A 72,089-nucleotide genomic window follows, 5' to 3' on the forward strand; every position below is an offset into this window, starting at 1 on the left:
TTTTTTAAGATTTATTTATTTATTTGGGGAGGAGAGGCAGAGGGAGAGAGGACAAGGAGTCTTAAGCAGACTCCTTGTTGACTGCAGAGCTCAGTGTGGGGCTTGATCCCATGACCCTGAGAACACGACTTGAGCTGAAACCAAGAGCCAGTTGCTTAACTGACTGTACCACTTAGGTGCCCCAAAGATTCAGGGTTTTTATATGGTACCTATAGAGGAAAGAATAATTCCAGAGTGACAGCTGAGATAAAGTATATAATAATAAGAGCTGGCTGAAGCCAGAGGTGATGGACAGTGTCAAAAATCTATAACTGAAAGGTAGAAGGACCTTTCTTAAGGAAATTAGCTTTGGTAATTATAATTTCCATATTCATGTATTCATGTCTTGTTTTGTTTAGATCATTTAAAGAATAAATTATACAGAACAGACCAGGTGGCTAGGCGGTTTAGCGCTGCCTTCAGCCCAGGGCCTGATCCCGGAGACCTGGGATCGAATCCCACACTGGGCTCCCTGCATGGAGCCTGCTTCTCCATCTGCTTATGTCTCTGTCTCTCTCTCTCTCTCTCTCTGTCTCTCGTAAATAAATAAAAATATTTTAAAAAAAGAATTGTACAAAAATAAGTGTTACATTTGGAAAATAATAATTTTAAAAAGTATCACTTTAATTTCATGTAGGACATAAAATGAATTAATGGATTTTTTAATGAAAAAGAGTAAAGCAAATTTCACACTTTTTATAGGCTGTTTCCACAAAGCTAACTAAATAAGTTTTAATAATTTCATTATTTATTAGGAAGGATAAATTCACTTATTGTACTAAATTTACTTTTACTGATGTGAAAGTGCAGAATTAAAACTAATCCTGAAAATGATAGGAGGATAAAAGTTGAATATAAACAAGTTTAAGAAATTCTAATGAAAAAGCAAAAAAATAGGTTAAAAATACTATCTTTTCAGTAATAAGGGCACAGAAAATAAGAAACATCTCAAGGAAAGAGAATGCTTTGAATAAGAAAAGGAAGAGAAAGAAGTTGGGAACAGAAGATACACAACATTTTGTTTTTGTTGCATATAGAGGGCAATCTCATAGTAAAAAACCCGCTAAGTATAAATTACTATTTTAAATCATCTTAGGTTATTTTTAAAGAGCAATAATACGTGATGAAATTTTTTTGTATTCCATGGTTTTGACAGGAAACAATTTCAAGTTTCATTGTATTTTTGATTCAATAAATCAGATATGGTAAAAAGAAATCACGGCAATGATAAATTTTATTTCTTTGGGGTTAGAAAAACATATTTTAGAACCAAAAATTACCTCTAAATTGTTTTCTTTACAAATGTAGCCAAATGTTATACTTTGAAAGACTAAGTTTGATTAGAAAGGAACTCAATATTTTAAATAATGTTCTATAATACCACAACTTTTAAAATATTCAGATCATCTGCTTTATCTATATTTTCAATTTTTATCATGGTCATTATAGCATATGCACCTAGACTAAGAAGATACTATATAACTTCTACAATTCTACTAGAAAATATAATAGAGAAATATTATGACTATTTTTTCTATAGAAAATGCATGCCAAATCCTAATATTTATTTCATTACCCTTATATTTATATAGTAAATACAACTGCTTTTCTGATAAAATTCTACTAATTTATCTTGAAAAGCAGTTGTCTAATCACTCCCTTTTAATAATTTTAGCACCTTGATTTTTTTTCTGCAAAATATTGAACTTTCAACACATTGAAATAACTGCCTGATGCTTTTTTCATACATATATATAGAGAGAGAGTCCAAGGACTTTTTTCTAAGCCAGACAATAGAACATTTAAATATTATTGAATTCTGCTAAAGGCTTAGTTTTATAAATGTTATTATTGCTTGGAATTAAATAATGATAGAAAGCACAGCATGCCCAGAGATACACATTATAACAGTAGTTGCAGTGGGACATAGAATATGTTAAAGTTGTTTTCTAGCCTCTAGAATTTGAAATGGATAATGCATTTGACCCTCTCAACATAGTGGACTCACTATCCCCAGAGAGCACTTGCACTGGCTTGTTAATCTCTGTCTAAGTAGTAACCCGTACACCTGTATAATAAAGATCAAGTTGGTTAAAGTATCTCTGGTCCAAGTTTAATGCATAAATACTTCTGGCAAAAAAGATAAAACCAGGAAATACCCAGAGGTATCTAAGCAACTGCAGAGTGAAGATAAAATTATTCAACTTAGTGGAATTGCTGACTTTAAGGCCAATATAAAAATTTTATCAGTTTATCCTGAAATAAATTGAAAAATGTAGTACTTCAAATAATATATCGTAGAAGATGAAGTGTTTAACTTGCTGGTATGGGTGTAGCTGTCTGTAGACTTCTGTAATAATCGCTGAAAAGAGAAAGTAACTGATGAATCTTTCAGAGATACAACTGCAATTCTTCAAAAATATCTTGAAAGAAAGTAACTGCTTACTGTATATTTAGTGTTAACAAATATTTCCAGTTATCAAAATATTAAATATTGTCACAGGTATAAATTTAGCAAAATTCTTTTGCTAAAATGACACTGAAATCAGACTTATCCTGACCTTTCACTCTATACTGGCTTCTTCCTCATCCTTGACAAACTTCCCCTCCACTCTTGTCAGATTTTCATAATATGTGACTTGCACATGAGTCCCTATTTCAGGTTAAGGTCCCCAGTCAAAGACAGTAGAAAATTCACAACTCCAATATAACAGTAGACCTAAGCATTTGTCTCTAAACAGAACATATTCTCCTAGGTAGGGCCCAGGATACTGTCAACACTTACCCTTTTGCTTCTTCATTGTCCTTGTGGGAAGGCTGACCTAATTACTATTTTTAAAAAAATTCTTCAGAAGAAGTTAATAGATTTCATTATTTATAGTCAAGTTTAATTGGCCTGATAGTCATTCTGCACAAATAGATTGCTTTCAACAAAAATATTCCTTTCAAATTGTTTGGATAAGACATAGTGGAAACCCGGGGACCTGGGTGGCTTAGTCGGTTAAGCATCTGACTCTTGGTTTTGGCTCAGGTGGTGATTTAAGGGTTGTGGGATTGAGCCCTGTGTTGGGCTCTGCACTCAGCATGGAGTCTGCTTAAGACTGTTCCTCTTCCTCTGCCCCTCACCCCCTAAAATAAATAAATATTTAAAAAAAAAAGACAGAGTGGAAACCTTTAAGAACAAAAAACGATGATATAATTTCATATATATAAAGAATTCTGATCATTATTTCATTTGGAGGGCTTTTTTTCTTTAGGTTGCAATTGATGATATGAGATGCTCTGCTAAATAATTTAAACTCTTAAAGATTTAAACCCTTTTCCAGAATTTCTCGAAAGAGATAATCAACTCTTGCAGATTACCCGGGTTGAGGACTCTTCCTCATGCTTAAACTATAATGATACTTTTTAATTAAAATAATTTATATTATCAGCCTTGTCATTTCTAATAATTACATAGTGTTATTCATATTTTTACAGAAGTAATGAAATTTAAAAAATTCTGAATGTTAAGTTATATGATAGTAACTCAATGAGGTCTTAAATACACGGATTTATAAATCCAAGGCACTAACTTTCAAGAGGGATTATTTAAGCAAAAATCCAAGTAATACAGATAAAACAATTTTGCTAATAATATCCAGATAACTAAAAGGAAAATGTAACAGTTATATTCTGTTCCAATAATATGGATTTTATATATGCGGCCTATCTGTATCTTGATGACAATCTCAAATATAAACTCTATAGCATATTTTTAAATGCTCACAACTTAAATAAAACACAAATTCAAGCTTTCCCACTTTAAGGTTGTGAAGAAATTATTCTACATCATTACTAATGGCTTTTCAAAATCTCCTTCTCCCTAGAGGTTTTCAAGGCCCCAGGGCCATATTTAAAAACAATGATTCATTTGTCCACTAGTGTTACACACAAAAAACTCATTGTCTTAGCTTTTGGGATACAAGCAGGTATAGTAAAGTAGTATGCCATTCACGTATCACAGTAGGTAGCCAGGGAGCTGCTGGTGAGATCTGGACAACAGTACCCAAGATATAGCTTCTTGACTAGGTAGGTATCCATTCCCTTTGCTATCATGGTATACCACCTATTCAATGGTACATAGTGAGTTTCTCCATTGTTTTCTAGGCATTCCAATTGTATTAGTTTTCTAGGGTTGCCATAACAAAATACCACAATACTTTTAAACCAGGTAGCTTAAAAAAACAGAAGTTTATTCTCTCAAGGTGTTGGCAGGGTTGGTTCCTTCTATAGGCTCAGAATTTGTTCTATGCCTCTCTTAACTTCTGGTGATAGCTGGAAATACCTGGTGTTCCTTGGCTTGTTCATACATCATTCCAACCTCTGTGTCCATCTTCACATGATGTTCTCCCTATATGTGTCTTCTCTTCTTATAAAGACACCAGTTATGGGTGTTACATTGGATTGGTACTGGATTAGAACCCACTCTACTGCCTTGTCTTAACTTATTTTATTTTTTAAGAATTTTTTTTTATTTATTCATGAGAGACATAGAGAGAGAGAGAGAGACAGAGACAGAGAGAGAGAGGCAGAGACACAGGCACAGAGGGAGAAGCAGGCTCCATGCAGGGAGCCTGACGTGGGACTCGATCCTGGGTCTCCGGGATCATGCCCTGGGCGTAAGGCAGCGCTAAACCACTGAGCCACCTGGTTGCCCAGACTTGTCTTAACTTAAATACATCTTTAAAGGCTCTACTTTGAAATAAGGTCACATTCACAGATACTAGAAGTTCTTACTTTAACATGTTTTCCTGGCAAATACACCTGAACCCATAACAACAACCTTTAGACTTAATCTCCATCTGATTAAACTTCTCCCCCTCTTTCTATCCTTAAAGGCACTCACTCCCTTCTACATTTCTTTTTCCTCTCAACAAACACTCGCATAATTGTTTGGACAAATTCAGATTTCACACACATGCACAATACACACACATAAAACAGCATTTAAAGGCATAACAAATTAGACCTGGATACTGAAGATAAAAAAAAAATAAATTCTGAATACTCCAAAAGAGAGCATCTGATCCTTAATACCAAGAAAAAATATGTTAGCATAAAATAAAAGTGGTAACTTGCCACTTACAAGCACTGACCTTCAGCCTTGAGGGCAGGAATATAGCTTAAGAGTCATTTAACTACATAAAACATAGACTAATGAACAACTAAAAGTTGATGAAATATGATAAACTACTTATGGATAGTAACTAAATATTTCACTGAATACTGTCTAGAAAACAGCACTGATCAAAGATTTTCACTTGAAAGGAAAGAAATATGTTTTATTCATTTTCAGAATATTCCCTAAAATAATTTGATTAATATATGGAAGGCTTTCTGAGATATGTCCAAATACATATATATAAAGTAAATCATTCATTTGACAAATATTTACTGAGTAGCAGTTATGTGCCAGGGACTAGAGTAAATGTCATGATTATAGAATAATTTTTTAAAAAACACAATAATTTCTCCCTAGAACCTACATTCTAGCTGTTAATATTTAAGTTAAAATGGAAGTTATGCGAAATGATATCAGAGATAAGGAAGGGAAAAAGATTTATAGGATGTCCCAGGGGTCAGAACATTAGAAGTTTAAAGGAAAAGATAACATTTGAGCCAAGATCTGAAGAGATATGAAGGAGTAAGCTTTATGTATATCTGGAATAAGTCTAAATATTTTGAAAATAAATGTACTGGAATATCTAACGATCACTGAAGAAGCCAACATGGATTGGGCAGAGTGAGTCAGAGAGTAAAAGAGATAATGTGAGATAAAAGAGACCTCTTGGTCACTGTAAGGATTACGCTTTATACTTTGTGTGAGGTGGGAAGCCAAATAGAGGTATAAGCACAGAAGCGAAGATTTCATTTTATAGGGTAACAGGGTTATTCTAGCTACTCTGGTGAAAATAAGCTTTATGAGGAGGAACAGAAATATTGTGATCTGTTAAGAGACTATTGCAGTATTCTAGATAAGAGATTATAGTAGTTTAGACCAGGTGTAGCAATAGAGGTAATAAGAAAGTGTATGGTCTAAACATAACTAAATATAAGGAAGAGACAAAGGAAATTGTGGAAAGATTATATTCATGACATGAGAAAAAAAGAAGTTAAGGAAAATTTCAAGGTTCTTGGCTTAAACAATTTAAAGGATGTGGCTGACATTATATGGAATTAAAGGTTGTGAAAGGAACAGGCTTATGGGGGAAACATGTAGTACAGTTTTAAACATGTTAAGTTTGATATGCCAATTTTACTTCCAAGTGAATGTGTCAAGCAGTTGGAAGTAAATGTGTAGCTCAAGAGTTCTGGGATGTAGATATAAATATGCTGGTTGTCAGTGTGGACAGATAATTAAAGTCATGATGCTAAAAGAGATAGATATTCCAGAAATTGCATGTAGAAAGCAAAGAGAAGTGTTTCAAGATTGAGCCCTTGCATCATAAGGAACAGAATCTTAAGAGATTAAAAAATAAAGAAAAATCTGCAAAGGATACTGAAAATTAGAACCTGGTATGAAAGGACCAAAAACACACTGGTACTGATCTGGATGCAAAGTGAAAAAAGACCTTGAGACTGGAGGAAAAGTGTGATCAGAAGTGTCAAATATTGGTTATAAATAATGAAAGAGGAGACCTAAGAAATGATCATTGGATTAAAGGTTTTTTAGGTCAAATTTTGATAGAAGCAGTTTCTGTGCAGTAATACAATCAGAATTGGAGGAGTCGAATTTGAGATAACAAATATAGACAACGTTTTCAATGAGTTTTGTCTCAAAGGATAGTGTATCAGATAAATGAGATTGATGGTAATAAAAGTAAAGGGTCTGCATTTTACTTTACTTCAATCTTACAAGTTAGCATGCTACAATTTCATGGATGCTAGTAGAAGACCCAACACTACTGGGTCAGAGATGAAAGATAGTTTATTATTCATAGCAATGGCAGTAGCTGTAATTTCATCATTTTTATGTCTGTCCTCTGAGCCCGGATTCCTACATGCAGGAGCTTGAGTTACAGAATAAGCCTGAGTTTAAGGAACCTGAGTCTTCTATAAAAGGTTATTGCAAAGTTCCCTTTGGTCCAGTAGGAGACATGATCTTTATTGCCCAAATCTGCTTCCCACACAAACATTATTATGAAAGTAAGTTTGTGCTTCAGTTTGTAAGATGGGTACAAACTGACAGACTCATAAGGAACTGTTTCCCAACAATTAGCAGAGGATTTATCTTAATAAAAAATGAATTGTATCTTTGCTATGCTGATAGAAATAATTCAATATGGAAAGAAAAATTTATGATACAGAGAAAATAGTGTATTTTTTAGTGATACACTTGAGGAGATACAAGTACATGAAACTTAATGTATAAGTGAATGATTTGATCCTCAGGTCCTCTAACAATAGATCATCCATAGTAATACTAAGGAAGGCAGAGTACATATATACATACATAGGTAGTGAGATAAAGGAATGTCTCTGAGATACTACAGGTTCACTTCCAGATTATGGCAATAAAGTGAGTCCTATGAAGTTTTTTGTTTCCCAGGGTATATAAAAGTTATGTTTACACTGTACTGTATTCTATTAAGTGTACTATAGCTTTATGTCTGAAAAAAACATATACCATACCTTAATTAAAAAATACTTGATTGCTAAAGTATGATAACCATCATTTGAGCTTTCAGATAATTGCACTCCATTTGCTGGGAGAGTTTTGCCTCAGTATTGATGGCTATTAACTCATCAGGGTGATGGTTGTTAAGGGTGGCTGTGGCAATTTTTAAAAATACAACAGCAATGAAGTTTGCTGCATCAATTCATTATTTCATGAATTATTTTTCTATAGCTTTTGAAGTTGATTGATAGCATTTTCCCCACAGAATTTCTTTCAAAAGTAAGGTCAATCATTTCAAATGCTGCCACTGCTTTATCAACCAAGTTTATGTAACATTTTAAATCCTTTTTTGTCATTACAACAATCTTCACGGCATCTTCATCATGAGTAGATTCCATGTCAAGGGGAATATGCACCCCAGTGTTTATGGTGCCAATGTCCACAATAGCCAAAATACGGAGAGAGCCCAAATGTCCATCAACAGATGAATGGATAGAGAAGATGTGTTTTATATATGTGTATGTATGTGTGTATATATATTAATATTATATTATATATTATATTATATATTATTCCTTTCTTAAAAAAAGGGAAGAAAATCTTCAGCTGCTAAAGTTTTATTAAGGGATTGCAGCAATTCAGACACATCTCAGGCTCTACTATTTTATTTTTTATTTTTTTAAGATTTTACTTATTTATTCTTTAGAGACATAGAGAGACAGAGGCAGAGACATAGGCAGAGGGAAAAGCAGGCTCTCTATGGGGAGCCTGATGCAGGACTCTGTCCCAGGACCCCAGGATCGTGACCTGAGCCAAGGGCAGACACTCAACCACTGAGCCACCCAAGTGGCTCAATTTTTTTTTTAGGATTTTATTTATTTATTCAAGAGAGAAACAGAGCACAAGAGAAAGAGCAAGTACGAGCAGCATGAGGGACAGGGGGAAGCAGACTCTCCACTGAGCAGGAGTCCCACATGGGGCTCAATCCTGGTACTCCAGGATTATGATCTTTGCCAAAGGCAGACACTTAACCAACTGAGCCACCCAGTGCCCCCCCCCACTTCTAATGTTAATTCTATTATTATTTCTACCATATCTGCAATGACTTCTTCCACTAACATCTTCAACTCTTCAAAGTCATCCATGAGGGTCAGAATCAACTTCTTTCCAACTTCAGCTAATGTTGATATTCTGACCTCTTCCCATGAATCACAGATGTTCTAAAGAGCACCTAGAATGGTGAATCCTTTCTAGAAGGTATTCAATTTACTTTGGCCAGATCCATTAGTGGAATCACTATGGCAGTTAGGGTAGCTAGAGATTTATGAATGTATTTCTTAAGTAATAAGAGTTGAAAGTAAAAATCACTCTGTGATCCAAAGGCTGAAGAATGGATATTGTGTTAGCAGGCATGAAAACAATATTAATTTCCTTGTGCATCTCTATCAGAGTTCTTAGGTGACCACATGCATTTTCAATTAATAGTAATGTTTTGAAAGCAATCTTTTTCTTAGTACTAGGTCTCAAAGTGAGCTTAAAATATTCAGTAAACCATGTTATAAACAGATGTGATGTCTTATAGGCTTTGTTATTCCATTTATAGAGAATAGGCAGAGTAGATTCGGCATAATTCTTAAGACCCCTCAGACTTTTTTGAATGATAAACTAGCATAGGCTTCAACTTAAAGTCACTACCAAGAGACTTAGCCTGTCTTTTAAAGCTTTGAAGCCAGGCATTGACTTCTCCCTAGCTATAAAAGTCATAGATGGCATCTTCTCATAGAAGGTTGTTTCTTATCATTGGAAATCTGTTGTCTAGTATAGCCACCTTCATTAATGACCCTAGTAGATCTTTTGGGTAACTTGTTACAAGTTCTACATCAGGGCTTGCTGCTTCACCTTGCACTTTTTGTTATGGAGACAGCTTCTTTCCTTAAAACTCATGAACTAATCTAATCTCTGGTAGTTTCAAAGTATTCTTCTGCAACTTCCTCAGCTCTCTGAGTCTTCATAGAATTAAAGAGAGTTAGGGCCTTGGTCTGGATTAGGCTTTGGCTTAAGAGAATGTTATGTCTGCTTTGATCTTCTATTCAGACCACTAAAACTTTCTGTGTGTCAGCAATAAGGCTGTTTTATTTTCTTATTATTTGTGTGTTCACTGGAGTAGCACTTTTAATTTCCTTCAAGAACTTTTCCTTTGCATTCACAACTTGGTTAACTACTTGCAATAAGAGGCTTAGCTTTTGGCCCCTCTCAGCTTTTGACTAAATTTAAACATTTCTAGATTTTGATTTAAGGTGAGAGGCATGTGATTCTTCCTTTCACTTGAACACTTAGAGGTTGTTTAGGGTTACTAATTAGCATAATTTAAATATTGTGTTCAGGAACATGGAGGCTCAAGGAGAAGGAGAAAATGGGGAATGGCAAGTCAGTGGACCAGTCAGAATATATACATTTACCAATTAAGTTTGCTGTCTTACATAGGCACATTTCATGATGTTCTCTAACAATTATAAAAGTAACATCAAAGATCACTGATTATAGGTCACCATAATAAGTACAATAAAAATGAAAAAGTTTGAAATATTGCAAGAATTATCAAAATGTGACAGAAACATGAAGTGAGCAAATGCTTTTGTAAAAATGGTGTTTTGGTAGACTTTCTCAACAAAGGGTTGCCAAAAGCCTTTAATTTGTAAAAAGTGCAATATCTGCAAAGCATAACAAAATAAAGGACAATAAAATGAGATGTGCCTGTATAACTGCTACTGGGAGCTGGTGGAAGTTGTCTTCTGATTGCTCCTAGAAATTAAGATAAGCAGCTGAGAATGAGGATTGGACATAATGCATAAGAAGTTTTGGAGAGAGAAGAAGATAAAGGGTTATGCAGAAAATATACAGATATAAACTCAGAGAACCTAGAGGCAATTATAGGAGATGTAGCTACGGCTGACAGTTACTGTGGTAGACAGATACCTTCCCTTTTCCTCCCTGAACCTTATGCATTTCCAGCAGGCTCCCTCCTTATGTGGAGATTATTTATTTATTTATTTATTTATTTATTTATCCCTTTCTTTAGGTTGTGAATTGCATTCAACCAATGAGAAGTCACTGAAGACAACTGAAGAGACAAAAGTTAGGCCAGAGTATTAATTCCTCAAAATATACTCTCTCCCAGGGACCCCTTTATTGTTTGCGTCTCTTAAGTGGAAATCACTTTTCTTAAGACAGAGTTTTCTTCATTTGGTTCCCCTGACCTTGACTTCTCAGGCTTAGGCTTGATAAAATGTTTGGTACCACTAGTCCTAGACTACAACACTGTCCCCTATGGTTACCATCTACACTGCATACATCTTTAAATCTGTTCCTTTACTTGAAAAAAAGTGATTGAAAGCATCCTTACATGAGTATGTGAACTCTTTCCTGTTGGAACCTGAATAACAAAACTACAGATACTATTCATTTGACTTTTGTTAACTAGTGAATTTATAGAAACTCTTTAAAGTTGGGATGATCCAGTTATACTGGAGTTAGCAAGTTAAGTATCTAAATCAGGTTAGTCTGTCATGCTGTTTGATAACTGAGTCCATCCTCTCTGGTTTCCCTGTTTAGTCCAACATATTTAGTATTCTCCAGACACAAATGCTCTTTCAAACTCATTAGAGGACTTGTGTTAGTGCCAAGCATGGTAGCAAAAGTCCACTGAGAAATTTGGTAGTTTTACAAACTGCTTTCCTGTCCTACCTAATCCATAATGACCTTCTTTGACTTTAACTAAAACATATTTATTTTCCTCATAGTTTCCAAGAACATATTTTTTTTCTTAAAACTTTCTTTCACCATATAGCAAGATTTTAACACATTTAATTTTGCCATCTATTCTTTTAAGTCTACTCTTTTCATCTTTCCTAACTGATTTATCTTTAACTTCCAACCTCATTCTCTATTCTTCTTCATCATCATTTAAAATTCTTACTCGAAGTCATGTGAGGCTCGAAAGTTAGAATATCTTGGATTTGTATTCTAGATCTGACTTTTGTCACGTTTGTTTGTTAGTGCATGTTATTTAACTTCTTTGTTTCTCTCATTAAAAATAACACTTTCTGGGTGGGCTCTGTTGGTTAAGTGTCTGCCTTCAGCTTGATCATGATCCCAGGGCCCTGGGATTGAGCCCTGTGTTGGGCTCCCTGCTCACAGGGATCCTGCTTCTCCTTCTCCTCCCAACTTGTGCTCTCTTGCTTTCTCTCCCTCTCTCTTTCAAATAAAATTTAAAAACATAAAATAATACTTTTCTCAAAGCGGTTTTATAAAGATTAAATATGACAATCTATGTAAAGGGAACATTACCAAATGAGAATTTAATACATGTTAGCCACTTTTTCTTTTTTATCCTTCATTTCATGGTTATCTATGCAGCTAAATTCCTAAGATTAGTACAATTTAATAATAGTATTTGTAACATTCAGCATATTTTTACAAGTACTATAAATGTATCACTAAGAATTTTGTAAATCTGAAAAGGAGTCATGTTTGTAATTAAAATGCCATATCTATATTTTGCTACTACAACATAAATGCCATGTGTACTAGTGAGAGAGGAATAAGGAGATATTCTTACAACTAAGTAAGCACATGACGATGGTGGATATTTTAACTTGAAAACTAAATATAGTGCTAAAGAAAATTAAGAAAAAAAATTTTGATGATATGAGAAAAACATCATTGTCAAATGTATGATAAAATTCTTTGAGTTTAAATTTGGGAAAGAAAACTTTGTTTTGACATGTATATGCATAAGAGATAATCCAACAACAAAAAGTTGTCTTTTTTGTCTACCAGTGTTTAATGGTTCTTTTTTTTTTTTTTCCATGGTTCCTTTTTAATACTGTGTTGTGTGAGCTCATCTCCCTGGACAAACACCAGATGAGCTTTTTCTGAAATAACATAGCAATGTAAAGTTTGACTTTAAAAAGCACTGTATTTCATTCTGTACTTGGAAAAAGCTTCCTAAAGTACTGGAAAGAAAATTACAAGAAGTTCTACTTTGGTCTTCATATTTCAAAACAAGTAACTCCATTTATTACTAAAACACAATAAAATGGACTCAAGAATAAGACTGACTTAAATGGAAATTTATATACATATAAATCTTAGTTGAATGCTGAAAGGATAAGAATTAAGACGTAGGCATTGCTTTTCCTCAGCAATGGTTCCAAAGTGTAAGTTTTCAGTATTTAAGACTCACTAAAAGAATCAAATATTTATATTCTACAAATAAAATAGATGATAATATTCTTCTGTTTATGCTCACTCATATTTACCTGGGCTTAGGAAAATATTTATAAAACTCAATTGAAAGTATTTACTTCAGATAATATTACTAGTATTTATTATTATTGTAGTTCTGTCCTAAGAGACAAGATAAGAAAAGTTATCACTAATTGGAAAAGATATAGGAAAAATGCACATTAGGTTACAATGAGGCTTTTGTTTTGTTTGTTTTTTGTAACTGCAATCTAGAGAGAGTAATCCAGGAATACTCATAAACAGATAAAAATACACAGTAAATATAAAAACATTTTTATAATAATTTAGTTTTATTCTTTATTTCCCTAACAGAATAAATCTTTCTATACTTAAAATTAAGCATTTAATAATTTCATAATGAGCATTTAATAATGAGGATGCTCATTTTGTCACATCAAAATGTAATGCCAAATCCAGGATCCTGACTTGCTATTAATAATCAAAAACTATTTGTGAATTCTTACAGTGTCTGAAAGGCATTACTTTTTCCTCTGTATACATTTTTTTCCACATAGACAAATATACTTTGATGTCTAAAATTTTTAAGGAAAATAAATTGTCAATGCTTAAATGATAGCCACTAAGTATTAAATACATAACTCTTGGGGTACCTGGGTGGCTCATTTGGTTAGTGTTTGACTTCAACTTGGGTCATGATCTCAGGGTCCTGGGATCAAGCCCTGCATATGGCTTCATGCTCAGTGGGGAGTCTGCTTGTCCCTCTCCCTCTGCTTCTTCTCCTCTTCCTCCTGCTTATGCTGTATCTCTCACATTAATAAATAAAATCTTAAAAGAAAAAAACAAAAAACAAAACAAAACAAAAAACTTAAAGGGATGCCTGGGTGGCTCAGCAGTTGAGTGTCTGCCTTCAGCTCAAGGTGTGATCCTATGTTCTGGGATCAAGACCTACATTGGGCTCCCTCTGAGGAGCCTGCTTCTCCCTCTGCCTATGTCTCTGCCTTCTCTGTCTCTCATGAATAAATAAATAAAATAAAAATAAATAAATAAATAAAATCTTTAAAAAAACAAAACAAAAAATCTCCATATAAAATTTTAAAAGTTTGTGACATTGTTTTGCTCTGATGTACCTATGTGATGATGTACATGTCACACAGATGAGTTTAAGTTAATTAGTTTAATAAAATGATGGAAATTATTTAGATTATTTCTAAAGTCTATTTCAGTTTAAAAAGATCAAAGAGGGCAGCCCCGTTGGCTTAGCGGTTTAGTGCCACCTTCAGCCCAGGGTGTGATCCTGGAGACCCAGGATCGAGTCCCACATCAGGCTCCTTGCATGGAGCCTGCTTCTCTCTCTGCCTCTCTCTTTCTGTGTCTCTCGTGAATAAATAAATAAAATCTTTTTTTAAAAAAAGAAAAAGATCAAAGAACAGAAAAAGTTAAATTGTTTTATAGCAAGAAACTTTACACATTTTTAAAGAAGAATTTTCTATTTTGGTTTTAATTAAAAAGAAAGTTAAAAACATCTAGTGGGGCACCTGGGTGACTCAGTCACAGTTCGGTGTCTGACTCTTGGTATTGGCTCAGGTGATGATCTCATGGATCTTGAGATTGAACCCTGGGTGGGGCTCTGTGCTCAGTGGGGGAATGGCTTGAAGATTCTCTCCTGCTGCCCCTCCCCGACCCACTCACACATGCAGCACTCTCTCTAAAAGAAATGAATTAATCTTAAAAAGGCAAAAACAAAAAACATCTACCTAGGACTGAAGTCAGAATAGTTTATTGAAAACCTTTATAAGAAACCCTAGGTTTCAGAATCACTTCCCCACTAACTTTCTTCTATAGTCAGAATACTGTCCTTGGCACTTGTCAGTAGGAAACAGAAGAGTTATCTATGGAGAGATAAACAGAGAACTTCTGGTGTGCTGAACCTCAAGTCGCCACAAGATTATGTGAAAGTATACAAACTGAACACCTCAATGTTTATAGCAGCATTATCTACAATAGCAAAATTATGGAAACAGGCCATGTGTGCATTAAGTGATGAATGTATAAAGAAGGTATTCAAATATATATAAATAGAAATAGAAAATAGAAATAGAAAACTCTAAATATTACTCGTGTGTGTGCGGGCGTGCGCGTGTGTGTGTGTGTGTGTGTGTGTGTGTGTGTGTGTGTGTATAACTCAGCCATAAGAAAAGAATGAAATCTTGCCATTTGGCATGACATGGATGGAATTAGAAAGTATTATACTAAGTGAAATAAACCTGTCAGAGAAAGACAAGTACCATATGATTTCACTCATTTGTGAAAGTTAAGAAACAAAACAAAAAAGCCAAGGGGGGTGGAGGGAAGGGAGAGAGAGAAGCAAAGCAGGAAATGGACTCTTAACTATAGAGAACCAACTGATGATTACCAAAATGGAGGTAGGCAGGGATGGGTTAAATAGGTGATGGGGATTAAGGAGTGCACTTGTAATAAGCACTGGATATTATATGGAAGTGTTGAATCACTATATTGTATACCTATAACCAATGTACACTGTATATTAACTAACTGAAATTTAAATAAAAACTTACAAAATGAAAAAAAAAAAACCAATGGAATGATTTTGACTATGCTAATTTGGTTCAAGGAATGATCTGCTGGTTTACTGTGCTGTTTATAGGTAGATTGTCATTAACAAAATCAATTTAAGAAGGCTTACATTAAATATAGAAAAAAAAGAATAAAAGTAAACAAGAAAGAGAAGGCAAGGGCAAAGGTCAGGAACTGAGCAAACAGGGCACAGAAGTAACCTGCAGCATGAGCAAACTTCACTGTCTAGCAGCCCAAAGTAAAGTAAGCCATCAAGAGAAATATAACCTTCCACTTGTAGGCTTCCTAGATTGATCTGCCATAGACACATTAACATATTGGTGCAGTGAGCCTTCAAATCAATCAAATTATTGATAATAAAAGACATTTCTCTTTTTTTCTGCTTTAATAGTATCTCTGGATGAAGACTAAATATAATTAATATTGTTCCATAGAGGCATTTTGTAGTGGGGGTGGGACAGAGTAATGTGGTTCAGGTATATAATTTCCAGTGAGCTAGCTTAATACAAGAATGCATCTTGGAAAATTTTAAGGCAAGAGGAGCAAACCTATTTCCCATGCTCTTAGATATCAGCGGCATCAGCAAACTTTTGAGAGTACTTGAATGGCAGAGAAATCAAATTTGACATCATTAACAAGTAACTGAATAGCTTATAGTCTATGTTTCACATTAAGAAATCTATGTGGCCGAAAATTTATAAAGTTGATGGCAAATCTAATTCTGTATTTAAAAAAACAAAAACAAAACCAAGAACAAAAAACAATAAAAAAATCCTCATGGTTTTTATTATTACATTAATAAAAATTATGGTACCTCTGCATGGGATTTATTTAGACAGATTTAGTTGCAGGACTAATACTAATACTAAATAAATACTAATAAAACACTTCATTTTGGTTTAACTACTTGTTCAATCAAGCATGTACTCTGTTGAGGTTCCACATCTTCCATCACAAACTGAAAATACACTTAATAGTACTGGGAAACTATATTGAGTTACAGAGCTTGTTAGGTGTTTTACGATCCGCCCCCACTTCACCCCATATTTCAACCTAATCAAGACAGCCAACCTATCAGCAGCACTAGAAAAACCTTTTCCCAATTTTCCAGCTGCAAACTTTCCTCATTCTCCTCTTCATCTATTTTATATTTTAGGTTAATTATTGTAAATACTCAAATCTGTGCTTTCCTTTCCCTCCTACACTGTCCTATCATAAATGTAATTTCTTGCTCTATGTTGACATGTTTAACTTGGAAAATAAATTTGTGGTTTTCAGTACTGTCTGGTGATGTTACTAATTTTCTCTATTCATCCTAGTTTTCCACTGTCCTCAGTGTTAACTTAGAACCTGTACTTGGTACTGAGTACCTTTCTTCCCCTACAATTACTTCTCCACTGTTAGTGCTTTTATCCTCCCCTGAGTGTTCAATCTCATCTTTTGATAAAATGAAGAAAATGTTCTCCACATTTGTTCTGGATCCCTTCTCTTCTCATCATCAAAGAATGCCCCTTCACATTCTTCCCTATTTCATTATTATCTGCCAGTTCCTACCTGAAACTATCTGTCAAAAAATATAAGCTCTGCTAAAGCCATTAACTTTTTTATCCAGGCAAATGCCAAGGAGTTTCTGAAACTCCAAGCTCACATGGTATTTTTTCTCACTATTTTTCAAAATGACATTTCTCTGATTGGATCTCTGGCCTTTGACTGACTTTAGTTCTGCTTCTCTAGCTATAGGAATCTGTCTCAGACTGAATGGCCCCCTGTGGTCAGTTGAGTTTTGTTAGGTCTCTGGATAGTTTATTTTCCCATAGAAAAATAATATTTTTGCCATGTACTCTTTCTACATTTGTCCTTCAGCAAAGAGCCTTTATCCTATAGCTTTCTTAGGTCAAGAACATAATGTATCTTGCTCTCTGGAGATGGTCTCCTTTTTTTTACTTAAAAAAAAATATATTTCTTTTTTTCCTCAATGCTTTTGCCTCTGGGGCATGAATTTCATTTTCATTGGTACAACCTGGCTAAGTGGATATTCCTATAATGACACTGAATCCTTCGAATGACTTTTAAATTGAGTAAGTCTCCAGGATAAAACTTCATCTTCTCTTATTATGAGATAGAATATCCAGATTGCTTAAATCTAAAGCAAAATTTCATGCAAAATCTCCCCATAAAGTCTTTGGAGTCTTGCTTACTTCTAAATTTCTTCAAAATTATATATTTATGCCTTTTAATATATGAAGTACTATATAGAATAATATAACTTTCAAATAGTCCCTCAAATCTCTTTTCTCTAATTATAAAAGTTATACATGTTCATTGCATTAAAATACCATAGAAACATAAATTAAAAATGAAAAATTTACCTTGTTTTTAATTCACTTCCTAAAAAAACTCATTAAAGTTTAATAATGCACCACATATTATATTCTAAAAATATTTCCATTTTAATTCATCTATTTTACTATTAGAACTTTTAATTATCATGATTTGACATAGCTTAACAAGGTGCTGATTATTTATTAGATATCAATAAATATTTGAATGACTACTCCAAAGGCTCCTGGGTGGCTCAGCTGGTTAAGAGGCCAACTCTTGATTTTTTCTCAGGTTATGATCTTAGGGTTTTGGGATTGAGTCCTACATCAGGCTCCATGCTCAGCAGGGAGTCTGAGGATTCTCTCTCTCTCGCTCTCTCTCTCTCCTCCTCTGCCTTCTTGTGTGCTGTTTTTCTCTCTAAATAAATAAATAAAATCTTGAAAAGAAAAGAATGCTCTATTGGGTTATGTAAGGTACAAATCATTTACAGTGAGACAACATAATTTGTATTGTTCTTTCTAGTACCAACATGTTATTCTTCTTCAGAGGGACTACTCTCCAGAATGTATATTTCATCATGGCATGTGCTATAGTTTTTAAATATCAGATCAGCTGGCAAATAGATATTTTTGAAGTATCAGTGTCATATCCCTTACATGTGGTCATTTGAATCACTGGCTTATTGCATATTTTAAAATTTCAAATTAAATATTAGAGAAAGGCAAAGAACTAATAAGAGATTCTCCAATACACTGATTTGGGCACTATCCAACAGACTTCAAAACTTCTTGTTTCCTGACCCAGAATTTTTGTTTTGAAATTCTCTAAAACAGTTACCACTCTACTTTCTTTATCTACCTCATATCTCAAATCTACTGGCAGTATATCTTAAATGCTTTTAGTCAAATCCAAATGGCCCTACTGACATTGACTCTTGGGGAAATCACAAGACTGTGTTTTAGAATTTATGTGTGCAAATTTAACCAATATTAATTGTTTTCAAAGTATATTCTTTTGAAATCTGCTTTTATACCAAGAACTTAATGAAAACTTCAAAAAAAACGTGTTGCAGTTTTTAACTACTTTAATCATCAAAGAAAGTGAAAAAAATAAAATTTTTGATGAATGACATAAAAATGAAATAAAATTTATTAAAGATAATATTTAGGCACACTTAGGTTTGCATATGACCTAAGCCTTTTGGATCATAATATTAATTTTATAATAGAATAACCAAGCTACTGCTGATATCAGTTTCTTAGTTAATATGTTTATAATGAAATTGATAATATGGCACACTATGACAGAAGTACTCCTCGGTGTATAACTCTGTTCATTAAACCAAATGATAAGCCCATTAAAACGTTATTTGGGCCATATATGCCAGATTTTACAGAGACAAAATAGTTCTTTTCATACTATAATTTGGAAATAAAATATATCTATCCTTTGAAAACTTAAAAATGGCTGCAGAAAAGTATCAGCAAGATTAAGCCAAGTGGTAGATATTCTACCCCAAATCATCTTTTTTCTTTTATAGGAACATTTGATTCTTAGTATGAGGGAAATAAAACTAAGACTCAGGAAGGACAAAAAAGTTAATTCTAGGTCTGAAGATGTTGTAAACTGACATTTTTTTGTTACATTTTAATCATTCCATTTCACTCATGTATCATTTCTCAAAAGTAACATAATACCACTGATCAAACAATAAGATCCATTTTTTTAAAAAAGGAATCCAAGATAAAAGAGAATTAAATAGTCCACAATAAATTTTTTCTTGTAGGTTAAAAAGAAGGCCATGAAAAAATACCTGATAGTTTGAGCAAATGTTAACTGAATTGAAATAAATAGGTATTGGTAAATGATGTTTCAAGTCATTGCAAAACATGCAATAAATTGAATTTAAAAGGTTTATAAAAACAAAAGATGTGTTTCATCTGTCCCATCCTTATTTTTAATAGGATTCTGAGGAAGAGATAAAGGTATGGTAAATATGCAATTTGTAACTGGAATTTTCCAGTCTTTTAAAACTATATAGTATATAGTTATATATATGCATATATATGTATATATATAGTTATATAGTTATATATATGATGTTTAAAGAGATTTTAGTACATTACTATTTCTTGAACTATCCCCTCCAAATTTTTAAGTCTTTTTGGTTAGACAACATGGCCTATAGTCTTACACCATTACATAAAGCCAGATTTTTTTCAAACTGTATTTTCTAATACAATATTTTCCAAAGTATTCCAAAGTGTATTTAATTCAGGATAGTAACATACGGTAACCTTAGAAACAGCCTTACTTCTTATGTCCCATCTTAGCTTTTGCAATTAGCAACTTTTATTGAGATTTTAAAATTCCACCTACAGCCAGCCTATATTTTTTACTTCTCTATAGAAAGAATAACCACTATATAATTTCTTAAATTTCTGTATTAGCATAGTTCTCATCTATATACCAATATTAGACACACATTTCTTTTTACATAGTGTTAAAAATTATTAAAGAATACCAAGTTAGGTGATACAAACTATATTTAACACTTCCTGAAGTGGACAGTCTCCATTTCGAGAATTGCAAAAATGGGGGAAAAACCAAGAAGCTATTATAGGATAATGAAAAAAGAAGAAACAAGTAGAAAACATCTGATTGGCTAGGAACATACAGTCAACCTTCTTTGTGGTGAGGAGAAACAAGAGTTAAATTCAGAGCTAAGAGTCAGCTTGGTGTTTGGGGACTGGTTGACTGAATAGCCTGTGTTTCTGGTCAAGCACAGCATTTACAGGGACACAAAAGTTATCTAAGTTTCTGTTTAATGATCTTGCAACCTGGGCAGAAGTATTTCCGTCTTGAGCCAAATTTCAACAATAGATAGTTGGTAAATAATGGTACTATTTATAATGTAGATTATAATAACTGTGACTTTGGGCAACATTTGGAAAATGTGGCACCAATGTGTTAAAATAAGGGGAATCTTTATTTTATACATGTCCAAAAATAAAAGTTTGATATCAAACTATTAACTAATTATCCATAGGCAGTGGGTTCTATATGTATATATTAGTTAAAAGGATAGATTAGACATTTTGATTGACTACTATATAGAATAATATAGAACTATTCTCGTTTTTTTCCTTGATATTTTCCAAAATGAGTATATGTGCACACACACACACAAGCATTGCTTTTTGGGGGGGAAATATAACTAAAAAGGAAACTTTTCCCACTTTCGAAAACATCTCTGCAAAGGTAGTAGAGAAAAAAATAAAACAGTTTTATTATTGAAAAGTGTTAAACCAGAGTGTGGTGTACATCACAAGCAATACCTTAAAAGATTGCCAAGACAAAAAGAATCTTATCTCCTTTCACAGCTAAGCAGAAACAGTCCTGCTGTTTCTATATCTATCTATCTATCTATCTATCTATCTATCTATCTATCTATCTATATCTATATCTATATCTATCTATCTATCTATATCTATATCTATATCTATCTATCTATATCTATATCTATATCTATATCTATATCTATCTATCTATCTATATCTATATCTATCTATCTATATCTATATCTATATCTATCTATCTATATCTATATCTATATCTATATCTATCTATCTATCTATATCTATATCATCTATATCTATATCTATATCTATCTATCTATCTATCTATCTATCTATCTATATCTATCTATCTATCTATCTATCTATCTATCTATCTATATACTTAGGATAAACAATAATTAGACCTCATGGAGCAGGACCTGATAGCACCATTTGCTGTACCTAGATTTACCTCGTAACTAGAGTGACTATTTGTGCTTTTATTAAACATTTCCCATCTCGCCATCCTAGCTTCTCCCATGAAATATGTTGTAAGGAAGTTATGAATAAGTCAGAATAAAAGAGGTTCTGCAGAGTCTAGATTTTTATTTTAGCTTTTCATTACTTTATCTCAGTTTACAACTTAACCATGATAGGAAATTAGGTTTCTGGGATCCCTGGGTGGCGCAGCGGTTTGGCGCCTGCCTTTGGCCCAGGGCGCGATCCTGGAGACCCGGGATTGAATCCCACGTCGGGCTCCCGGTGCATGGAGCCTGCTTCTCCCTCTGCCTGTGTCTCTGCCCCTCTCTCTCTCTCTCTCTCTCTCTGTGTGTGTGACTATCATAAATAAATAAAAATTTTAAAAAAAAGGAAATTAGGTTTCTAGCAAATTCTGACATCACAAGGTCTAAGTCTCTATCCACAAAGCTAAACACATTCATTGAGCTAGATTTTAACTGTTATTCCTCAGTATGTAATTCCCTCCTACTTTTCAAACTTCATAAGCTCTTCTTTTACCATCTCTAATAAATATACAACTAACCCAGATGTTATGTAACCATTCCCTACAACATCTAGCAGAGTAGGTCTGTTACTCTGATTCTAAATCTCAACAAAGTAAAATGGAATCCCAAGAATACTGATTGAGTCCAAAGTTAACTGGCTAAAAGTTGGTTTCAATTCCTGTATTCTTCCCAATTATGAAATTTATTAACTTGAATGCATTACAATTAAACAATAAATTAATCAAAACAACAGCTCAAAAATAACAAAAAAGAACTGGTAGCATTTACTTTTAGTACAGTGAAATTTTTTATGAAAGGTAACATAATGCCATGTAGACACACCACTAAAATAGATATCTAGTATCTATCTAATGGAACTATCTAGTGCGACTTGGATTTTAGATATACAATCAATTATATCTTACCAGATATCTAATAAGCTTTAAGGAATATCATATTTGCATTATACATTCTTGTTTTCTTTTTAATAATTAAGACCAAGAGCTGTAATTGCCTAGCAAAGATATTATATACATTATTAATCATCATGCATCCCTCACTGAAGACTAAGGTCAAAATGCATGGTCCTCATTGTACATAATTAATTGAAATGAAATGGGAACAATTTACTACAGACAAATTGCTGCTGAAGATTAAAATGCAGTCGAACAATATTGATCAATAATCTACAACTTCACAATGTATAACAGAAATATGAATATTATGTGGTAAATTTAGTCTTAACCTCAGATATTAAAATATGCATATATATTTTTTTAAATAATATTCCTTTTTTTAAAATTTTTATTTATTCATGATAGTCACAGAGAGAGAGAGAGAGAGGCAGAGACACAGGCAGAGGGAGAAGCAGGCTCCATGCACCGGGAGCCCGATGTGGGATTCAATCCCGGGTCTCCAGGATCGCGCCCTGGGCCAAAGGCAGGCGCCAAACCGCTGCGCCACCCAGGGATCCTGCATATATTTTTAATAAGACAGTCTCTGAAGAATCTGCCAGTGATAAAAACTGTGCTATTTGCAGCTTCTTTTCTAAATTCCCTTCTCTACTAAGCTCCCAGCTAAGGCACTAAATAAAACAGAGAGATAGACAAAACAAGTGAGACAGAGAGAGAGTCTAACTTAAGGACTGGTGTGACTCCTCTTATTTATACCACCTTGACAAAGTTGCATAAATTGTATTCCCCAAATTATAATAGTAATCCAAATCCTTTGTCCTCCCTTAAAGCTGACAAACAGGCTGCAATGACTTGCTAACGCATAATATATGATAAAGAAAATGAAATGGAATGCAAAAAAAAGGGGAGTAAAGTTGCCTATGGATAAAAGTAGACAGTGTACAGTGTGGTTAGGATAATGAATTCCAGTAAATCACAAAACTGCTTTTAGTTAAATAGACTGAGTTTATTCACTTAGAAAGAATAAAATGCATGAGTTTATTTGTAAAATGTTAAGTGTTTGTTTCTTTTATCTTGTTTTGCAGCACACAGCAAGCATCAGAAAAGATCATTGGTTTGCAAAATGGAGATGCACAGTACCTAGAAGAACAATGGGTCAGAAGGCAGTGGTCTTGGATGATGCTTTATATCAGACACTGCCCAGAGAAGAGTGTCTATCAGCTGACCCTTTAAGCCCCTGCCAAATCTGTGATTATTTGATTCTGAGTTGAGAAGAACATAGAATGGTTAAAGAAACATGTGACTTGGTACAATAAAATCCAAACCTGAGTCTTAACTAAAGCATTTTCTATTATCCTGTACTCACAGAAGTCATTAGAACATTTAAAATACAATTATGGGTGATAAAGTGTTATTTTTAATGCATACTATTAGGTAGTTGGAGAAATTAATGGTTACATTTCTGCATGGGCTTTGGATTTAGAAAGATGTAGATATGAATCCCAACTCTATTCTTTGCTAGCTATAAAGTGTTGTTGAAGGAAGAAAAATTCTCTGGGTTTAATTTCTTTATCTGTAATATAAGGTTAAAAATAATCACCTTGGGGCAACTGGTGGCTCAGTCAGGTGTCTGCCTTTGTCTCAGGTCATGATCCCAGGGTCCTGGGATGGAGCCCTACATTGGGCTCCTTGCTCAGTGGGGAGCCTGCTTCTCCCTCTCTTTCTGCCTGCCACTCCCCCTGCTTGTGCTCTCTCACTCTGTCAAATAAAAAATAAAATCTTCTTAAAAATTAAAAAAATAAAATCACCTCAAAATCAATTCAAAAATGAATTAGATAATGTTTATAAGAAATTAATCTCAATGTGTGGTGCTTATATACGTTCGATTAAGTCTTGCTTAATTTTTTATCCTTTTTAATAGCCAGTGCTAAAGACATAAAAATGTCCAGCAACCATTTATTGTAGCATTGTCTCTTGAAATTTTTAGATATTTTTGAGGTATCTTGTTTATTATTTTTCTTATCAGTAACCTTTCCTACAATGAAATTATTTCTGTTCCTCTTCTTTTTTAAACATTTATTTATTCATTTATTCATGATAGACCTAGAGAGAGAAAAAAAGAGGCAGAGACACAGGCAGAGGGAGAAGCAGGCTCCACGCTGGGAGCCCAACGCAGAATCAATCCTGGGACTCCAGGATCGCTCCCCGGGCCAAAGGCAGGCGCCAAACCGCTGAACCACCTAGGGATCCCCCTGTTCCTCTTCTTTTAATGATCTATTCATTTAATTTAACTATTTATTTCAGCGATTGAAGATTAAAATTAAGGGACTGAATTTCAGGGATTGATGATAAAGAATTACTTCCCTTTGGGAAGTTCCAAAGAGATGTAATATGTAAACAGGAAGGCCTTTTTATGAAATGTGATTTATTTATTTTTTTAAATTAATTTTTATTGGTGTTCAATTTACCAACATACAGAAAAACACCCAGTGCTCATCCCGTCAAGTGTCCACCTCAGTGCCCGTCACCCATTCCCCTCCAACACCCGCCCTCCTCCCCTTCCACCACCCCTAGTTCGTTTCCCCGAGTTAGGAGTCTTTATGTTCTGTCTCCCTTCCTGATATTGCCCAACATTTCTTTTCCCTTCCTTTATATTCCCTTTCACTATTATTCATATTTCCCAAATGAATGAGAACATACACTGTTTGTCCTTCTCCGATTGACTTATTTCACTCAGCATAATACCCTCCAGTTCCATCCACGTTGAAGCAAATGGTGGGTATTTGTCGTTTCTAATTGCTGAGTAATATTCCATTGTATACATAAACCACATCTTCTTTATCCATTCATCTTTCGATGGACACCGAGGCTCCTTCCACAGTTTGGCTATTGTGGCCGTTGCTGATAGAAACATCGGGGTGCAGGTGTCCCGACGTTTCATTGCATCTGAATCTTTGGGGTAAATCCCCAACAGTGCAATTGCTGGGTCGTAGGGCAGGTCTATTTTTAACTCTTTGAGGAACCTCCACACAGTTTTCCAGAGTGGCTGCACCAGTTCACATTCCCACCAACAGTGTAAGAGGGTTCCCTTTTCTCCGCATCCTCTCCAACATTTGTGGTTTCCTGCCTTGTTAATTTTCCCCATTCTCAGTGGTGTAAGGTGGTATCTCATTGTGGTTTGATTTGTATTTCCCTGATGGCAAGTGATGCAGAGCATTTTCTCATGTGCATGTTGGCCATGTCTATGTCTTCCTCTGTGAGATTTCTCTTCATGTCTTTTGCCCATTTCATGATTGGATTGTTTGTTTCTTTGGTGTTGAGTTTAATAAGTTCTTTATAGATTTTGGAAACTAGCCCTTTATCTGATATGTCATTTGCAAATATCTTCTCCCATTCTGTAGGTTGTCTTTTAGTTTTGTTGACTGTATCCTTTGCTGTGCAAAAGCTTCTTATCTTGATGAAGTCCCAATAGTTCATTTTTGCTTTTGTTTCTTTTGCCTTTGTGGATGTATCTTGCAAGAAGTTACTGTGGCCGACTTCAAAAAGGGTGTTGCCTGTGTTCTCTTCTATGATTTTGATGGAATCTTGTCTCACATTTAGATCTCTCATCCATTTTGCGTTTATCTTTGTGTATGGTGAAAGAGAGTGGTCCAGTTTCATTCTTCTGCATGTGGATGTCCAATTTTCCCAGCACCATTTATTGAAGAGACTGTCTTTCTTCCAATGGATAGTCTTTCCTCCTTTATCGAATATTAGATGACCATACATTTCAGGGTCCACTTCTGGGTTCTCTATTCTGTTCCATTCATCTATGTGTCTGTTTTTGTGCCAGTACCACACTGTCTTGATGACCACAGCTTTGTAGTACAACCTGAAATCTGGCATTGTGATGCCCCCAGCTATGGTTTTCTTTTTTAAAATTACCCTGGCTATTCGGGGTCTTTTCTGATTCCACACAAATCTTAAAATAATTTGTTCTAACTCTCTGAAGAAAGTCCATGGTATTTTGATAGGGATTGCATTAAACGTATAAATTGCCCTGGGTAACATTAACATTTTCACAATATTAATTCTGCCAATCCATGAGCATGGAATATTTTTCCATCTCTTTGTGTCTTCCTCAATTTCTTTCAGAAGTGTTCTATAGTTTTTAGGGTATAGATCTTTTACCTCTTTGGTTAGGTTTATTCCTAGGTATCTTATGCTTTTGGGTGCAATTGTAAATGGGATTGACTCCTTAATTTCTCTTTCTTCAGTCTCATTGTTAGTGTATAGAAATGCCATTGATTTCTGGGCATTGATTTTGTATCCTGCCACGCTACCAAATTGCTGTATGAGTTCTAGCAATCTTGGGGTGGAGGCTTTTGGGTTTTCTATGTAGAGTATCATGTCATCGGTGAAGAGGGAGAGTTTAACTTCTTCTTTGCCAATTTGAATGCCTTTAATGTCTTTTTGTTGTCTGATTGCTGAGGCGAGGACTTCCAGAACTATGTTGAACAGCAGTGGTGAGAGTGGACATCCCTGTCTTGTTCCTGATCTTAGGGGAAAGGCTCCCAGTGCTTCCCCATTGAGAATGATATTTGCTGTGGGCTTTTCGTAAATGGCCTTTAAGATGTCGAGGAAAGTTCCCTCTATCCCAACACTCTGAAGGGTTTTGATCAGGAATGGATGCTGTATTTTGTCAAATGCTTTCTCTGCATCTAATGAGAGTATCATATGGTTCCTGGTTTTTCTCTTGCTGATATGATGAATCACATTGATGGTTTTCCGAGTGTTGAACCAGCCTTGTGTCCCAGGGATAAATCCTACTTGGTCATGGTGAATAATTTTCTTAATGTGTTGTTGGATCCTATTGGCTAGTATCTTGTTGAGAATTTTTGCATCCATGTTCATCAGGGATATTGGTCTGTAATTCTCCTTTTTGGTGGGGTCTTTGTCTGGTTTCGGAATTAAGGTGATGCTGGCCTCATAGAACGAATTTGGAAGTACTCCATCTCTTTCTATCTTTCCAAACAGCTTTAGTAGAATAGGTATGATTTCTTCTTTAAACGTTTGATAGAATTCCCCTGGGAAGCCATCTGGCCCTGGACTCTTGTGTCTTGGGAGGTTTTTGATGACTGCTTCAATTTCCTCCCTGGTTATTGGCCTGTTCAGGTTTTCTATTTCTTCCTGCTCCCGTTTTGGTAGTTTGTGGCTTTCCAGGAATGCGTCCATTTCTTCTAGATTTCCTAATTTATTGGCGTACAGCTGTTCATAATATGTTTTTAAAATCGTTTGTATTTCCTTGGTGTTGGTAGTGATCTCTCCTTTCTCATTCATGATTTTATTAATTTGAGTCTTCTCTCTCTTCTTTTTAATAAGGTTGGCTAATGGTTTATCTATCTTATTAATTCTTTCAAAGAACCAACTCCTGGTTCTGTTGATCTGTTCCACAGTTCTTTTGGTCTCAATTTCATTTAGTTCTGCTCGAATTTTAATTAAGTGTGTTCTTCTGCTGGGGGTGGGGTCTATTTGTTGCTTTTTCTCTAGTTCCTTTATGTGTAAGGTGAGCTTTTGAATTTGAGATCTTTCCAGTTTTTGAATGGATGCTTGTATTGCGATGTATTTCCCCCTCAGGACTGCTTTTGCTGCATCCCAAAGATTTTGAACGGTTGTATCCTCATTCTCCTTAGTTTCCATGAATCTTTTTAATTCTTCCTTAATTTCCTGGTTGACCTTTTCATCTTTTAGCAGGATGGTCCTTAACCTCCACGTGTTTGTGGTCCTTCCAAACTTCTTGTTGTGATTAAGTTCTAATTTCAAGGCATTATGGTCTGAGAATATACAGGGGACTATCCCGATCTTTTGGTATCGGTTCAGACCCGATTTGTGACCCAGTATGTGGTCCATTCTGGAGAAAGTTCCATGTGCACTTGAGAAGAATGTGTATTCAGTTAAGTTGGGATGTAAAGTTCTGTAGATATCTGTGAAATCCATCTGGTCCAGTGTATCATTTAAAGCTCTCGTTTCTTTGGAGATGTTGTGCTTAGAAGACCTATCGAGGGTAGAAAGAGCTAGATTGAAGTATAAGTATATTATTGTATAAGTGTATTATTATCAAAGTATTTCTTCAGTTTGGTTATTAATTGGTTTAAATATTTGGCAGCTCCCACATTCGGGGCATATATATTGAGGATTATTAAGTCCTCTTGTTGGATAGATCCTTTGAGTATGAGATAGTGTCCCTCTTCATCTCTCACTAGTCTTTGGGGTAAATTTTAATTTATCTGATATAAGGATGGCAACCCCTGCTTTCTTTTGAGGACCATTTGAATGGTAAATGGTTCTCCATCCTTTTATTTCCAGGTTGTAGGTGTCCTTCTGGCTAAAATGAGTCTCTTGTAGACAGCAAATAGATGGGTCCTGCTTTTTTATCCAGTCTGAAACCCTGCGCCTTTTGATGGGGTCATTAAGCCCGTTCACGTTCAGAGTTACTATTGATAGATATGAGTTTAGTGTCATCATATCTATTCAGTCCTTGTTTTTGTGGATTGTTCCACTGAACTTCTTCTTAAAGGGGAATTTTAAGAGTCCCCCTTAAAATTTCTTGCAGAGCTGGTTTGGAGGTCACATATTGTTTCAGTTCCTGCCTGTCTTGGAAGCTCTTTATCTGTCCTTCCATTTTGAATGAAAGCCTTGCTGGATAAAGTATTCTTGGTTGCATGTTCTTCTCATTTAGGACCCTGAATATATCCTGCCAGCCCTTTCTAGCCTGCCAGGTCTCTGTGGAGAGGTCTGCTGCTACCCTAATATTCCTCCCCATAAAAGTCAGGGACTTTTTTTCTCTTGCTGCTTTAAGGATCTTCTCCTTATCTTTGGAATTTGCAAGCTTCACTATTAAATGTCAAAGTGTTGAACGGTTTTTGTTGATTTTTTGCGGGGATCTCTCTATTTCCTGGATCTGAATGCCTGTTTCCCTTCCCAAATTAGGAAAGTTTTCAGCTAGGATTTGTTCAAATACATATTCTGGCCCTCTGTCCCTTTTGGCGCCCTCAGGAACCCCAATTAAACGTAGGTTTTTCTTCCTCAGGCTGTCATTTATTTCCCTTAATCTATCCTCATGATCTTTTAATTGCTTGTCTCTTTTTTCCTCAGTTTCCCTCTTTGCCATCAACTTGTCTTCTATGTCACTCACTCGTTCTTCCACCTCGTTAACCCTCGTTGTTAGGACTTCTAGCTTGGATTGCATCTCATTTAATTGATTTTTAATTTCTGCCTGATTGGATCTAAATTCTGCAGTCATGAAGTCTCTTGAGTCCTTTATGGTTTTTTCTAGAGCCACCAGTAGCTGTAAAATAGTGCTTCTGAATTGGCTTTCTGACATTGAATTGTAATCCATATTGTGTAACTCTGTGGGAGAGTGGGCTGTTTCTGATTCTTTTTTTTGAGGTGAGGTTTTCCTTCTAGTCATTTTGCTCAGTGCAGAGTGGCCAAAAACAAGTTGTATTGGGAAAAGGAGAAAAAGAGAGAGAAGGAAAGAAAAGAGAAAAAGAAAAAAGAGAAAGAAGAAAAAAAAGGGGAAAAAGAGAAGAAAAAGAAAGAAAGGAGAAAAAAGAAAAAAAAAGGGGGGTGGGGGTGGGGGAAGCAATCAGAAGTCAAGAAGAAAGAGAGAGAAAAAAAAGCACAAAACAAAACAAAAACAAAAACAAAAACAAAAACAAAAAAACCACGGGGGAGTATCTTCCGATTCTGTGTAGTTTAAGTCCCTTGACTTCCCTTGGAACTGGTCCGTCTCGCTGGTCTTCTGGGGGAGGGGCCTGCTGTGCTGATTCTCAGGTGTTAGCACTTGGGGGAGCTGCTCTGCCCCTGCCTGGTGCAGGGCTCAGTGGGGGGTGTTCACCCCGTGAGGCCCGGGAGGAAGCCACAGTGGCGGCGGCAGCTCTGGGACCCTCGAGTCAGCTCCCGCAGTAGCTCCGGGGCTCTCCGTCTGCAGGGCCTGGGGGCTCCCGGGCGGGGCCGCTGATCTGCTCAGTTCCAGGCAGGAGCATCCTCGCTGTCCTGGGCCCTCCCGGCCTCTGCCTGTCCCTGGGGGACGCCGGATCCTGGGCTGTGTCCCGGCGCCCTGTGCTCCGGGGCCTGCGCTGTGGGATTCACGCTCCAGCCCCGCAGCCCCCTCCGCGGAGCCGCCGCCCGAGCCCCTCCGAGCTGCTCCGGGTCCCGCCGAGCGCTGAAGCCCTTAGGGAGCTCGGCGCATCTCCCGGGGGCGCAGGTGCCTGTTAGTGTCCCAGGGAGCCCGAGGGCATCCCCGCCCCCCTGGGTCCTGCTCTATCTCCCTCGAGCCCCTTTCCGCGGGAAGGTCGGTGCAGCTCCTGCTCCTCCGGGACGGGGCTCTCCTGTCCTGGGGACACTCGCCCCGGCCTCAGCCCGGCTCCTCGCGGGGCCCCTCCCCCTTGGAGGCCTTTTGTGTCTTTATTTCTTTTTCCCCGTCTTCCTACCTGATAGAAACGCGAACTCTTCTCACTGTAGCGTTCCAGCTGGTCTCTCTTTAAATCTCAGGCCAAACTCGTAGATTTTCAGGATGATTGGAAGGTTTTCTAGGTAATTTGTTGAGGACAGGTGACCTGGAGACCCTGCTCTTCCGCAGTCTTGCCCCTCCCCCCTGAAATGTGATTTAAAATACACTAAAATAATATTTTAAAGTAGCTGATGCCAAACTTCTGATGACTAGCACTATTCTCTAGAGTAAAAGATAGAGACTAACTAGGCCTCTTCTTTAATTTAAAAGGGTAAATACTTAGTAAACTTGCTAACATAGAGACTATTAAACTAATATAAACATGACAGTCTGATTGTCACTTGCAGTGACAGGTGGCTCTCTCCAAAATTTGGCTGAGATATTGAGGTTTATAATGCCACGCATCCCCCAAGAACTGCAGAGAAATCAACAACAATTTTTGTATATTTTATAAAATAATGAAACAACAACTTATTCTAGTGACTAAAAGAAGGCCTGAATTCTACTATCAGTATTGTTCCCCTTAAGCCCAGTAGCTTTAATAGCTACTTTTTAAATCAAATGCTCTATTTATTTTATTATTAAAGTCCTCTACTATTACTGTATTACTACTTTATGTTTGTTATTAAATATTTTATGTATTTGGGTGCTCCCATGCTCAGTGCATGAATATTTACAATTGTTATATCTTATCATATTATATTATATATGATTATACAGTGTCCTTCTTGTTCCTTCGTTATGGTCTTTAGTTTAAGTCTTACTCTGTCCAATATAAGTATTGCTGTATATAATATAAGCAATGTAAGTATTGCTACTCTGGCTTTTTTTTTTTTTTTCACTTCTACTTGCATGATAAGTGTTTCTCCATACTGTCACTCTCAGCCTGCATGTATCTTTAGGTCTGAAATGAATCTCTTGTAGGCAGCATATAGATTGGTCTTGTTTTTTTTATTCATTCTACCCCCTTATGTCTTTTGATTGGGGCATTTAATCTATCTACATTTAAATTAATTATTGGGATGTGTGTATTTATTGCCATCTTGTTACTTGTTTTAGAGTTATTTTTGTGGTTTCTCTCTTCTCTTATAATTAGTTAGGTTTCTTTAGGGAAGTACTTGGAATACTTTATATTTTCCATATCTACTATTTTTTTATTTATAGTTACCATTTGGTTTATATAAAGTATCTTTTGCATATAGCAGTCTCTATTAACTGGTGGTCATTTAATTTTGAATTCATTCTTTACTCCTTTCCCCTCCACATTTTGGCTATTTGAGTCATATTTTTATTCTTTCATTATAGTTCTCTAGGCTGATTTTTATAGATATACTTGTTTTGTTGGTGGTGGTTTTTTTTTTTTTGTTCTCTTCTGTTTGCTTCCTAATTTTCTTACTCTTATGGTTTTTGTTTTCCACTCACAGAGTCCCCTTTAACATTTTTCTCTTTTAACATCTCTTTTAGGGCTGTTTAGCAGGTCACTAATTCTCTTACTTTTTGTTTGTATGGGAAACTCTCTCTTTTATTCTGAATGATAGCCTTGCTGGATAGAGAATTCTTGACTGCAGATTTTTCTCTGTCAGTATTTTAAGTATATCATAGTATTCATGCTATTCCTGGCCTATAAAATTCTGCTGAAAACTCAGTTGATAGCCTTAAGAAGTTTCCTTTGTATGTATGTATCTGTGTTCTCTTCTCTTGGAACCTTTAAAATTCTTTATCACTTTTTTTTTTTCTATTTTGATTACTGTGTTTCTTGGTATGGATCTCCTTGGCTTGAATTTTTGGGAGATCTTTGTGCCTCCTGAATCTGAATCTACTTCCCTCCACAGATTTGGAAATTTTCCAGCTATTATCTCTTCAAATACATTCTTTGCCGCCTTTCTCTCTTCTTTTTCTGAGGTCCCAAAAATGCAAATGTTAATATGCTTGATGGTGTTGAGTTCTTTTAAGTCTACTCTGAATACTCAGTGTTGTCTCTCACCTGTTCAGCTTGATTGCTTTCCATTACTTCATTCTTGTATGTATCTTTATAAGTTTCTCTGCTTCCTGTAGCCTGCTATTTATACCATCTATATTATTTTTAATTTCATTTACTGAGTTGTCTGTTTCTGATATGTTATTTTTTATCTTTCTGGCAAAGGACACACTGATGTCTTACTACCCTTTTCTGAAGTCCAGTGAGTACCTTTATGACCATTACTTCAAATTCTCCATCAAGCATAACACTTATTTTTGTTTCATTTAGATCTCCTGTAGTTAATTTTGTAATGATCCTTCATTTAGGACATATTCCTCTGTCTCTTCATCTTTTCTACCTCTTTGTGTCTGTTTCTTCAGCAGGCTTGAAGTGGATAAGGCCTCAGGAGAACACAAGGATAGGGCACACTGCTAGCATGTTAGGTAGCAAGTATCTGTGCAGCCCTAACTCCTGTAGATGGCTCTTGTTTATGCTGGAGAGTGGAGAAGGAAAACAGTGCATACCAGTCTCCCAACATGCTCTGAAATCCATTTAAACAAATCTTCCTCCCAGTTTCCCCAGGTATTGTGCAAACTGTTGCTTCAATTTTGCCTCTGTGGGCTGTTGTCTCTTTAAGAATGGGGACCTAGATATCACTCAACCTCCAGGCTTGCCTACTGCTGAGTCAGTTGACTTTTAAAGTTATAGACTCCAAGTGCCACTGGTTATACAAACTCAGAGAATTTGGCCTCTCTGGTTTTCAATGCCAGAGGTTATGGAGATTTGTCTTCCCATGTAGGCTCCTTAGTGCTTTCCCCTCCACACATCACAGCTTCCTCCTTCCTATGGTAGCTCTTGACCATGGTTTCTGCCCTTCCTAACATGTCAGATGCAGCTTCTTGTCTACATTTAGTTGTGGATTTTGTTCTGCCAGTGTTCTGGTCGCTCTATGGCTTATTTATTCAGATGTGAGTGATACCTAATTGTAAATGTGGGACAGGGTGAGCTTAGGGTCTTCCTATTTCACTATATTCCCTAGTTCCTCTACTTTAATAGCCATAAAAAATGTTAATAGCTCTGTTAAATCAGTGCTTAAGGGATGAGAGTTAAGAGGAAAGGAACAGCATCTCTGAGTGGAAAAGAGAAAATAATTGGGAAGCTTAAAGAAACCAAAACAATTTAATTGAGCAAACTCAGAATTAACAACTCAAATCAGCCTTAGATGAATCAGAAACCTTAGTATTAATCTTTATGAAACACTTTGAACAACAAAGATGATAAAGAAAGAAACTCATATGAAGCAGAGATGAGACAGGAACACTAAGGACAGGTCTTCAGTTTATTTCTTCCTTCATTAGAACTGCTTCTCTGGCTTAGAAGAAATAAAATCTCTAAATGATGTTTGTGAAGGCCCTCACATATTTGAGCGCATTTCTAGTATTATCTATATCCTAGAATATTGAATAGCTAATGTGACATTCTCCAGAAAACCAGTTACATAGATTCTGGGTTCTATTTATTATAACTGGCCTGTACAGGAACATCTTTCCAAGGATATTTCATAGATTAATTCTTTCTCCAAGCAAGTGTCTTCATTTGTCTACTTATGAAGGAGTCTTATTTATAAGGAGATAATTTTTAGCCACTTATCATCTTTTCTTTTCACTGGGGACAACCTACTGATGAAGGGAGCAGTGAATCATACAACAAAGAATTTAAATCCTTTTCACCCATTAATACATCCTAATTTTGCCTTCTTTTGGTACTGTGTGTAAGGTTGCAAAAAAAAAAAAAAAAGGAAAAAATAAGAGACACTAACTTGAAAAAACAAGACCTGTATTAAATCTGGAGATAGAAAAAAAAAAAGACAAAAAACATGGAACTGAAGAAATCTGATCTGGTCTATCTATAAACTCAAAGTATTCTTTCTTGGTTTTTCATTACTCTGTTTCTCTCTCCATGTCTTTGGTTCTTTCTACAACTAGAGAGAGATTAAGTAAATTGCCCAAGATAGCCCAGCTGCTTATGTTATTTAATAGTTAACCAACACAAAACCCAAGGTCTTCTAAATTAGGGAAAAAAATATATATATGTATTTTAGTTTTTCCTTTTCATTGAAATACTCATTTTATTATCTCAATCTTGCAAACCAAATTATTACATATTTATTTAAAATGAATTCATCCAGAATCTAACAGAGCCATCATCATGTTGGATTCTAAGGACATGATGTGGAGCAAACTATATGCCCTGCCCTCAAAGGTAGACATTTACTATATTTGTAAAAAATAAAATTTTAAGCGAGAAGTATTATGGAGGCAAATACAAGGGGATTGTACCCCAGGTCTTTGTAATCAGTGCAGGCTTCCTGAGACCTGAAGGTAGTCAGAAAATGGGTGGGAAAATCATTCCATACAGATAGAATACATAGGCTTAGAAGTGAGATGGGAAGATCAATGTATTAGTATTTGTTCAATATAGATGGATCAAAATATGTGAAGAAAAAGAAAGTGTGAAATGATAATGGACAGGTAATAAGAAGTTAAATATTAAAAAGTTTTGAATAAAATGACAAAAAGTTGGGAATTTATTCTGTAATCAATGTGTAACCTTTGGGTTGAGCATCACAATGTCATGACCAAATTTATTTCTTAGAGGATAAAGTAAACCTTCTGTCATCAAATACATAAATGAGCCACTGGGTTAAATATAATTAAACAGAATTCTTTAATTCATAACTCCATGGTGCTATTAATGTGTTGACATTCACTACCAATGTCACAGAGGGAGATTTATTATGCAGTGTTTTCCAAATTCATTTGACCATGCACTTCTTCATCTTCTTCCAAGATTACTATTGCCAAGAATTAGTTTCCCACTTATATGAGAAAATTAGTTGTTACTACAATATAGAAATAGATTGAATATAAACATAACTGGAATCCAGAAAATCAGAAAAGAGTCTGTTGCAATAATCCAACTGAGAGATTTTAATGAGATGAACTAAGGTATTCAGGAAGTTGTGGAATGTGCACGTGGGTTTGTAAGATAGCAAGGATGTGGAATTTAGAGGAACAAAATAATCTCCAAAGGGAACTGGCTGAGGTTATTTGAAAAACCTTTCCAGATAATTTGATAACCCCTCCTTCAACACTGCCAAGAATCACTCTTCAAGGCCTGATACAATGTTATAGGTGCTAGATTGTGATCCTGACTTGTTATCTTGTCCCACCTTGAGATAAAAGTAACATCCAATAAACCAGTCACATCTAGACACATTGACATCTACATCTAGACAAAGGTCTTATTCTCATTCTGTCACCCATCTCTGTTTTCCAATTGTAGTTCCTTATCTAAGATGTGTAATTCTTCCCTTCATCCTTCAGGAGAAACTAATTTGGCTTTAACCTTGCAATCCCATCCAGTTTGCCATAATATAGTGCAGTAATCATAGAAATGCCAAAGCCAAATAACAAATAGTAACAAAGAGGGCGTTAATTATGCACAGTGTGCTGTGGTTTTAAACAATATAGTTATGCTGTCTTTACTGTCAAAAGAGAATTTTTTTGGGGGGGGGAAGGTATATATTAAATGGTGTAATATTTAATGACTTCTTACACTTTTTATCATGGATTGCAGCAAAGTACCCAGAGTTGGTAGGCTGCTGACCTAAAAGAAATATGACAAAAAAATTTAGTGAGTCAAAGAATCAATAGGGTGGATAAGTAAGAATAAACTGTAAAATTGTGACCCACTGAATTCACATTTTTGATTCTTCTTCTTGTCACATATAATATTGCTTAGATGCAGAAAAATGAAGGAAGGAAAAAGATACATTTTATTCGGATAAATATTGAGAAACCTATTTTGAGATTAATGCATTGTTACTATTTAAAGTTTAAACATGGTATGCTTTTATAAAGTAATTAATATTCTAAGAGTAAAAACAAGTGCATGGGTTTCTAAAGTGAGCACAAAAATAAATGCAATGAGGCATTTTGTGGCAAAACTGTAATAATAATTTCAATATTAAAAAAATATATTTTCCTACTGTTGAACAAATAGGTCATACCTGAGGAAGGGGGGGGAAGCAATTTAAAACTACATATTTATTTTGTTTTATAGATACCTTCATTTTAAAACTGTATTTTGTTTTAAAGTGCTCTTCAGAGTACTATGCCCTGGGAGAAATTATTCATAAATGGCACTAATGAGTGTCAAGCTGCATTTCAAGGCATTTTGAAAATTGTCCTATTAATTAATGGTGTAATTAAGCTTTTGTCAGTGACATATCATATTTCTGACAGGAATAGATGGCCTGTGTAAGTCAATGCCAGGCAGCCATCCAGGCAGCCACTGTGTATAATGGATGGTAGCAATTTAGCGCAGGTTTACAGTGATGGGACCACCTACGTGAGGGAGGCTGGCAACTTGCATACACAAACAGTGCTTTGCACTGTACTTCGGGAAATAACTGTAGCTGAGATTGATGTGGCCCCCTCCGTAGGATGACACATTAGCCTTTTACCATTAAACCATAAATAGTGTTTCTCTGAGCTTTTGTGACAAAAATGTCAATTAGCTTCCAAATTTCATTTTCATTTAATTTTGTATTCTAATTCCATTTGCATATTAATGTGAACATGGTACAGAACTGTTAGATTATAATACCTCACTAAGGCTAATAGGATGTAATACATACTTATTGAGGGTAATAGTTATATATATTTAAATGTCCTCCCTCACCTCAACCCATCTATTTATGTGAGAGGTATGCCACTGTTTAATGTCTCTTGGCATTATGTGTCACATACGGTAAGATTTAAACTTGTGTACAGAAAAATCTTTTAAAAACCAACTATAATTGAAAGAGAAGAAAGATCTAAGTATACTAGCATCAGCACAATTCAATATAAATCATTTTATTCTGGTACTCCTTCTGCAACAGATCTCTATTAATTTTAGTATTAATAATTTACATTCTGGCTCCAGTTATCAAGGTCTGAAAATTGAATGAAAATCAAATACAATGATGGAATTTCCTTGGTAGAAACACTCCACTTCAGTGAAGCTCATAGGGTAGGATGACTTTTTTACAGAAATAACTATTTTTCTCAAAATTTTAAAAACATTTTCTGGTTTTTAATAATCAGTATATTTTTATTTTTAAAAATAAACTTTCATAAAAATTACTAAAGTATATTTTAATTTACATAATCTATATTTAAGGCCCTAATTTTCCAAGTATCTTCCAAGGTTTAAAGAATATTAATATGATTAATTGGCACTACTTCAGAGATCCACATTACCATATTTAGACTCAGACTTTTTAATGCAGAAAAAAGGACATTACAGATCACCCAGTTCAACCCACCTCATTTTACAGATGAAGAAATGGAAGCCTGAGAGATTATTTAAGTTGCCAAGGTCATGCATCTAGTAAGTGGCACATAGAGAACTAAGACCTGACAGGTTCCTAAGAAGAACACTTTTTTTTTTTTTTTCCCCCAGAGGTGGTTTTCAAAGTCAGTTGTTTTAAAGATAGCAGTGTAGATTTAAATGGAAATAGATTAAACAAACAAGATGACAGGGAGAAAGGGAGCAAAGAAAAGAAAAGAGTGGCAAAAGAGGGAAGAAGAGAGGCAGTAAGGAAGGGAGGAAGAAGGAAAGAAGAAAAGGAATGAGAGAATAGACAAAAAATGCATGATGTTGTAAGGAACTTATTTCAATCCTTTAAGATGCCTCATCAATTTGATAAAGTGTACTGTTCATCTTTTGTGACACGGATTGATTGCATAACATTATAAAGTAAATCCCTAATTTACAAATGAGGTATGTTCCAGAATTATATTTCGCAACTTATTTTTTAAGCTATTTGAGTCATAGGAAAAAGGTTATACCAGGTCTACACTACAGTGGATCTTAAACACGCATAGTAAGAAATACCAAATACCAGGAATAGGAATCACTTTTGACATTTGGAGTGCAGAGTTAAGAGGATATTCTAGCAGCTCAGAAATGTGGATTGTAGGCAAGTTAATAGGTTAGCAATCCCTCAAAGAAATATTCTTTAATGATTTGCCGCAAATTTAGTTAGGGAAAAGATTGAGCACTTGTGAGAAAAGGCAGAGAGGAAGGGTTGCTGATGGTGGCTTTGGCCTCTTTTGAATTGGTCAGTATGATTCAGCTTTGTTCTGAAATTTGGATATCAGCAAATTAATTCCCTTCTTTTACCTAATTCATCTTCTCTAGGAGGTAGTTCATATTTTGTTACTTAAGCATTCTTTCTTTGAAAAGTCTTATCACCCAACACAGGTTTGTGAAATATGTCCTCCAGTCACATAGAACTTTCATTAGTAGAAGTTTCTAGTAATGGCTTTAGCGTTCTTTAGAGCAATATTCAGGTGGTAGTCTTCTGTGTTATTATTAGATATTATTCTATATCATTATGTAACATATAATTTTGTTGTATTATTATATAATATTATGATCCTTAGTGCTTTTTCACATATGGATTCATTTATTTCTCATAATTACCCCATGTAGTTGACATTAGTATTATTGTCAATTTACAGATGAGGAAACAGGCACAAATATTAAACAAGTTCACTAAAGTTACACAGCTAGTAGAAAGCAGAGATGAAATTAAAACCATCTAGACCACCTAATTCTATGAGTCAGGGAGAGAGAGTGCCTTTTGGAAGGTGGAACAGATTAGCAAATGTGGTGTTAAATTAGAGTACTGATGATGAATTTCTTTTTATTATTGTTCCCCATTTTCTATCTTGACACTTCTATGGAATACAAAATAGCAATTTATCACAAGGCACAGATGGCAAAGACTTTTTTCTTCTTTCCTCTTTTTGGGGTGGGGGGGTCAAAAGAAAATATATTTGGAAAAAGAGGAACTCAACACATGAGGGGTTTTCCTCTCATTTTCTGATGATAACCTTTGTGTTAACAGATTGAATTATGTGCCCCTCCCCCAAAAAAGATGTGTTGAAGTCCTAAACTCCAGTAACTCAGAATGTGACCTTATTTTAAAATAGAGTCTATATAGAGGTAATAAACCTATAAAAAAGTCATTAGGATAGAAATCTGGGAAGGAACAAACATGGACATTGTCAGGATTGCCATGTGAACATGAAAGCAGAAATTGGGGAGATGCATTTATGGCCAAGAAACACCAAAGTTTGTAATAAACCACCAGAAACTAGAAGACAGGTATGTATATAACAGATTCTCCCTCCCAGCCTTCAGATGAAATCAAACCTGACACCACAGGATTCTAGTCTCCAGAACTGGAAGACAATTAATTTCTGTTGTTCAAGCTACTCAATTTACTATGCTTTGTTACAGCAGCCCTGGGAAACTAATACATCTCAAGACCACACCTCTGAGTTACACAGATGGGGGAAATCCACAAAGAACATGGACAGAAGGTGAGAGGAGTGAAAACTACGTGTCCAGATGTGGAAGATATGAGTAGTTCATGTGGCCATTGAATTTAGGCCATTTTATTATGCAAAAAATAAACAAAATAATCAAAAAACAAAGCAAAAATCTGGTGTTCATCTGAAATCTTAAAATTCAGTCACTCATATCTTAATTCTATCACTTTTTATTCTAACTGTATCTTTTTTTTTTTTTTTTAATAAAAGTCTTTTCCTGACATTCATATCTATATGTATTGGGTGTATATCTTACTCTATGTTTGGGAATGTGACAGAGATCATAGTATTTCATTCTTTAAAATGATTATTTATTTATTTATTTATTTATTTATTTATTTATGAGAGAGAATGAGAAAGAGAGCACAAGCAAGGGAAGGGCAGAGGGAGAGGGAGAAGCAGACTTCCTGTGGAGCAGGGAGCCTGACACTAAGGGCTTGATCCCAGGACCCTGAGGTCATGACCTGAGCTGAAGGCAGATGCTTAACTGACTGATCCACCCAGACACCCCAGTATAGTACTTCAATTTTTAAAACAATTTAAGTCAAACTTGAGGTCTGTCCCATCTGAATCTTAGAATATTTGTTATCAGTTTTATGATCACGTAGAGTTTGGAGGATGGAGAACACCTTTTTGGGAACTCACAAGAATATGAACTATTTATTCAGAAACAGAAGACTGCTAGGCTTTAGTCATTGATATCTGTATTTTCCAAACTTAAATGGTTCTTTAAAAGAGGAGATTAAATGGTTTGCCTGCCTCTCTTGAACAAAACAAATTTTGCTCAGTTTGAGCAATACATATAATATTTCTATCAGTTGTCCCTCCAGCTCCCAGAGTAACACCAGAAGACAGATTTGCTCCAAGATCTGGGATCGGTAGACTAGTGAGTCTTTTTCTATCTTGAAAGTCCCTCTCTCCACTAGCTGTTTCCAGCAGACCCAGCCTTATACTCTGCATAAATCCCCTCACATAGCTAGCTTTGCTCTAGAAATCTCTCCGAAAGGAAACTGTCCTGGGAAGGGACTGAGGTCTTAAGAAGAAAGTAGGAAGTGAAAACATAAAAAACAGTAAAATATCTGTCACATCTATCTCATGGTCTGCTAAATGTCTCCACTTTAAGAGTCAAGAGTTGCATAAAATCAACAGAACGTAAAAGAACTCCTCACACATCACCAACTCCACCTACTAATGCAATCTGTACCCATCTCACGATGGGCACTGTGACACACCCAGTTACCTAAAGCAGAGACCCATTTTTTATCCTTTACTCTTACTTTTTCTAATCTCCACATCCAAGAAGAAGCCAAATCCTCTCTCTGCGACCTCCTTTATAAACCTGTCTTAAATCCACCCACTGCTACTACCTTAAGGAATAATTATTATTGATTGGGTCCTACATCACATGAATCATTCAAAACCTGAACCTATCAACAACACCATTCAACAGCTTACAACAATCCCATAAAAGGTGTCTGTGCTTCAGATGTTGCCTCTCCAATCTATTTTCCACATTTTGTTGTTTTAAAACACCAAATTTGACCAGAACATTACTTTGCCTAGGACTGCACAATGGCTTTGATTACTTTCAGGGTTAACCCCAAAGCTCCTTATAATGCCAAACAAGGTCCTTCATTATCTGGTTCCTGGTTATTTACATTATTTTCATGCCTGTTTTACCACTATTTTTCTCCCTACTCTACTCACATACTCCATAACTCATGTCTCAGAATTACTGAACTTTTTTTTTTTTTTGAGAGAGCAAGAGAGCGCAACATGTACTTGCCCATGAGCAGAGAGAAGAGAGGCAGAGTGAGAGAGACAATCTTAAGCAGGTTTCATGCTCAGTGCAGAGCCCCTGAGATCATGACCTAACCCAATATCAAGAGTCAGATTCTTAACTAACTGAGCCACCCAAGCACCCCTAAACTATCTTTATTGTAAGCATTTTCTGGAATTTATTTTGCCTCTAAGCTTTAGAACTGCTATTCTCTCAGGAGTGTTTCTCACTAAACCACTTACATCTCTATCTCATTTTGTCTCACTTCATTAACAACATTTCACCCTTCAAAAATCAATAAAAACATCACTTCTTCTGGAAGTTCTCCTTGAACTCTTAACATTCTGGGTTAGGAGAAGCTCAGATCATTCTGTGTCTTCTCATTATTGCATCATGCTGTGTTATGATCATCTGTTCACTTGTCCATCTTCCTCAGCTAGATTATAAGCTCTTCCAGAAAATTGTGATGTCTTATTAATCACTGCATCCCTGGTGCCTTATAGAGTTTTGTCATTTAGCAAGTGCTAAGTGTTGAACAAATGACTGAATACCCCAAGGGCATATGTGAGTGTTACACAGGCAATTCAGGAACTGCCTATTAAACTTCCTTTATTGCCATCTCTTTATAAGAATCTTAACACTATCAAAATAGTTGAAATAGGTAAATAAATCATTTCTGTGAATTAAAAAAATAAAGGAAAAGAGTACCTTGTCTAGTATAAAGAGTTTGTTGTGATCAATCATGCTTTTTTCGTGTGGTTTAGAACCCAAAATAACTTTATTATGCTAAAAGTCTTGCAGGATGACTTTTTAGGTATTCAGTAATGATCAGTTCTGCGCTAAATGCATAAAAAGAGCTCGGTATCCATTTGGTGAATATCTAATATGCTTAAATTAAATTGGCAACTCATTATAGTGACTAAGACATAGAATTACTTTGTCATAAATTATAGGTAATCTGTATTTTCACATTAACTCTATTACCAGTAATAGAGTTTTAATGTGGTACTTACACTTTGATAAAAGAGAAATCATGTTGCCACTAGAAATATGTAAGATGGGGATAGAGAAAAAATGGAGAAGTCAGGGGAGAAAAGAAATGAAAGATGTGAAGAATGAAGAATTATAGAAAAAACCAGAATCACTGAAAATATAGCAATAAAGAAAGGGAGGAAGAAACAAGATAAATGACAAAAAAGTAAGAGGATGGACTGTAGAAATTTTAGGGAAGGAAAGAACAGTAAGAAAAGATGAAACAGAAAAAATAGAGAAGAAAAAGAGAACACAACAATATGAAATGTAAATGGATCACTGATATACTGGGAGAATGAAATGATGCAAATAGAAATGCATACACCATCCAATAAGTTTAAACAGAAGTTTAACATGACTAGCAAACAGAGATGGGTATTGTGTTACATTTTTGAAAAATTTGATAGTGATTATTAAGAAGCTTATTATATACCCTGAAATTATTCAAAAATTGTAGTTAAATTGGTTGTGCAAAGGAATGAATGCCTTGCCTTCTCTCCAGGCTATGCAAAGGGAAGACAGCAGTGGATAATTCTGTCAGGTTTGTGTTTATCAAAGTGAATTCCACATACCTTCCTTAGTGGTGCTGGGTTCTCTAGTAACAATATATATCCAGGGTGAGGGAAAGGGAAGATGTGCAACATACTCATTAGCTCAGACATTACCAAAAAACATGTGCGGTGGTCCCATTTTATAGAAGCATTTTTCTCCTTAAGAACATAGTATTTTATTTCCCCAGTAGATTTTCTTTAAAACTACTTTATGTGTCTGCAGTAATGCCTTTAGAATTCACTATTTGAAATCTTGTTAGAGAATAAGAGAAAGCTTCTGTGGTGGATTTTAGGGATTGGACATTTTGGAGGCTCATACTAAAAAGAATAAGGAAAAGGGACTTTCTGACTCACTTCCTATCTCTCATGTGATTAATTTTAATTCTGTAGTATACAAAAATGGAAAATGCAAAGTGTAAGCTTATGGAAGACAGAATACATCACTATATCAAGAGAAAAAAGCTCCAGATAAATGAGAGGAACTGATTGGCCCAACACGTCACAAATTCAGAGACACTGCTGTTTAAACGGATTTCTATATATATGGGTATTGGTTCAAGACCTTAAGAGCATACATTTGATAAAAGATGAAAGAAGTGTACATTTTCAAATTTCCTCTGTTACCTATAGTCAAATTTTAAAAAATTCACATACACAAAAGGGTCAAATTTGAGCTAGGAAGAAGTAAAATAATATTTTGAACATTGTTCCTATCATCCTAAGAAGAATAAATATCAGCCTGTTTACACATTATTAGTTGGAGATTCATCTAATATCATAAAACTTTTCATGTAAGAAAATTAAAAGCAACAGATATACTGGGTCCAAATCTTTCCTTTGACACAAGGAGACACAGTTAAGGTAAATGTCTTTTGTAGGTTATATGGGAGTGGAGTGAAATAGGGTTTCTGAAGGGAGGGATGTGAGATTATATACAGGTATTTGGTCATTGTCTACTGATATTTTTTTCATATTCCTTTTATTTACAAAAGGATTTGTGAGAAGGAAAGTTGCTGGTAGTACACATAAATACTGTATACAATGATCTCCTCACTCTTAACTCCCTAAAAATAGCCTACCTTTTTATGTTCTGAGGGAAGAATTAGGATAAAAGAGTACAACAATATTTTTAAAATTACCCTGTCCTCTTGAGAAAGGATGAACATTAGCACATCAGCAGACAATTTGCTTGGGAGACTTTTTGGTCATAAATATTCACTTCAGGATTAATTCTCTGACCATTCACCTATTTGTCATAGCTTCCTTAATTAAGGCCTTTAATTGAGGAAATAAATATATCATGATATTGAACAGGTATGCTTTCCAAAGTCTTTCCTCCAACCTAACTCGCTCTAACTTTTAGAATTATCATGCCATTAAAAGAAAGTTTCTACAAAAAAATTAGAAATGTAATCTTCTGACATACAGCTTCTTAGGAACAATATTTTATTCATATGCATAGTTACTTTAAACTTTTCTTTTAAGATTTATTTATTTATTTTGAGAGAGCAAGTGAGAGAGTGAGTGTGGGGGGTGGGGGGAGGAAGAGGGAGAAGAAGAGAGAATCTTAAGCAGATTCCACACTGAGCATGGAGCCCAACAAGGTCTTGATCCTACAACCCTGAGATCAGGATCTGAACTGAAAACAAGAGTCAGATTCTTAACCAACTGCCACCACCCAGGTGCTCCATACTTTTCCTAACCAACTTTCTGTCATTAATTACATAAAACTTGTGCAACTCACTACTTTGTGAGTTCTGTGAATACTGGAAACATTTCTAGTTCATGTTTCATCCAGTCATCATTTTATTTTGATGACTTACATAGTGCCTTTTAAATATTATATGTAAAATAAATGCTTGCTGATTTAATGTGCTTAAATATAATATAAACAGGGCAGTCCAGGTTGCTCAGCGGTTTAGCACCACCTTCAGCCCAGGACATGATCCTGGAGGCCCAGGATCGAGTCCCACATCGGGTTCCCTGCATGGAGCCTACTGCTTCTCCCTCTGCCTGTGTCTCTGCCTCTCTTTCTCTCTCTCTCTCTCATGAATAAATAAATAAAATATTAAAAAAAAAATATATATATATATATATATAATATAAACATAGCATATCACCAGGTAAAATAGTCAATGCTTAGTCTAAAGTAAATTAGTAAATGATAGCCTTACAATGAGTTTTAAAATAAAACCTGATATATTTTTCCACCCACAAACTTAAGTCTTTGAGCAAATTGTTTCCAAGAACAATGATATTTTTTAAAAAATAAGATATGTAAACAACTTTAGAGTACCTCACTTATTTTTCTAGAAATCAGATTCCAGGTCTTCCTATGTCTCTGACATGGCTCTTTAGATAAAAGTATTAATGGAGAAGGAACAATGATTTTGGTGATTAATAAATACACATGAAACCTTTGAACTGGGACAGAATGCTGCCTAGTGAAACTAAAGAATCAAAATCTTCACTTCGTAACAATAAGTGTACTGGAGGATGTGGAGAGAAAGTAATACTCCTGTACTACTGGTAGGAATGTAAATTGGTACAGCCACTGCAGAAAACAATATAGAGGTTCCTCAAAAAGTTAGAAATACCATATCATATGATCCAATACCATATCATATGTGCTCCTACATTTATTGCAGCATTATTTACAAGAGCGAAGACATGGAGCAACCCAAGTGTCCATCAACAGATGAAAATATTTTTTTAAAAATATATATTTACACATATATATGTGTGTGTGTGTGTATACACACACAATGGAATATTACACAAACATATAAAGTATGAAACTGCCACTTGAGACAGCATGGATGAGCCTAGAGGGTCTCACACTAAGTGAAATAAGTCAGACTAAGAAAGATAAATAACCATATGATTCCATTCATAAATTAAATCTAAAGAGAAAGAAAGAGAAAGAGAGAAAGAAGAAAGAAAGATAAAGAAAGAAAGAAAGAAAGAAGAAAGAAAGAAAGAAAGAAAGAAAGAAAGAAAGAAAAAAGAAAGAAGAAAGAAGAAAGAAAGAAAAAACAAAGAAAGAAAGAAAGAAAAAGAAAGAAAGAGAAAGAAGAAAGAAAGATTAAACAAACAAAAAAGCAGAATCAGAACTATACTGAGAAAAGACTCATAGTTGCTGGAGAGGAGAGGTATCGGGGGCTTGGGAAAAATGAATGAAGGGGAGTGAGAGATACAGCCTCTAGTTATGTATGGAATGAGTAAATTACCAGAATAAAAAGCTGAGAAGCTGAATATAAGGAATATAGTCAATGATACTATAAAGCAAAGTAATGGGACAGATGGTAGGTATCCACGCGGTGAACACAGCATAATGTATAGACTTGTTAAATCACTAAATTGTACACTTAAAACTAATGTAATATTGTATGTCAACTATACTGAAAAAATAAGAAATAAAATACTAAAACACAATCAGAAAAACCTGCACTTTGTGCTATTGGCTAACTGGTAATAATGTGTATTATTTAAGGTCCTTCAAGGAGCAGAGACTTATATGGGATTATGTACCCAACCAATTTATTAATGAAATACCTGTAGGAGAAATGGTGAGAGAGCCTACGGAGAGTGGGAGAGTTGACAGACCATGATGTAGTTCTGACCCTTTGAAGAAAAGAATGAAAGAAATGTAGGGCGAAAGATTCTTAGACTGGAGTATGGTTCTTAACAATTTTGATAAGGCCAAATGGGAATCCTTGAGGCAAATTTACCCACTGGAGGAGTCCCACTGTTCCAGTAAGGTCTGTCATGGTATCCGTGCTATCCCAATGGTTAGGGGCCACTGTGAGAAATGTGGCCTCAGCATATTAGATTATGTATTTTAGAAATCAGTAAGATAAATGTCTGGTTAAATATGTTCCTCACAGTTAAAGATCTGAGAGCAACATTCACTTGGCTGTCACAGAAGGTGACACACAATGACTGTGATTGACAGTGTTTTTCTAATTTTACCCTTAAGATTAAGCTATATTAACTTCTTAGTAAATCTACTTCATTTCAAAAGAAAAACATTTTCCCTCAAACAGCAACAACTGCATATCTCTATACCAATTCTAAAAATGTATGTTACTTTATATTAAAAACTCAAATGCCTGGGTGGCTCAGCAGTCGAGCCTTGGGCTCAGGGCATGATCCCAGGTCCAGGGATCGAGTCCCTCATTGGGCTCCCTGTGAGGAGCCTGCTTCTCCCTCTGCCTAGGTCTGTCTCTCATAAATAAATAAATAAATAAAATATTTAAAAAATATATATTAAAAACTCATTGATAACTATTATATCTTAGTTATACTGTTTCTTTTTTATCATTTAAATAAAACTTCTAGATATTGTACTAATCTTTAGTCACACTGTGGAAGTTCAATTATTAGGCCATAAAACTGCTCAACAAGTTACTGGCATTTAAAGAGTCTTTGTGAAATATAAAATTTTGAATTCTAAGAGAATCATATAATCTGTCTACCTTCCTCCTGAAAAATAACTGATCTTAGAGAAAATTTATAGCTTGACATAATGATTTTAATTTGTGCCTCCATTCATTTTCAAATTCACATTAACAAAAGATCCTGAATTTTCTGTCATTGCTACCTACTTCCATTTAACTATATGTAAAGTAATTCCCAATTTACAAATATAATACATTATGTATACATAAATATATATAGGGATATATAAAAAAATATATATATATGGATATATATCCCTCCCATCAAAGTTGGAAAATTGTTTGTTTTCTGTGCTATTAAAGTTATATTCCAATTTCATAATTATTAGAATAAAGGTTAATTAGTTCATACTCAAATAATCTATTCATCATGCAGTAATTCCTAATAAGGCAATCTAAAAAATTTGATACAGTTGTTCAGCACTGTTTTTCTTTACTTTAAAATGAAGCCAGAATATAGAAATGAATATTGAATATAGTATAAAATATATTGTCTTGAAACATACGGCTCTAATAAAACATCTGCTCATAATGCTGTTTCCTTCTGTGTAGAAATAAATTGAAACAACTAATCATATAAAAAATACTGCCACTTTGAGGAGCAGAGTAGCCCATTTTTTTCCTTCTGCAAATTGGGAAAAGATTGGAATTGTTTTACATATTTCACAGGGTTCTGAGTTGCAAACATTTGCACTTCAGCAAATACCACATGTTAAAAATTAGACTAGCAAAAAAAAAAACACTTATTCTATCAACACCTTGTTATACATGTTGAAAGACAATTTAATCTACAAAGTGCTTCCTTTTTATACTTTGGAATCCTATGGATTAATCAATGTTGGAAAGCTATATTCTACATCACTGATAGTTTTTGTGTAGCTGCTACAGAACTTCTTTTGTCATAAAGGAATTCAACCTTTCAGGGTATTTACAATTTTAAAATGAACGTTTTAACACATGGTTAAACTGGTAATTTGACTTACAAAAATATTTAGGGAATGTTACAATAGTGATAAATACACTTATATAGTATTTTTGTCACACTTGCTTGACAATGAGAGAAATGTAGTACTAGAATTAATTTTTTGAGATCAAAACATAATGAATAACAAGATTCAAGCATAGTTATGCAAAGTTACCTGAAAGAAATATAATAGTCTCACAAACTCCCTGTATTTAACCTAGCACAAAAAGTACATTTATATTAATTAAGACACACATTAAAAAAAAAAACAACTGTAAATTGGGAGAGTTATTGATTGAACTTAGAAATGAGGAAAAATCAGATACCCAGGCAAGTGGTCTTTATATGTGACAAATGAACATGCAGTACAGTGTAGTACAGGAAGACAATATTAGAATTCTGCTAATATGTATTTATTATTGTATAATTTTAATTTTAATCTATGTTTTAGAATACATTTGTATATTTTATAACATTTAAAATATATTAGTATAGTATCTGAATTAATGTGCAATACTGATGTGAGTACTTAAAAATGATTCTTAGTAGCAGAGTGTAAGATAAAAACATTTAGATAAAACTCACAAAGACAAAGCTATACCCAGCAAAACTGTATCCAAAGGTTTAAAGAAACTTAGTTAATAAACTATAATAAACTATTGTCAGATCTCATAAGGAATACCAGGCCTTTTATGAAATGGATGATCTTAACCTAATATCATGCTAGTTCAAACTACTGCCATGGTTCTCTCTGTAAAACTCCAAACTGACATTCTGGTTTTATTCATCAATTCTGTAACTTTAGTAAGTATGTATCAACCCAGGAAAAATTCAATCTAACTCAGTGTCTCAGTGTTTTCACAATACATTTTGTCACAAAAACACCCAAAGAGATAATTTTTGACCTTGTTAAATTTTCCAAATTGATGAATGTCACATGGCAACTTAATAAAAATAGCCTGCTGCTTTTGTTCCCTGAAGTTTTCACCTTAAGTAACCAGGTAAATATATAAAAGCATACAGGAGATTGATATACCAATGTCTTCTAATAATGTCTTTTTCTATCCATGTCTTTGTATATTTCCCTCCCACACTGAACTTGGCCTTGATACTTGCTTGGATCAGTAAGATGTTAGCAAACATAATACAAAAAGAGACTTAAAACCTACTTATACAGGTTTTAATCAGAGGTTATTCCTCCTATGTTGCTGGCTGGAACTCTTTCACCAACATGTGAAGAAACCAGTGCAAGTCCGCTGGGTTGCAGTGCCTAGTCAATAGCCAGAACCGATCTAGACATGTGAGTGAGGTCATTTTAAGTCACTCATCCCTAGTCAAGTTAGACATCAAATCCACATAAGTTATCCCAGGAGTTACTAGTACAATAATGTCCAAATAAATCCAGCTGAAAGTGCTGACCAACAAAATTATAAGCAACTAAAAGGATTTTGTTTTAAGCTTTGGGATCGTTTGTTAGACATACATATAAGACTAAAACAAGCTTCTGGAAGTTTACTAAAAAGAGAAATGCTATTTAAATTTCTAATCCTAAAGTCAAGGACAGAGTTGAAGCAAGTCTCTGAGAGAGAATAATACTTCTCTTCTGAACCAGAAAATAATGTAAGAGATGTCTGTGTGTGTGTGTTTAGGGGTGTGTGTATAAAACTATAATGATATGATTACATACTGAAATGGTACTGAAATGGTATACAACAGCTGCTGAGGTTTGTCCTTGAGGAAAAAAGATGATATGGTAATTATTATTTAGTAGTCATATATTTGCCCACAAATGGAGAGAGGACATTCCTCTACACAGTAATGGGAAGCATACCAGTACATCTAAAGGGTCAGATGTTATTGAAACAATGTGAGAAGTTTTATTTCTGCTTATCAGAGGAAACTCCTATGAACCAGTGAGTATCCCAAAGGGAAATAGTACACCACATCAATGGTTTCTTGGTCAACAATATGACTAAGAATGGACACATAGACAACAGTTGTACAAACAGTAGAGACAGAGAAAAAGATAATACAGTATTTCCAAATGCATGTAATTTCTTATAATCAAATAAGATTACTCATATAAAGATGTTATTTATAATGTAAGCATTATCTAAATGTTTTTGTTTGTTTTATCATTATCACAGAATTCCTCTGTTCATATGCTCTTAGAACTTTAGGAACTGCTATAAATGAAGGGCTAACTATATAATCATTTGCAGCTGTAACTGACTATGATCAAATTCTTGTAATTGTGATCTTTTAAATATTTGCACCTGCAAACATTTGGAACATAACATCATGATGTATCTTCCAAAAATGAGTGAAACAAATGAATTTGCATGCATGTGTTGCTATTTTTGAACACACATACAACTATGTAATTTCTAAAACAAATATTTGAAGATAACTGAGGCACATCCTCATTTAAAGATACAAGTGAAAAATCTCATTTTAATCTTAAGATAACTACAGATAAAATCTTTGTATGAACATATTAAAATGTATATCTCTATGACTATAATAATATAAACGTGAAAATTTGAGAGAATTTGGTTAAGCTCCACTTTTAAAATTTTTACGAAAATTTGAATTTCTGAAAATTAAAAGCTGGAATATTGGCCACATACCAAAGAGAATCAGGATGAAAATCAAGAAATTCTTTTATAGATAATTTTCTAATTTTGAGCATGATATGTTCCTGATAGTATTTTTAGAAATACTTATAGAACGGTATCTTTATGCTCAAAGGATAATGATGGAGTTCTAGTAATTCTTTCTGTCCTCTCTCTCTCTCTGTATTTGTTTTCCCTTTATAATAGATTATATATTATAGATAATATATATACATATAACATATACATACAGTTTCCCTTTTCTTATAGTCTTGTCTTCTTCAGAACCAGGCAACCTAATGGGGAAGTTTGAAAATGAAGCACGATGCATGTGGTCTTCCAGGACTGTTATGTTAAAGGCCCTATAACTATAACACCTTTCCTTGAAACCACCAGGACCATGAAGCTGAGCCCAATACTTTCTTATTCTAGACCACTCCACAAGTAAATCAAAACCTAAGCAGCAGTGTGGAAAAATAATGTGACAGAATTTATTCCCTTATCTACTCCGTATTTTCAAATTCACATATAAGTTAAACAGACCACTTGAAGGGTTCATAGTACAATGGACTTAAGTCATGGGGCTATTTGAATTGGTGCTTTACACATTTTGTATATTATCTAAAGCTCTTATACCATAGAAATCAGAGACAACAGATTAACTTTTATTCTGTATCTATTCCTCATTCACTGCTACTGGGGAAAGGAAAGACAACCAATCTCTATAGAACTGCATGCTTCTCACTGACCAGGGTAGTTTACACGTATTTTCTAATTTAATTCTGAATAATAATCCTTAAAATACATGCAATTCTTACTAAATTACAAATGAGAAAATAAGGATCAGGAATTTTCTTTTTCCATTTTTACATAGTAGTTAAGTTGTGTGACAGACACGGTACGTTAGTCTGAAATTTTAAGCTGAGCTCCTTCCTACCCTAATTTTAATCTATCTAGGAGTTGGTTTCTCCTTTAGTAGACAAGGCTGTTTGGTTATTGTTATTAATGTTGTATTAGAATACTCTATAGGGAAAATATCATAAATAAGATTCAACAACTGTACAATTTTGAGCATACATGAACTAAAATTCAAAAGGTAAACCTTGTGCATATTTACATTTCAATATAATTTTAAGTCTTAATGCAAGTATTTGAAGTTTGTTATCAAATTTCAGGTAAAAATCACTGGGCTGTGGTTGTAAGGATGGTAGCAGTATTCCTTTACTTATTTATTTTTCCAGTGAGATCCACTGCCATTTTCCAGTGAGACTCCACTAATTAAAGCAGCGCTTCTTTTACTTACTATGAAATAGACGCTATGCTTAGATTATTGTTGCACTTAAACACACATAACTGGTGAATATAAAAAGTACCTATAAAATTTTGTGTTTAGATATTTGAACTTTAGAAGGTTCACTGCTAAGAAAGGTAAATTCTATAAGAGACACTAACGTTAAACAGCTTTAACATACTTGATACCTGGGATATCAACTTATAAAATGGTATTAATATTAATCAGTTTAGTGTCACTGATGTTAAAACACATAGAATATGACTGGCATGTTAATTTTAATGACTCCATCTTAAGACTGAGAATACTGAAATTCAGTTAAACTAAATCATCAACTGTGATCATTTAAAAAAAAAGGTTTTTTGTTTTAATGATTTTATTTATTTATTCATGAGAGACAGAGAGAGGGAGAGAGAAAGAGAAACGCAGAGACATAAGCAGAGGGAGAAGTAAGCTTCCCACAAGAAGCCCAACGCGGGGGATCCCTGGGTGGCGCAGTGGTTTGGCGCTTGCCTTTGGCCCAGGGTGCGATCCTGGAGACCCAGGATCGAATCCCACATCGGGCTCCTGGTGCATGGAGCCTGCTTCTCCCTCTGCCTATGTCTCTGCCTCTCTCTCTCTCTCTCTCTCTCTCTCTCTCTGTGACTATCATAAAAAAAAAAAAAAAAAAAAAAGCCCAACGCGGGACTCAATCCTGGACTCCAGGATCATGCCTGACTCAAAGGCAGACACTCAACTGCTGAGCCACCCAAGTGTCCCCCCCACCAAAAACGTTTCTAAATAAATAGCTAAACTAAGAGAAAACCATGTATGAGAGAAAACTGAAATGAAAACAAAAAAAGCAATCAAACAATATACAAAATGTTTCTTTCCCTGAGAGTAGATTTTGGACTTCTTCAGGCAAAACTGATGGATTGACTTCTGTTACTTAATCAAATGGAAGTCTTAAACTCAGATTTGATATTTAGATTCTCTACAATGAAATGAATGCCTTGGAAAAGGCTAGAATGACTTGGGTGGTAAGGAGTTTAAAAAAAAAAACTCATGTTTAGCTTAATTACAGATGAATTGATATAATAATTACAGATATGTGTGTCTTCATGGATTAGTATACACACATATATATTCCAGTTCTGTCTGCTGAAAGGGTCCAGAAGCAATGATACTCCAATATCAATGAACACCCATAGTACTAAGATCTTGGTTTCTAATAAAATTCACCAATACAAGGAACCAGGGCTTCTTGGAGAATGGCTGATTTTAGGGCTGGGCCACAAAATCAACATGAGGTATTTGAAACAACAGAGATAAGGAAGAGAAAAGAAAGAAGGGAGAGAGGGAAGGAGAGAAGGTGGAGAGGGAGGGAGGGAGGGAAACTTGGAAGGAAGGGAGGGAGGATAGGACATCTCAAAAATATAAGGGCATCAAATGAAAAGAACTTCTAATGCCAAACCCTGAAACCATTTGAACAACAATGTAAACAATGTAGTAGTATTTAAAAGTCCTTACTGATAGAGACATACATATATAGATAGATATAAATTTTAAATGCATATAGAGAGAAAGAGAAAGAAGAATTACAAATAATTCATGTACTTTCTAGTATCACAAGGAAGTGCATCTTACTCCCCACTCCTTGAGTATGGGTTGCACTTAATGACTTGTTTCCAAATCGCAGAATATGGAAAGGGGGTAATATATGAACTTTATGATGAAGAAAACAGGCAAACATAAACTTGGCCAGGTGATCAAAGTTAATAGGAACAGTGATAAGTCATGTTGAAAGTATGTACCTTCGACATGTTGTGATAAGAATGGCACTTTACTTCCCTAACCTTGCTCTTCAAAACTTGTAACTCCAGAATAACTATATGTATGTAAGAAAAAAAAAAAAGAAAAAAGAAAAACACAGATGCATCAGAATCGAGACATTCATTCTGCAAAATACATAACTATTTTCAAACTCTCAAGGTCATCAAAAATAAGGGCAGTCTGAGAATCTATGATGGTACACAATAGGCTAACGAGATACAATGATAGAATGTCATGAGGTATCCAGAACATGATCCTGGAACAAAACAGAAAAATAATATGATGGAAAAACTAATGAAATAAAGTTTGAATAAAGTATGCCAATTACTTAGGAATGAAAAAAAAAAAAAAAAAAAGAGGGCAACCCAGGTGGCTCAACGGTTTAGTACTGCCTTCGGCCCAGGGCCTGATCCTGGAGACCCGGAATTGAGTCCCCCATCGGACTCCGTGCATGGAGCCTGCTTCTCCCTCTGTCTGTCTGTCTGTCTGTCTCTCTGTCTCATAAATAAAATCTTTATTAAAAAAAAAAAAAAAGGAGACAGAGGCAAGATGGCAGAAGAGTAGGGGGCCTCATTTCCTCTGGTCCCCCAAATTTAGCTAGATAACTTTCAAACCATCCTGAACACCTATGAATTCAACCTGAGATGCTATGAAAGAACAGCTGGAACACTACAGAGAAAAAAGCAATCGCTTCTTACAAGGTAGGAGTGCGCAGAAGAGACACGGAAGGGATGTATCAGAAGAAAAAAGGTGTGGAGAGGTAGCTTTTGTAAGCTGGCTGCCGGAAAGCGATATAAAGCACAATCAGGACCTTTAGAAATCAGCTCCTGAGAGTCTTCCCTCTTGAAAAGTGCTCAGTGGTGAAATACAGCGGAATTTCAGGAGGGACAGTGAAGTCTCAACATTCCTGGAGACACAGAAAGAAGAGGGGCTCCCAGGAGAAAGCTCAACTTGTGCCATAAACCGCAAACTGTGGTCAGATAGGGGGACTGATGCCATTCTAGGTCCTGGAAAAGGACTGGAACCCAGTAACCCTCCGCAGGCATCTGGAAGAGGCGGAGCAGATGCACGCTTGAGAGGGTGAACCCTCTGCCCCAGGGCCAGGCAGTGGGCAGAAGCAGGCTAACCTCTGTTCTCTCCGGGACAGGCAGAGCTGGTGAGCACACAGAATGATGAAAGCTCTCCCAGCAGCAGGCTCCCTTCAGGCCTGCCCCCAGGAGGATCTCAGGCAGTGCGCACTAAGGCTTCAGGTCGGTACATGCTGGGAGCTCTTGGCTCCCAGTGCTGGAGATCTGGCTGTGCCATTTTTTTTCCTCCTTTCAACCTGGAGAGGCCTAGCCTCCAGGGAACAAAGGCCTCACAGGACAAACAGCTTACACTGAGCCCGGCCACCTGGCAGGGGGTAGAGCCTCTCAAACAAGGCACAGACACCTGAGAATGGGCCCAGCAGACCCCTCCCCTAGAAGAACAGCTGGAAGAACAAGGGGAACAGCAAGTTTACTGACCAAGCAGCACTGAAAAGCTCCGGAATAAGGAATAATGAATGAAATGAACTCAAGGTTTTTTCCTTATGATTCACTTATCTTTCAGGTTAAAAATTTCCAATATTCTTTCTTTTTTCACATTAACGACAATAATTTATCGATGCTTTGTTTTTAAGTTTTTCCTTTTTTATTTTCATAGTTCTACAATTACATGTCATAGATATATCTTTCATTTCTGGCTCCCTTTCAACGTCTTCAATTTAATTTTTGTAGATATATAAGTTTGGGGGGTTTTTTGTGTGTGTGTGCTTTTCTTGCTTTGTTTTGTTTTGTAATTTTGGAATTTAGTACCTTCTAACATATGCACCACCGTATTGGTCCACTCTGAGATTATATTCTCTCTTCCTTCCCATTCTGCCCCCCTCTTTTGTCTTCTTGTTTTTGTTGTCACTGTTTCTCTATGTAAGCTTTAGCTTTTTATATAAATTTGGAATTTAGTACCTTCTAACATACAGACCAAAATACACTCAGAACCAAGAGGATCATCTTGCTCCACTCTAGAGACTATATTCTTTCTTTCCCCAACCTTTTCTCCCCAGCTCCTTTTTAAATTTTTTACTATTTTTTTAATTTGTTTTTCACGTTTGTGGTCTTTTTTTTTTTTTCTTTTATTTTCTGGTCCCTGACCTCTCCAAAACTGTCTAGAGTGTATTTTACTTAGGTTGTGGTTAATATTTTTGACTCTGCTCACTCATACAGCCATTCTACACTGGACAAAATGACTAGATGGAAGAATTCACCACAAAAGAAAGAACAAGTAATACTCTTTGCCACAGAGTTAATGGATATGGATTTAAAGTAAGACGTCAGATATACAATTCAGGATTACAATTTTAAAAATAATTTAACTGAGATACAGTCTAAACTGGATGCTCTAGCAGCTACAGTTAATGAGGAAGAAGAGAGAATGAGTGACATAGAAGACAAGTTGATGGAAAGAAAAGAGGCTGAGGAAAAAGAAAAACAACTAGAAGCCCATGAGGAGAGACTCTGGGAATTAAGTGATAGTTTTAGAAATAATAATACTCATCTTATTGGGTTTCCAGAGGATATGGAAAGAGAGAGAGGACGAGAAAGTATGTTTGAACACATTATAGCTGAAAACTTCCCTAATCTGGGGAAGGAAATGGGCATTTAGATCCAAGAGATAGAGAGGAGGACCCCCAAAATCAATAAAAATAAAAAAACCCAACATATAATAGTGAAGCTTGCAAATATCAGAAATAGAGAATCCTAAAAGTAGCTCAAGACAAGAGATTCCTAATTTTTATACGGAGAAATATAAGATTAACAGCAGACCTATTCACAGAGACATAGCAGGCCAGAAAGGGCTGGCATCATATATTCAGGTTACTAAATGAGAAAACCATGTAGCCAACAAGACTTTATCCAGCAAGGCTGTCATTCAGAATAAAAAGAGAGATAAAGAGCTTCCAGGATAGACAGAAACTGAAGGAATATGTGACCACCAAACCAGCTCTGCAAGAAATATTAAGGGGGACCCTGTAAGAGAAGAAGGAGCCCCAAGAAACAATCTGCAGAAACAGAGACTGTACAGGTAATACTATGACACTAAATTCATATATCTTTCAATAGTTACTCTGAATGCTAAATGATCCAGTCAAAAGATACAGGGTATCAGACTGGATAAAAAAAGCAAGACCCATCTATCTGCTGTCTATGAGAGACTCATTTTAGACCTAAGGACACCTTCAGACAGAAAATTGAGGGGGTGGAGAACCCTTGACCATGCAAATGGTAAAAAAAAAAAGAAAGAAAGAAAGAAAGAAAGAAAGAAAGAAAGAAGAGAAAGAAAAATAAATGACTTAAGCACATAGATGCTTTAATGTTTCTCCTAACATTTCTTAAGAAGACTGAAGACCACTTTTCAAAAAGACCCCAAATTTTTCAATCTGAAATAATGCTCTCCAGAAGAAGCAAAGTTAGACGAATATCTGTTATATATCTTGAGATAAAGCTGAAAGGCAGGCAATTGTCTGAAATTGTCTTTTTTATTTACTAGGTCCAATCTTTTTTGGTGGATAAAACTAATAAATGTGGTTCAGACATTTAGTACTTGTGAAAGATGCCAGCATATGACTAAAGACGATACATTAAGGTAGGCAGATTAGAGAGGATGCAGAGAAATGCACTCTTATCATACTGATCTTTTCATATTTAAAGACAAAAATCAATAATATGTCTTTGCTATGTTTATGTGTGTATATTTATATATTTTTATTTTATATATAAATAAAATGATAAAAAAATCATCTATGTGGCCCCTATTTCTGCCAATGTTTAGTAATAAGGAAATAAGACAAAAAAACTAGTAATATAAAACCTTTATAGTAGACATCCTTCTAGATGGCTTTCACCATCCATGGTCATACCTTGTAAAGTCCCTTCCCACACTGAATCAGAGCTGACATATGTGACACATAGAAAATTATGTAAGTGGCAGTGTGTAAATTCTGAGGCATTTCATAAAAGGCATTTCAGCTTTCACTTGCCTGTTGGGTCACTTGCTCTGGGAATTTAACCACCATGCTGAGTTTATTCAGGTAATCCCTGTGGGAAGGCCCTTCTTGGAGAAGAATGGAGGATTTCTACCAAAAGCCAATGTCTGCTATGTCTGTTAACAACCTTGGGAAGCAGATTCTCCAGCTCCAATGAAATCTTCACATGACTAAAACCTGGCAGATATCTGATTATAAGTTCACTGAGAGACGATGACCCACAACTGTCCAGAAAAGCTATTCCTGAATCATGGACTTACCAAAACTCTGGGAGATAATAAATGGTTATTAATGTTTTAAGTCACTAAGCTTTGGGGTAACTTGTTAAAAAGCAAATGTATTGAAGGTTGGGTTTCTGAAAGAGATGACCAAAAGAGGTTTTGATTTCACGGACACCAAATACAAGTATTAGGTTATATTAAGTAAATACCTCTGTGAGGAAGCCTCATTTTCCCATTTTTCACATTGTCTTCCAAAACAGAGATAAACAGGGTTTTATCCAGACAAATGATTATGGAATTCCACAAAATAAAACAGACTAAATGGAGGAACAAAGACCCACAGATACTGACCCTTCATGACTTCCCAGTGAAACAGCTAGGCTTATATCTGATCAACATAGAGTAAAGCTCATCCATCAATAACAATTTTGTCCACATACACTGAACTTTTCTATTAGTTTCTTTGACTCTCACTATGACAAGACACCCAAGAATCACTAGGAATTTAAGGAAAGTTCCTAGAGATTTAAAACCAGACAAAAAGGAACAATGAAATTTGGAATAAATGAGAAAAATACAGGAGTCAGTAGGATGTTTAGAAATTATTCTAGAAAGATAGTGCATCCAAGAGAAAAAGGAACACTTTTCTAGAAAATAAGATTTTCGATAATAAGAAAAAAGTCATTAGAATTTAAAAATAGTGAGGCAAGTAAGTAAATAGTAAATGTGAGATATAAACTTGAAATAGATCCTAGAGTCCCAGGATCAAGTCCCACATCGGGCTCCAGGCATGGAGCCTGCTTCTCCCTCTGCCTGTGTCTCTGCCTCTCTCTCTCTCTCTCTCTCTCTCTCTCTCTCTCTATCATAAATAAATAAATAAATCTTAAAAAAAAAAACTTGAAATAGCCAGAAAACAGAACAGCAAAAAAAATTAGATTAAAAATGTAAATGATAAGAAAATTCTACCACTATGCTTGATTAAAACAATTCGGACTTCAGGAAAAGGGAAAGGAAAATGGAAGTAAAGTTACTGTCCATATAATAATATGAAAATGATCCCTAGTCCTGAATAATAGAGGTTTCCAGACTAAAAGAGCCCGCAGAGTCCAGCACAATAAATTAAGAAAAGATCCCATAACAAGACAAATCATTGTGAAATTGCAGAACTGCAGGAATAAGAGAAAAAATTCTAAAAGCTTCTGGAGACAAAGATTTAAAAAATTAGGTCATCAGCAAAGAGAATATAAAGAATAGTATTTTTTTGATAGCAGCTGTACAAACCAGATTTATGAGGACACTGCAGGCTTAAGGCTTCCAGCAGCCATTGTGTCTCCTCATAGAAAGAACTTGTCAGAATGAACATAATTGAAGCAAATAAGCAAAACATGCAAAAGGAAAATTACTTTCTCATGATACCACTGAATCCCCAATTTTGCAATGCTTGAGGTCAGTCTCACTTTTTGGAGATAGGAGTTGCATGTGAAAATTACCTTTTTTGTTTTAAGCTAATTTTAGGTTGATTTCTGTCAGCTGCAATTGAAAACCCCCTAACAGATAAAAGTAGATTCATTCTTCCTCCTGCTCCTCCTCCTCCTCCACACACACATAAACATACACACACACAGACACATATAGAACATTTACCTCTATTATGCATTCAAAACTTATAATGCTTATGCTATAATATAACCCAAAAATAAGAAACAAGACTATCTTGGGAACCATCAAGTATCTTGTTTCAGATTTATAAGTTGAGAAGGAATCACAGATATTTCATAGGTCTTTGTGAACCAGCATGGAGAAGAACATGGGGACTGATAATGCAAACGTGAAAATAATATGTCTTAGGATAAATTCCCAGAAGTCAAGCCTAAGATGGGGATTTGTAAGGAAGTGATTTATTATAGAAATCCTTTCAGGAAACAGCAAAAAGTTGAAAGAGCAGAACAGTGGGGAGCAAGCCAACCAAGGGTGTGAGATTAGCCAATCCTCAAGATGGTGTAAGCGATGCCTCAGAATTGTCCTAACCTATGCCAAGAAATCTGGAGCTTTCTTGGTCCCACATCTGCCAGCCCTTGGCTGGAGGCCACCCAAGAAGGATGCAAAATTCTAGGTTCTTCTGGCATTCTGGGCTTGTGAGGAAGCAAGCGTCAGGAGCTGCAGGTGCTGGCTGTTGAAAGCAAAGGCATTCTGAAGCCACATGATCCACAAACACAAGGTAATAAAAAGAATGGGGAACTGATACCATGTGGGTAAGACACTTATATAGGCTGCTATACATAATAAATATAAAACAGAAAACTCCCTAGATCACTTAGGTCAGACACAATTAAACTAGCATTCTAAGTATGAAATAAATAAAAAGCAATAAGTAACCTGAGTAATTTCAATCAGAAGATTTAGAAACAGCAAAAAAGAAGTTTTAGAGAATCCCTAGTTGCTCCCTGTTTGTTTCTGCCAGTAATCTGGAGGGAAATTGGTTAAGTGTTGACGCTTTGCTTTTCCACACCTTATATCAACTGTAATAGAGTATGGCTGACAAGTGGTCACTCCTCTTAATCTCTGGGTTGACCTAACTCTTTTTCCACACTAATGTCTTCCAAATCTTTCCCATAAGCCTATCCTATAGGAATTATCAAATTCATAATGTTTGAAACTAAACTCCCTCTCCTCACACAAAGAAATTTTCTCTCCCTAGGTCTCTGATTTTGGTGATTTGAACCATTAAACACTCAGTTGTCCAAGTGGGAACTGCCAAGTGCTATCCTTGAATTTGTCTCAATTATCTCTCTGCTAAATCTGGTCTTCCTTTATCCAGGCTTCCTTCATTTCAGTGTTCCTCATAATAGCAAGAGACTTTTTTCTTTTTTGTAATTTAAATACTCATCTAATTGGGGAATCTGGGTGGCTCGGTTGGTTAAACGTCCGCCTTCAGCTCAAGTCATGATCCCAGAGTCTAGGTACAGAACCCCACATTGGGTTCTCTGCTCAGCAGGGAGTCTGCTTCTCCCTTTAACCCTCTCCCCACTTGTAGTCTCTCTCTTTCTCTCTCAAATAAATAAATACATATCTGATCACATCACTCTTCTAATTAAAAATGTTCACTGGCTCCCAAAGCTCCTAAACTTAATTCCATCTCCTAAGATCCTGTTACACTCTCACATCCCAATTTTTGACACATTTACTTTACACTCTTATGTTGTACCTTAAAGAATGATTTTCAGTTTATTGATTTCATAAGACTCTGATTCTGCTGTCATTTGTATATGTTACAGTTTCAACTGGAAATAGCTTTTTCTTCTGCTCTCCTCACTGTCCTGTACAGACCAACTCTATACCATCCATGTATTTAAATAATCCTTTCTCTGGGAACTCTATCAATTAAGATTTGTTTAGTTGCCCTTCCCATGTCTTCTTACCCTAATCACACTTTTATATTATATTTGATTTTATACTTCTCAGTCTTCAGAATAACCAAATTTTAAAGCTCCTGAGGGCAGAGTAAGTGGCTGATTCTTCACTGAGTCTCCAGTACTCAACATAGTGCCCTAACAGTGATTAATCACTCTGATTCTTTGAAAGAATTGAAAGGAATTAATATATATTTTTTAAAAAGTTTTTTTCTAGTTTTGTTTATTTAAATATACATGTAGTATCCTTTTTAAACAATTCTTTTTTTCTTTTTCTTTGACTTTTGTTAGTGTTAGCTCCTGGGATAATCTATATCACTGAGTAATCTTAAATTTAATTCTGCTGCATCAGCCTCTGCCTAGAGTAAAATAAATTATAGAAAAGATCATTAGAGTTCTTAATAGATTTGAACACTTCTCTAGATAGTTCACAGCTTGACAGGCATTTGTCATAATCAACCGTAGACACTTTTGTGCTTATAATTACTTTAAAAACACATCAAATAATTTAATGTCCAAAGATTGAGGAAATGTAAGTGACAACAACGGAGTACTCGCATTAAGTTTTCATTGTTTATAAAGCTGCAAAAACTGTTGATGGATGAGCTTTTTTTCATGTGGTTCTTCTATCTTTATACACACAAATTCTCTCAAAATCAAGCAAAAAATATATATATATGTATATGTATATACATATATATACAAGGTTATGAAAGAGGGATCTCTATTCTGTTCTTACAGGAAAACAACGGGCTATTAAGAAGCCATCCTGAAATTGTTTTACAGATCTTTCCACTTCCCTAAGCACGCCCCCCACCCCCATCCCCGCCCCACACACACCCCACACATACACAACATCATAACATCATGCTGCCATGGAAAACAGAACAACTCTGCAGCTAATGATGACTAGTATTGGGTGGGCTCACTTCCTTAGCAATTTCAACATGAAATACTGAATTTTTACTTTTGTACAAACTCCATTTTCATGGATATATCAGAGACTCTACACATAAAACTAGTTTAGCAAAGATTCAACTTAGTGATCCTTCTGAAAAACAAACAGCAATCACAGATACATTCACACTTTCACACCAGACCCTCAAGTCTAGTACCAGCAAAGGCCCTAATTTCAGTTTAAGGAATTGATTTACCTTGTAATTTCAAATATTACCATAATCATTCAACATTTTTTCCCCACAAAAAGATCCCCCATGAGGACAGTTTCAGAGATCATAGGAAATTTAGAACATTATCCCCTCTTTTGAACATTATCCCCTCACAAGTGCCCAGAGCCCACCCCTCGTTCAAGCATGGTTACACCTAGGATATATGACTTTCCTCCTGATTGTTTCCTTCTCTCCTTTAGAAATGTCTACTTTGCACATTTATGCTTTGTCCTCCTTTTTCCTTGCTGCCATGATTAACTACAGATAAAGACAATGATTACTTTGTCCTCTGTCAGTACACTTATTGCTTCCCAGAGATCCAAGGAAAGGGTAGGGGTCCTCCTCAATATTCCTTGTACTTCACCTCCTCCAAGAGGAGCACACACATGCAGAGACATGGTATCTACTCCTTTTACTAAGGGAGGGTAGAGAGGGCATATTAAAGAAGTATAGAGAAGTTCTGATATACAGACTTCTATTACCAAAATTAAGATTAAATTTTGGAGAAATAAAAACATCCGTCTGTTCCAGAATGGATTAGTTATTTGACAAGTAGCATAAACCATTATTTATTTACTCATCTTTGAGAATACAGTATGAATAGTTTAGATGTACTTAATTTGATTAAAATGTGAATACAACATTCAATTTTTTTTCTCACTTTTTCACGCCAAACTTAATTCTGTTATAGAGTTTCCTTATTTTTTTCTATTATTCATTAGGAAAGGACCTTATTTATAACTGCCCTCATACTGTTTTCCTGATGAAGATGAAAGTTTACCTAGTGAACTCAAATTCAAGTACTGATCTTCCTGATAGTCTAACTTATTCAGGAATTTGGTTTGTGTCAGAATTCAAAGTGCCAGAATGCATAAATACACTAACTAGAAATCAGTGTGGGGTATGCTTTAGGAGACTGAACAGAGTTCTGAAATCCATACAGAGAAATGAAAGCAAAAACCGTCTCTAGAGCTCATGTTTTATTAAATTGGTAATATTTCAGCAGGAAGAAAAATGATGCTGAAAGTTACGTTATATCAAGAAAAATAAATATTTTATTTTGACAGTGCTACATGACATATAAATGTAGAAAATCACCTTTATCCTCATTATATTTAGGTCAAAGCTTCTAACTTAAAGAAGAGCTTGAAATACATTTATTCAGAAAGCATACAATTCCTGATACTGGTTAACATTTTACATTTTCTGTGTCCAACTTGCGCAAAATTAATTCTTATTATGATTAAATCACACACTTGAATTTCAAAACAAAACAGAACAGTAGAAAGATATAGCTATCAACCAATTCTAATGAGGGTTGAGAAAAATAAATGGCTATACTCCAAAGAGTAGATATCAACAGCAATCATAAGCATAGAAAATCTGATATTTTATGTTTATATAAATGTTTTTTAGAAGTTTCCAAATGTACTTCCTTTGATCCCAAAATTAGTTGAGTGAAAGGTAATAAGCCTGGATGATATTTTGTTTTTTTGATTATTTTATAGGACAAGAATATGAGGTCTGGTATGATTAGTCAATTTATTGACAGACAATTCACAATTAACTAAGTTTAGATCCTGATTCACATCCAGTGACATCTAGTTCACTATATCAATTATCCAGTATAAATATTTCCTGGTCTTAAGAATTCTTTAGGACACTTGTTAAAAAACAGACCCTAAAGAGATCCAGAAGCCCCTTCCCTTGAGATACTGATTAAATGAGTGGGAAAAGCAATTGAGGTGTCATCTCTTTTTACCTTATGAAATTAACCTGAAATACAGAATGTTTCATTGTTTCCTCTTATGTTCTTATTAAGGTTAGTAGTCTTATTAAAATAATACAGTAAAACATGTGCTAGGATTGTCAGAGTAGAAACAGACAATTAGAGCAGAAAGATGAAGAGGTGCTGAGGGATTAACCCCACCAAAATTCAAATGCCTTCATATCTAGATCTATTTGAAATTCAATTTTCTTTCTTTCTTCTTCATTAAGATTTATTTTGGGGGAGGGAGGGAGGAGAGGTAAAAGGGGAAGGAGAGAGTCTTAAGCAGACTCCATGCTGAGCGTGGAGAGAGAGGAGAGGGAGAAAGAGAGAACAAGCAGGGTGAGGTGATACAGAGGGAGAAGTACAAGCAGACTCCTCACTGAGCAGGGAGCCCCACATGGGGCTCAATCCAGGACCCCAGGATTATGACCTGAGCTGAGGGCAGACACTTAACTGACTGGGTCACCCAGGTGCCCCTACTTTTTCAGTACAAAATGAAACCTAGGGACTTTTTCTTACAAAAACTGAAAGTAAGACGATATGTAAAGTACAAAGTAACTTTAGAATACAATAAATAAAATATGCCAAAATGAATTACAAATACGTTGAAAACTTTATACAAGATACACTTAAATAACATGTATTCTATCATTAGAACTAAAATTATGAACTAACAATTATGAAATAATTGTAATTGTGCATAACATTATGGTACAAATAAAATTATATTTTATACAATAAAGTGATTGAGGAATAGCATTGTTTTCCTTGGCTATTATATAATTGATACTAGCCCTGGCATGGGTTGCTTCATTTTTATCTGGTGCAAGTGGAAGATTTATCAAGATTAAAAGCAGAATCTAGCATATTATTGACCAGTGGTTCCTCCAAATGACAATTAGAGATTTGCCAATACCGTTAATCATTTGAGATGTTTCTTTCTGACGCCTTTAAAATTATACAGCAGATAAAAGTGAAATCTAAGAATTTAAAGTAGTATAAACCTAAATAAAAATGAATTATCACTTATATTTCTATCAGGATTTAAATGGACACCTTCTTAAATATGTTTGATGTGTTTTTTTATTTTCCAGCCAGAAGCATACAAAAATTGAAAGAGTATTCCCTGGACTCTCTTTCAAGTTAAAGATCACCTTGCTAATAACAACAGATTGGGTGGCACTAAAAGTTAGTAATAAAATAAAAATTTGCTCCTTAAATTACACAAGATTAGAATGAACAAAATTATCACCAATACATAGTGTTAACTGTAAGGAATACTATAGGCAAAACTATAGAACAATCAAGTTCCACCTGCTTTATTTCAAAATATCATTTACGGCACTCTATAAGAACGAACTGCTCTGCAGGTACCTAGAAAGCAGGAGGTCTAGGTTCTGGAGCCAAACTGGATTTTTATTATTAGGTCACCTTCAATAAGCCCATTATATTCTCTATATCGATCTCCTCTCCTATAAAGTAAAGGATAGTGATTGGGAGACTGCAGCATTACAACAAACTATGTATATTATACATTATCTTACTTAAAATGCACAAAAACCATATAACAGTAGATTTATTGCAAAAATGACCCTAATTCTCCACTTCTCTCTCCCAATGGGATTCTCTGCTCATTCTTTACAGGATAACATCTGTGCCCCACTCCTTGAATCCCGATGAACCTGGTGATTTGTTCTTGCCAACAGAAATCACAGATATAATAGTATGCTAGATTCAAGCCCAGGCCTTTGAGTACTTTTATTCACTCAGAGGATTATAAAAGGAAAGAAGAAGAAAGGTTAATCCAGGTTGGAAGATCATGTGATGCAGAGATAAAGAATTCCATGTGAGGGTGTCCTAGACCAGCCAGTGTCCAAATGACCTACACTCTTGGCTACAGATATACTAGTGAATGCAGACACTATGAGCCAATCTCAGTCCAGATCAGCAGCACCATCCAGATGAGCAAACAGACTCCGAAGTAATAACAAAAGATTATTGTGTTAAGTTACCGAGTTTTTGGGTAGTTTGTTACCCAGTATTATTGTATCAATAGATAATGGATACATCTATAATGAATATATTATCTCTTTCTCACATCTCATTTTTATTAGTTAAAACACTACAATTAAGAAACAACCTGCTCAAGATCAGTAAGTAGAAAGTTGTAATTCCAACTCATAAGCTTTCCGACAGAGTATCTGTATTTTTAATGGGCTCATACTCATGCCTATGATCAAATTATGATAAGCCACAAATGTTCTTCAAAAACTATGAAAAAAATTAAATTATCACTATTTTTATTATCTCATTCCATACTTCATCAAGAATACACATAAAGAGCTTTTAAAAGCTAAGGAGCATTGTTCCAGATGTGCTTTCAGTTCCAAAGGATGTATATACACGTTCTTTTGGTTCCTTTCTCCTGTAAGTGTGTACCTATTTGTATATGGGCCTTGGGAAAGATTAGTAGCAAGAATGGGAAAAACACAGATAAGGAATACATGGTTGGGTGGTAAAATGAGTAGGAATTCATTTCTCCATGGTCTCACAAGTGAAAAGGATTTACAATGTCTTCAATATCTACCTTTTCTAAAGAACTCATCATACAAATTGGTTGTATTGTGTGTGTGGTATTAAATTTAGAACAATGAATATTTTGGGGCAAAAAATGCATTCACAAGTGATTTATTCAAGAGGGCTTGTGCTATATATTTTTATGGCAGTGAGTGTACATAGCAGCATTTTATTACATTTAAGACACTCCTATACCAATCAGAAACTCAGCCATTAAAATTTCATGTATCATACTGTAATATATTCAAATATAGGACTCCACACTTTGTTCTACCCATCCCTGGAAGTTTACTTTGATTACTTTGTGATGGATTAAAACTATTCCCTAGAATTTAGCCAGATGAAAGGAAGTTTGATGACCTGGATTAAAGAGATATGTTTATATACTCTTGAGGCCAGAAAGGCTACAGGGAGCTCTGTTTCTCTGTTTTTTGATGGGAAAAAAAGAACTGATAAAATAGTAGTAAAACAAACTAAAACAAATTCCATTAATACGTATGCATTTATTTAACATATATATGTATGTTAGGTATACATTTTGTGCTATATAAGGTGATCTCTATAGTATAAAGATTGCCACATGAGAAACTTAAAATACAGGGAAAGTATGATAATTATAACTAGATAATTTAAGATACTGCTGAACCATTTTAAAATAATACATACTTTGTATTTCCATTATTTAAATATTTCAGAGAAAAGGTTTTAACTATCATGATAATAAAACCAAATTAAAGTTAGAAAACTTGTGATTTATTTCTCATTATCCTATGATTTATTTTACTATAACCAGGTTAACAATACTACAAATGCACACATGGTATAGTAAGATTGTCAGAATCGAATGGGAGGATATAAATAAGGAGTTATTAAATAAAATGCATTATTCAGTATATCCTTATGTCTTCCAAATACATATTTTAAAATATTTGACTTTGCCCAGAATTGTCAAATAAACTTGAATTTATTTATTTATTTATTTTAAACTTAGATTTAAAAATGTGTCTTCATGGGTGCATGGGTGGCTCAGTTGGTTAAGAATCCAACTCTTGGGATGCCTGGGTGGCTCAGAGGTTGAGCATCTGCCTTTGGCTCAGGTCGTGATCACAAGATCATGGGATAGAGTCCTGCCTTGGGCTCCATGCTGAGCCTGGCTTACTTAAGATTCTTTTTCTCTTCCATTTCCCCTCCCTCTTCTCTTTCTGTAAAAAATACCCCCCCACACATACACACAAAAAAAAACTTTCTTATTAAAACAGTTATTTAATTCTAAAATGGCACTTTGTATTAAGAAATTCCCCAGTGGGTTACACGTTATAGAGCTTTACTTGCTCCTAATATCTTAGGATAAATTCCTCCTTCTATTCTAAACAAAAAAGTAATAGCAAAACTGAAGTTTCCTCCTTCCTAGAGAGTAAATCAACAGATGGGAGGCATCCACAGCTTTCTAGAAAGTTGATCCCTATAAATTATAGAAGTGGGCAGAGTGTTTGTCCAATGTTAATGCTTGGAGATTTTTTTATCTCAACATTTGGTGGATTAAAAAATAACTCTTCTAGTTATCATTTCTCTTCTCGCATTTGTGACAGCCCCATCATCAGTGACATGACATTAGTGTTCAGGGTGTCCATCATGGGAAAATGCATTATTCATTTACATTATGAATGAACTTTTAAAACAAAAATGTCATAGATGGTCTTCAGAAACTGAAGAAAATATATCTAATTATACAAAGAAGCACTGACTGATATATAATGCCATCTTTCACATTTTTCATACATGATTTATTAGTTATAGTAGTATTGCATGTGCATTTTTGTTTTAAGACAAGATACCTTTTAATATAAGGGACAAGGTAGGCACACATGCATACACACCAATGAACATTTATATATACCAGTATTTATTATTAATACAATGTCTTCTGCAGGGATATTTTGGTAATGAAAATAGAGAGCATCTAAATGCTATAAACTTTAATTTTTGACAACTTGTTGAAATAGTCTTTCCAGTTTGATAGTGACAATTAAGTTTTAGTGGCTAACTTTCCAATTGTGATAAGACTATTCCTGAGATATAATAGAATTCTGCTAAGAACACTTACGCTATAAGAATACAGAACTCAAGTCTTCTTGAATAAGTCATTTAACTACCAATCTCCTTTTCTTTCTCAAACTTTATTTTCATTTTAATAAGAAAAGTATTATTTCATCAGACATGCAAATCTTACAGAATGCATACATATATTTATCAGATAAATATGGCTAAAGTATATACAATATGCATACATATTTAATAATAATAATAACAAATTGACACCTATGTACCAACTATCATTTGAAAAATTAGAACTAAAAGGAAGAATGCCCAGATTTTTTTTTTTTTTTTTTTTTTTTAGGCCCAGCCCTTAATCAGCAGAAAAGTTTTATTTCTTTTAAGGACAAACAAACCACATCCAAGGCCTTAACTTACAGACGCAAACCAGAGGAGCCATTTAAAGCATTAGCTATTGAGGTACAATACATACGTTGGGAGGAAAATGCTTCTCCATCTGAAGTTTATACCAAACTTTGCTCGATCGACAACTGAGCTCTGCTAGTGCTTGGGTGTGGCTGAGGATAAGAGCATATCTGCAGAACCAAAGGAGAACAGCTGTGTTCCACAAGTGTTCCACAAGTACTGAAGCATTTTAGACTGCATTAGTGGAGAGGAGGGGGTAGGTTTCACATAGAAGGGAAGAGGGGGGACAAAAGCTATGTCCCTCCCCCAGGGCATTAGGCTGCCTTGCAGAGTGCCACAGCAGAAAAGCGGACCTCCCCTTGCTCACGCTCAGTGAATTCTCTGCAGACCTTGGCGGCATCCTGCAGCAAGGAGTCCTCTGAACTGGTGCCATGGTTTACTGGAAAAGGCATTCGTCCATCAAGTTCATAGAGATGGCCATCCACGTTGTTAAACGTCCAGGTGCACCCGGACATCGTCATCTCTTCCAAGGCCATGAGCATCATGAACTCATTTGTGAACGATGTGTTTGAACGGCTGGCTGGTGAGGCTGCCCGGCTGGCCCAGTACTCGGGTCGGACCACACTGACAACCCAGGAGGTCCAGACAGCGGTGCGTCTGCTGCTGCCCGGAGAGCTGGCCAAGCATGCTGTATCTGAGGGCACCAAGGCCGTCACCAAGTACACCAGCTCCAAGTGACCCAGGGCCTTCCATTAATAAAGAGTGAGCTGCTCCCAAAAAAAAAAAAAAAAAAAAAAAAGGGGGGGGGGGAATGGTTAAAGTCTGAATAAAAGTCCCTCAGATAGGTTTTAAGTTAAAGGAAAGTAAACAGGAGCTGGGGTTCCCCAAGTATATTAGTTTGACAAAACTTTATTGAGTTTTAATATGTATCATTATTTTTTCCAACTTCATTAGCTTCCAAGTTTTAGGTTATTTTTAATATTTTCTTAAATTGTCAAGGATTTCTTTGGGGGTTAAAAAAAATCTCTCTCAACTAAATAATGATAGAAGAATGGGTATTGCTCTTTTTATCTCCTACCCAGGCACATTTTAGGTGGGGAGGGAGTAGTCACCATAAAGCACCAGGGATAATGGAAAATGTAAACAAACCAGATTAGTTCTGGAATCAAAGGGGCATAAAATAAGAGTTAGATGTGGAGTTTACTCTCTCTGCCTGGTAGCCAATGCTCTTTACCGTATTTCTTTATCACCCTTATCCTAAAGTTTCATTCTAAATATATCTTCTCCATAAAGCTAGCTTTTTATCCTCTTAGTCAGAAACTATCAGTTCCTGACATGAGGAATGAAGTCTAACTCATCACTGTGTTCC

This window comes from Vulpes lagopus, chromosome 16, assembly GCF_018345385.1.
Source record: "Vulpes lagopus strain Blue_001 chromosome 16, ASM1834538v1, whole genome shotgun sequence".
NCBI lineage: Eukaryota > Metazoa > Chordata > Mammalia > Carnivora > Canidae > Vulpes > Vulpes lagopus.